This window comes from Pseudorca crassidens, chromosome 1 (genome assembly GCF_039906515.1).
Source record: "Pseudorca crassidens isolate mPseCra1 chromosome 1, mPseCra1.hap1, whole genome shotgun sequence".
Taxonomy (NCBI): Eukaryota; Metazoa; Chordata; class Mammalia; order Artiodactyla; family Delphinidae; genus Pseudorca; species Pseudorca crassidens.
The window spans coordinates 160506359-160578447 of NC_090296.1; positions in this window are offsets into that span (position 1 = coordinate 160506359).

Consider the following 72089-nt stretch of genomic DNA (forward strand, 5'->3'; position numbering starts at 1 on the left):
ACAAGGCTCCCAGTTCTCCATGGCCTGTCCTGCCTTTCTGGATTTTATACTTTTTTCAGATGGCCCTTTTGACCGGGGGGCAGTGAGACTTCATTGTAGTGCAGATTTCCTTTGCAAGCTTGCTTGGTTGGCCCAAAAGGGCGTATGTGTTTTTTCCTGAATATATTCAGGAAAAAACGCATACGCCCTTTTTGGCCAAGTGCATCATTGTGGACGTTCTGCCTCTTTTCCTATGCTTTACATGCAATTCCAGTCTACCTCCTGAAATCGGTTTCCTGCAATCCTGCCCCGCTTTCAAGTCCTCTTGGCAGCCTTACTTCAATATATTTTTGGACGATAGCTGTCATTTTTAACTCTGCAGGTTTGTGAATTACAGTGCCCCTTAGCTCCTTTCTTCAACTCACTTTCTTGTGAGCTGGCCGCAACACCGCAGGATTGCTTCAGGCCCTAGTGTGGTTCCGGCATGGCACGCTGAGCCTTTGGTTAATTCCTCTTCCTGGTGGGAAATGAGAGTTAAATTTGCCCATCCAGACACCTCCAGCTAGTCTCTCATTGGTTCTCCCTATTCCTGTTCATTTTCCGCAGAAATTGCAAACTGGGCCAAACAGGAGGTTAAAGGCACTGACTCTCCAAGTGGGGAGAGTGTTAGTAAAGCATCTGGAATGTTGCACCCGAGTACCAGGGGACAAAAACTGAGACACATTTGAACACGTTTCCCGATCACACGGTGGATCATACTCTGGGTTCCACATGCATGTTTTAGCTGAAGGAAGAATCCCTTAAACCTGGAAAGTTGAGACCCATGGAATGGCTACCATGCAATATGACTTCAAAGGGTCTGCATTTGCTCATCAAACCTCACCAATCCTATCACTGCTGCGTTTATGCCGCTGTACACATGCTTGATTCTCTTTTGGAGACATATAAATCCATAGGTTTTAAGATTATTACTAGTCAGGTATATTCTTAGGCGATTAATATGGGGTGTAGAGTCCACTTCGTTGAGCAAGGAGTAGCTCTTGTCTATTACATATTTGGCTTATGGAATGGTATCTGTGCTAATTTCAATCTCTGGTTTTATGCAGAACCCCAACTCACCTTTCCCCTTAAGCAAGCATAAGTTGGTTTTCTACATTTGAGACCGTGTTCTGTTTTGTAATTCAGTTTCTGTGTAGCCAAGTTTACATTCCGTGTAGTAGTGATATCTTATGATGTTTCTTTTTCTGTGTGACTTATCTCACTTAGAATCATCGTACCTGAATCCACTCATTATGCTGCTACGGGCCTGATGATATAGATTTCATTGCTGAGTGATATTGCATTGTACGTAAGTACCACAAATTCTTTATCCATTTTTCACCTTCTGTGATATTGAATTTGTACTGTAAATGAGGTTCTTGTAAACAGAGCCGTCCCAAACTTTGGGGTGGCTGTGTCTTTTTGATTTTAATTTCCCTAAGCTATAGGACCATAAGTGGAAGTGCCCTAGGCTCTGTTGCTTTGTTTTTTAGATGTTTCAGGAAACACCATACACTTCTCCAGAGTGGCTGTTGGCAATTTACATCCCGCCCATCAGCATAACAAGGCTCCCAGGTCTCCATGGCCTGTCCTGCCTTTCTGGATTTTACACTTTTTTCAGATGGCCCTTTTGACCGGGGGGCAGTGAGACTTCATTGTAGTGCAGATTTCCTTTGCAAGCTTGCTTGGTTGGCCAAAAAGGGCGTATGCGTTTTTTCCTGAATATATTCAGGAAAAAACGCATACGCCCTTTTTGGCCAAGTGCATCATTGTGGACGTTCTGCCTCTTTTCCTATGCTTTACATGCAATTCCAGTCTACCTCCTGAAATCGGTTTCCTGCAATCCTGCCCTGCTTTGAAGTCCTCTTGGCAGCCTTACTTCAATATATTTTTGGACGATAGCTGTCATTTTTAACTCTGCAGGTTTGTGAATTACAGTGCCCCTGAGCTCCTTTCTTCAACTCGCTTTCTTGTGAGCTGGCCGCAACACCGCAGGATTGCTTCAGGCCCTAGTGTGGTTCCGGCATGGCACGCTGAGCATTAGGTTAATTCCTCTTCCTGGTGGGAAATGAGAGTTAAATTTGCCCGTCCAGACACCTCCAGCTAGTCTCTCATTGGTTCTCCCTATTCCTGTTCATTTTCCGCAGAAATTGCAAACTGGGCCAAACAGGAGGTTAAAGGCACTGACTCTCCAAGTGGGGAGAGTGTTAGTAAAGCGTCTGGAATGTTGCACCTGAGTACAAGGGGACGAAATCTGACACATTTGAACACGTTTCCCGATCACACGGTGGATCATACTCTGGGTTCCACATGCATGTTTTAGCTGAAGGAAGAATCCCTTAAACCTGGAGAGTTGAGACCCATGGAATGGGTACCATGCAATATGACTTCAAAGGTTCTGCATTGGCTCACCGAACCTCACCAGTCCTATCACTGCTGCGCTTATGCCACTGTACACACGCTTGATTCTCTTTCGGAGACATATAAATCCATAGATTTTAAGATTCTTCCTAGTCAGGTATATTCTTAGACGTTTAATATGGGGTGTTGAGTCCTCTTCGTTGAGCAAGGAGTAGCTCTTGTCTATTACATATTTGGCTTATGGAACGGTATCTGTGCTAATTTCAATCTCTGGTTTTATGCAGCACCCCAACTCACCTTTCCCCTTAAGCAAGCATAAGTTGGTTTTCTACATTTGAGACCCTGTTCTGTTTTGTAATTCAGTTCCTGTGTAGCCAAGTTTACATTCCGTGTAGTAGTGATATCTTATGATGTTTCTTTTTCTGTGTGACTTATCTCACTTAGAATCATCGTACCTGAATCCACTCATTATGCTGCTACGGGCCTGATGACATAGATTTCATTGCTGAGTGATATTGCATTGTACGTTAAGTACCACAACTTCTTTATCCATTTTTCAGTTTCTGCGATATTGAACTTGTACCATAAACGAGATTCTTGTAAACAGAGCCGGCCCAAACTTTGGGGTGGCTGTGTCTTTTTGATTTTAATTTCCCTAAGCTATAGGACCATAAGTGGAAGTGCCCTAGGCTCTGTTGCTTTGTTTTTTAGATGTTTCAGGAAACACCATACACTTCTCCAGAGTGGCTGTTGGCAATTTACATCCCGCCCATCAGCATAACAAGGCTCCCAGTTCTCCATGGCCTGTCCTGCCTTTCTGGATGTTATACTTTTTTCAGATGGCCCTTTTGACCGGGGGGCAGTGAGACTTCATTGTAGTGCAGATTTCCTTTGCAAGCTTGCTTGGTTGGCCAAAAAGGGCGTATGCGTTTTTTCCTGAATATATTCAGGAAAAAACGCATACGCCCTTTTTGGCCAAGTGCATCATTGTGGACGTTCTGCCTCTTTTCCTATGCTTTACATGCAATTCCAGTCTACCTCCTGAAATCGGTTTCCTGCAATTCTGCCCCGCTTTCAAGTCCTCTTGGCAGCCTTACTTCAATATATTTTTGGACGATAGCTGTCATTTATAACTCTGCAGGTTTGTGAATTACAGTGCCCCTGAGCTCCTTTCTTCAACTCGCTTTCTTGTGAGCTGGCCGCAACACCGCAGCATGGCTTCAGGCCCTAGTGTGGTTCCGGCATGGCACGCTGAGCCTTTGGTTAATTCCTCTTCCTGGTGGGAAATGAGAGTTAAATTTGCCCGTCCAGACACCTCCAGCTAGTCTCTCATTGGTTCTCCCTATTTCTGTTCATTTTCCGCAGAAATTGCAAACTGGGCCAAACAGGAGGTTAAAGGCACTGACTCTCCAAGTGGGGAGAGTGTTAGTAAAGCGACTGGAATGTTGCACCCGAGTACCAGGGGACGAAAACTGAGACACATTTGAACACGTTTCCCGATCACACGGTGGATCATACTCTGGGTTCCACATGCATGTTTTAGCTGAAGGAAGAATCCCTTAAACCTGGAGAGTTGAGACCCATGGAATGGGTACCATGCAATATGACTTCAAAGGGTCTGCATTTGCTCACCGAACCTCACCAATCCTATCACTGCTGCATTTATGCCGCTGTACACACGCTTGATTCTCTTTCGGAGACATATAAATCCATAGGTGTTAAGATTCTTACTAGTCAGGTATATTCTTAGGCATTTAATATGGGGTGTTGAGTCCACTTCGTTGAGCAAGGAGTAGCTCTTGTCTATTACCTATTTGGCTTATGGAATGGTATCTGTGCTAATTTCAATCTCTGGTTTTATGCAGCACCCCAACTCACCTTTCCCCTTAAGCAAGCATAAGTTGGTTTTCTACATTTGAGATCCTGTTCTGTTTTGTAATTCTGTTCCTGTGTAGCCAAGTTTACATTCCGTGTATTAGTGATATCTTATGATGTTTCTTTTTCTGTGTGACTTATTTCACTTAGAATCATCGTACCTGAATCCACTCATTATGCTGCTATGGGCCTGATGACATAGATTTCATTCCTGAGTGATATTGCATTGTACGTAAGTACCACAACTTCTTTATCCATTTTTCACTTTCTGCTATATTGAACTTGTACCATAAACGAGATTCTTGTAAACAGAGCCGGCCCAAACTTTGGGGTGGCTGTGTCTTTTTGATTTTAATTTCCCTAAGCTATAGGACCATAAGTGGAAGTGCCCTAGGCTCTGTTGCTTTGTTTTTTAGATGTTTCAGGAAACACCATACACTTCTCCAGAGTGGCTGTTGGCAATTTACATCCCGCCCATCAGCATAACAAGGCTCCCAGTTCTCCATGGCCTGTCCTGCCTTTCTGGATGTTATACTTTTTTCAGATGGCCCTTTTGACCGGGGGGCAGTGAGACTTCATTGTAGTGCAGATTTCCTTTGCAAGCTTGCTTGGTTGGCCAAAAAGGGCGTATGCGTTTTTTCCTGAATATATTCAGGAAAAAACGCATACGCCCTTTTTGGCCAAGTGCAGCATTGTGGACGTTCTGCCTCTTTTCCTATGCTTTACATGCAATTCCAGTCTACCTCCTGAAATCGGTTTCCTGCAATTCTGCCCCGCTTTCAAGTCCTCTTGGCAGCCTTACTTCAATATATTTTTGGACGATAGCTGTCATTTTTAACTCTGCAGGTTTGTGAATTACAGTGCCCCTGAGCTCCTTTCTTCAACTCGCTTTTTTGTGAGCTGGCCGCAACACCGCAGCATTGCTTCAGGCCCTAGTGTGGTTCCGGCATGGCACGCTGAGCCTTTGGTTAATTCCTCTTCCTGGTGGGAAATGAGAGTTAAATTTGCCCATCCAGACACCTCCATCTAGTCTCTCATTGGTTCTCCCTATTCCTGTTCATTTTCCGCAGAAATTGCAAACTGGGCCAAACAGGAGGTTAAAGGCACTGTCTCTCCAAGTGGGGAGAGTGTTATTAAAGCGTCTGGAATGTTGCACCCGAGTACCAGGGGACAAAAACTGAGACACATTTGAACACATTTCCCGATCACACGGTTGATCATACTCTGGGTTCCACATGCATGTTTTAGCTGAAGGAAGAATCCCTTAAACCTGGAGAGTTGAGACCCATGGAATGGGTACCATGCAATATGACTTCAAAGGGTCTGCATTTGCTCACCGAACCTCACCAATCCTATCACTGCTGCATTTATGCCGCTGTACACACGCTTGATTCTCTTTCGGAGACATATAAATCCATAGGTGTTAAGATTCTTACTAGTCAGGTATATTCTTAGGCATTTAATATGGGGTGTTGAGTCCACTTCGTTGAGCAAGGAGTAGCTCTGGTCTATTACCTATTTGGCTTATGGAATGGTATCTGTGCTAATTTCAATCTCTGGTTTTATGCAGCACCCCAACTCACCTTTCCCCTTAAGCAAGCATAAGTTGGTTTTCTACATTTGAGATCCTGTTCTGTTTTGTAATTCAGTTCCTGTGTAGCCAAGGTTACATTCCGTGTATTAGTGATATCTTATGATGTTTCTTTTTCTGTGTGACTTATTTCACTTAGAATCATCGTACCTGAATCCACTCATTATGCTGCTACGGGCCTGATGACATAGATTTCATTCCTGAGTGATATTGCATTGTACGTAAGTACCACAACTTCTTTATCCATTTTTCACTTTCTGCGATATTGAACTTGTACCATAAACGAGATTCTTGTAAACAGAGCCGGCCCAAACTTTGGGGTGGCTGTGTCTTTTTGATTTTAATTTCCCTAAGCTATAGGACCATAAGTGGAAGTGCCCTAGGCTCTGTTGCTTTGTTTTTTAGATGTTTCAGGAAACACCATACACTTCTCCAGAGTGGCTGTTGGCAATTTACATCCCGCCCATCAGCATAACAAGGCTCCCAGTTCTCCATGGCCTGTCCTGCCTTTCTGGATGTTATACTTTTTTCAGATGGCCCTTTTGACCGGGGGGCAGTGAGACTTCATTGTAGTGCAGATTTCCTTTGCAAGCTTGCTTGGTTGGCCAAAAAGGGCGTATGCGTTTTTTCCTGAATATATTCAGGAAAAAACGCATACGCCCTTTTTGGCCAAGTGCATCATTGTGGACGTTCTGCCTCTTTTCCTATGCTTTACATGCAATTCCAGTCTACCTCCTGAAATCGGTTTCCTGCAATTCTGCCCCGCTTTCAAGTCCTCTTGGCAGCCTTACTTCAATATATTTTTGGACGATAGCTGTCATTTATAACTCTGCAGGTTTGTGAATTACAGTGCCCCTGAGCTCCTTTCTTCAACTCGCTTTCTTGTGAGCTGGCCGCAACACCGCAGCATGGCTTCAGGCCCTAGTGTGGTTCCGGCATGGCACGCTGAGCCTTTGGTTAATTCCTCTTCCTGGTGGGAAATGAGAGTTACATTTGCCCGTCCAGACACCTCCAGCTAGTCTCTCATTGGTTCTCCCTATTTCTGTTCATTTTCCGCAGAAATTGCAAACTGGGCCAAACAGGCGGTTAAAGGCACTGACTCTCCAAGTGGGGAGAGTGTTAGTAAAGCGACTGGAATGTTGCACCCGAGTACCAGGGGACAAAAACTGAGACACATTTGAACACGTTTCCCGATCACACGGTGGATCATACTCTGGGTTCCACATGCATGTTTTAGCTGAAGGAAGAATCCCTTAAACCTGGAGAGTTGAGACCCATGGAATGGGTACCATGCAATATGACTTCAAAGGGTCTGCATTTGCTCACCGAACCTCACCAATCCTATCACTGCTGCATTTATGCCGCTGTACACACGCTTGATTCTCTTTCGGAGACATATAAATCCATAGGTGTTAAGATTCTTACTAGTCAGGTATATTCTTAGGCATTTAATATGGGGTGTTGAGTCCACTTCGTTGAGCAAGGAGTAGCTCTTGTCTATTACCTATTTGGCTTATGGAATGGTATCTGTGCTAATTTCAATCTCTGGTTTTATGCAGAACCCCAACTCACCTTTCCCCTTAAGCAAGCATAAGTTGGTTTTCTACATTTGAGATCCTGTTCTGTTTTGTAATTCAGTTCCTGTGTAGCCAAGTTTACATTCCGTGTAGTAGTGATATCTTATGATGTTTCTTTTTCTGTGTGACTTATTTCACTTAGAATCATCGTACCTGAATCCACTCATTATGCTGCTATGGGCCTGATGACATAGATTTCATTCCTGAGTGATATTGCATTGTACGTAAGTACCACAACTTCTTTATCCATTTTTCACTTTCTGCGATATTGAACTTGTACCATAAACGAGATTCTTGTAAACAGAGCCGGCCCAAACTTTGGGGTGGCTGTGTCTTTTTGATTTTAATTTCCCTAAGCTATAGGACCATAAGTGGAAGTGCCCTAGGCTCTGTTGCTTTGTTTTTTAGATGTTTCAGGAAACACCATACACTTCTCCAGAGTGGCTGTTGGCAATTTACATCCCGCCCATCAGCATAACAAGGCTCCCAGTTCTCCATGGCCTGTCCTGCCTTTCTGGATTTTACACTTTTTTCAGATGGCCCTTTTGACCGGGGGGCAGTGAGACTTCATTGTAGTGCAGATTTCCTTTGCAAGCTTGCTTGGTTGTCCAAAAAGGGCGTATGCGTTTTTTCCTGAATATATTCAGGAAAAAACGCATATGCCCTTTTTGGCCAAGTGCATCATTGTGGACGTTCTGCCTCTTTTCCTATGCTTTACATGCAATTCCAGTCTACCTCCTGAAATCGGTTTCCTGCAATTCTGCCCCGCTTTCAAGTCCTCTTGGCAGCCTTACTTCAATATATTTTTGGACGATAGCTGTCATTTATAACTCTGCAGGTTTGTGAATTACAGTGCCCCTGAGCTCCTTTCTTCAACTCGCTTTCTTGTGAGCTGGCCGCAACACCGCAGGATTGCTTCAGGCCCTAGTGTGGTTCCGGCATGGCACGCTGAGCCTTTGGTTAATTCCTCTTCCTGGTGGGAAATGAGAGTTAAATTTGCCCATCCAGACACCTCCAGCTAGTCTCTCACTGGTTCTCCCTATTCCTGTTCATCTTCCGCAAAAATTGCAAACTGGGCCAAACAGGAGGTTAAAGGCACTGACTCTCCAAGTGGGGAGAGTGTTAGTAAAGCATCTGGAATGTTGCACCCGAGTACCAGGGGACGAAACCTGAGACACATTTGAACACGTTTCCCGATCACACGGTGGATCATACTCTGGGTTCCACATGCATGTTTTAGCTGAAGGAAGAATCCCTTAAACCTGGAGAGTTGAGACCCATGGAATGGGTACCATGCAATATGACCTCAAAGGGTCTGCATTGGCTCACCAAACCTCACCAATCCTATCACTGCTGCGCTTATGCCACTGTACACACGCTTGATTCTCTTTCGGAGACATATAAATCCATAGGTTTTAAGATTCTTACTAGTCAGCTATATTCTTAGACGTTTAATATGGGGTGTTGAGTCCTCTTCGTTGAGCAAGGAGTAGCTCTTGTCTATTACATATTTGGCTTATGGAACGGTATCTGTGCTAATTTCAATCTCTGGTTTTATGCAGCACCCCAACTCACCTTTCCCCTTAAGCAAGCATAAGTTGGTTTTCTACATTTGAGACCTTGTTCTGTTTTGTAATTCAGTTCCTGTGTAGCCAAGTTTACATTCCGTGTATTAGTGATATCTTATGATGTTTCTTTTTCTGTGTGACTTATCTCACTTAGAATCATCGTACCTGAATCCACTCATTATGCTGCTATGGGCCTGATGACATAGATTTCATTGCTGAGTGATATTGCATTGTACGTAAGTACCACAAATTCTTTATCCATTTTTCGCTTTCTGTGATATTGAACTTGTACCGTAAACGAGGTTCTTGTAAACAGAGCCGTCCCAAACTTTGGGGTGGCTGTGTCTTTTTGATTTTAATTTCCCTAAGCTATACGACCATAAGTGGAAGTGCCCTAGGCTCTGTTGCTTTGTTTTTTAGATGTTTCAGGAAACACCATACACTTCTCCAGAGTGGCTGTTGGCAATTTACATCCCGCCCATCAGCATAACAAGGCTCCCAGTTCTCCATGGCCTGTCCGGCCTTTCTGGATTTTACACTTTTTTCAGATGGCCCTTTTGACTGGGGGGCAGTGAGACTTCATTGTAGTGCAGATTTCCTTTGCAAGCTTGCTTGGTTGGCCAAAAAGTGCGTATGCGTTTTTTCCTGAATATATTCAGGAAAAAACGCATATGCCCTTTTTGGCCAAGTGCATCATTGTGGACGTTCTGCCTCTTTTCCTATGCTTTACATGCAATTCCAGTCTACCTCCTGAAATCGGTTTCCTGCAATTCTGCCCCGCTTTCAAGTCCTCTTGGCAGCCTTACTTCAATATATTTTTGGACGATAGCTGTCATTTATAACTCTGCAGGTTTGTGAATTACAGTGCCCCTGAGCTCCTTTTTTCAACTCGCTTTCTTGTGAGCTGGCCGCAACACCGCAGGATTGCTTCAGGCCCTAGTGTGGTTCCGGCATGGCACGCTGAGCCTTTGGTTAATTCCTCTTCCTGGTGGGAAATGAGAGTTAAATTTGCCCGTCCAGACACCACCAGCTAGTCTCTCATTGGTTCTCCCTATTCCTGTTCATTTTCCGCAGAAATTGCAAACTGGGCCAAACAGGAGGTTAAAGGCACTGACTCTCCAAGTGGGGAGAGTGTTAGTAAAGCGTCTGGAATGTTGCACCCGAGTACCAGGGGACGAAAAGTGAGACATTTGAACACGTTTCCCGATCACACGGTGGATCATACTCTGGGTTCCACATGCATGTTTTAGCTGAAGGAAGAATCCCTTAAACCTGGAGAGTTGAGACCCATGGAATGGGTACCATGCAATATGTCTTCAAAGGTTCTGCATTGGCTCACCGAACCTCACCAATCCTATCACTGGTGCGCTTATGCCTCTGTACACACGCTTGATTCTCTTTCGGAGACTTATAAATCCATAGATTTTAAGATTCTTACTAGTCAGGTATATTCTTAGACGTTTAATATGGGGTGTTGAGTCCTCTTCGCTGAGCAAGGAGTAGCTCTTGTCTACTACATATTTGGCTTATGGAACGGTATCTGTGCTAATTTCAATCTCTGGTTTTATGCAGCACCCCAACTCACCTTTCCCCTTAAGCAAGCATAAGTTGGTTTTCTACATTTGAGACCCTGTTCTGTTTTGTAATTCAGTTCCTGTGTAGCCAAGGTTACATTCCATGTAGTAGTGATATCTTATGATGTTTCTTTTTCTGTGTGACTTATTTCACTTAGAATCATCGTACCTGAATCCACTCATTATGCTGCTACGGGCCTGATGATATACATTTCATTGCTGAGTGATATTGCATTGTACGTAAGTACCACAAATTCTTTATCCATTCTTGGCTTTCTGTGATATTGAACTTGTACCGTAAACGAGGTTCTTGTAAACAGAGCCATCCCAAACTTTATGATGGCTGTGTCTTTTTGATTTTAATTTCCCTAAGCTATACGACCATAAGTGGAAGTGCCCTAGGCTCTGTTGCTTTGTTTTGTAGATGTTTCAGGAAACACCATACACTTCTCCAGAGAGGCTATTGGCAATTTACATCCCGCCCATCAGCATAACAAGGCTCCCAGTTCTCCATGGCCTGTCCTGCCTTTCTGGATTTTATACTTTTTTCAGATGGCCCTTTTGACCGGGGGGCAGTGAGACTTCATTGTAGTGCAGATTTCCTTTGCAAGCTTGCTTGGTTGGCCAAAAAGGGCGTATGCGTTTTTTCCTGAATATATTCAGGAAAAAACGCATACGCCCTTTTTGGCCAAGTGCATCATTGTGGACGTTCTGCCTCTTTTCCTATGCTTTACATGCAATTCCAGTCTACCTCCTGAAATCGGTTTCCTGCAATTCTGCCCCGCTTTCAAATCCTCTTGGCAGCCTTACTTCAATATATTTTTGGACGATAGCTGTCATTTATAACTCTGCAGGTTTGTGAATTACAGTGCCCCTGAGCTCCTTTCTTCAACTCGCTTTCTTGTGAGCTGGCCGCAACACCGCAGCATGGCTTCAGGCCCTAGTGTGGTTCTGGCATGGCACGCTGAGCCTTTGGTTAATTCCTCTTCCTGGTGGGAAATGAGAGTTAAATTTGCCCGTCCAGACACCTCCATCTAGTCTCTCATTGGTTCTCCCTATTCCTGTTCATTTTCCGCAGAAATTGCAAACTGGGCCAAACAGGAGGTTAAAGGCACTGACTCTCCAAGTGGGGAGAGTGTTAGTAAAGCGACTGGAATGTTGCACCCGAGTACCAGGGGACGAAAACTGAGACACATTTGAACACGTTTTCCGATCACACGGTGGATCATACTCTGGGTTCCACATGCATGTTTTAGCTGAAGGAAGAATCCCTTAAACCTGGAGAGTTGAGACCCATGGAATGGGTACCATGCAATATGACTTCAAAGGGTCTGCATTTGCTCACCAAACCTCACCAATCCTATCACTGCTGCATTTATGCCGCTGTACACACGCTTGATTCTCTTTCGGAGACATATAAATCCATAGGTGTTAAGATTCTTACTAGTCAGGTATATTCTTAGGCATTTAAAATGGGGTGTTGAGTCCACTTCGTTGAGCAAGGAGTAGCTCTTGTCTATTACCTATTTGGCTTATGGAATGGTATCTGTGCTAATTTCAATCTCTGGTTTTATGCAGCACCCCAACTCACCTTTCCCCTTAAGCAAGCATAAGTTGGTTTTCTACTTTTGACACCCTGTTCTGTTTTGTAATTCTGTTCCTGTGTAGCCAAGTTTACATTCCGTGTAGTAGTGATATCTTATGATGTTTCCTTTTCTGTGTGACTTATCTCACTTAGAATCATCGTACCTGAATCCACTCATTATGCTGCTACGGGCCTGATGATATAGATTTCATTGCTGAGTGATATTGCATTGTACGTAAGTACCACAAATTCTTTATCCATTTTTCACCTTCTGTGATATTGAATTTGTACTGTAAATGAGGTTCTTGTAAACAGAGCCATCCCAAACTTTGGGGTGGCTGTGTCTTTTTGATTTTAATTTCCCTAAGCTATAGGACCATAAGTGGAAGTGCCCTAGGCTCTGTTGCTTTGTTTTTTAGATGTTTCAGGAAACACCATACACTTCTCCAGAGTGGCTGTTGGCAATTTACATCCCGCCCATCAGCATAACAAGGCTCCCAGTTCTCCATGGCCTGTCCTGCCTTTCTGGATTTTACACTTTTTTCAGATGGCCCTTTTGACCGGGGGGCAGTGAGACTTCATTGTAGTGCAGATTTCCTTTGCAAGCTTGCTTGGTTGGCCAAAAAGGGCGTATGCGTTTTTTCCTGAATATATTCAGGAAAAAACGCATATGCCCTTTTTGGCCAAGTGCATCATTGTGGACGTTCTGCCTCTTTTCCTATGCTTTACATGCAATTCCAGTCTACCTCCTGAAATCGGTTTCCTGCAATTCTGCCCCGCTTTCAAGTCCTCTTGGCAGCCTTACTTCAATATATTTTTGGACGATAGCTGTCATTTATAACTCTGCAGGTTTGTGAATTACAGTGCCCCTGAGCTCCTTTCTTCAACTCGCTTTCTTGTGAGCTGGCCGCAACACCGCAGGATTGCTTCAGGCCCTAGTGTGGTTCCGGCATGGCACGCTGAGCCTTTGGTTAATTCCTCTTCCTGGTGGGAAATGAGAGTTAAATTTGCCCATCCAGACACCTCCAGCTAGTCTCTCCCTGGTTCTCCCTATTCCTGTTCATCTTCCGCAAAAATTGCAAACTGGGCCAAACAGGAGGTTAAAGGCACTGACTCTCCAAGTGGGGAGAGTGTTAGTAAAGCATCTGGAATGTTGCACCCGAGTACCAGGGGACGAAACCTGAGACACATTTGAACACGTTTCCCGATCACACGGTGGATCATACTCTGGGTTCCACATGCATGTTTTAGCTGAAGGAAGAATTCCTTAAACCTGGAGAGTTGAGACCCATGGAATGGGTACCATGCAATATGACCTCAAAGGGTCTGCATTGGCTCACCGAACCTCACCAATCCTATCACTGCTGCGCTTATGCCACTGTACACACGCTTGATTCTCTTTCGGAGACATATAAATCCATAGGTTTTAAGATTCTTACTAGTCAGCTATATTCTTAGACGTTTAATATGGGGTGTTGAGTCCTCTTCGTTGAGCAAGGAGTAGCTCTTGTCTATTACATATTTGGCTTATGGAACGGTATCTGTGCTAATTTCAATCTCTGGTTTTATGCAGCACCCCAACTCACCTTTCCCCTTAAGCAAGCATAAGTTGGTTTTCTACATTTGAGACCTTGTTCTGTTTTGTAATTCAGTTCCTGTGTAGCCAAGTTTACATTCCGTGTATTAGTGATATCTTATGATGTTTCTTTTTCTGTGTGACTTATCTCACTTAGAATCATCGTACCTGAATCCACTCATTATGCTGCTATGGGCCTGATGACATAGATTTCATTGCTGAGTGATATTGCATTGTACGTAAGTACCACGACTTCTTTATCCATTTTTCGCTTTCTGTGATATTGAACTTGTACCGTAAACGAGGTTCTTGTAAACAGAGCCGTCCCAAACTTTGGGGTGGCTGTGTCTTTTTGATTTTAATTTCCCTAAGCTATACGACCATAAGTGGAAGTGCCCTAGGCTCTGTTGCTTTGTTTTTTAGATGTTTCAGGAAACACCATACACTTCTCCAGAGTGGCTGTTGGCAATTTACATCCCGCCCATCAGCATAACAAGGCTCCCAGTTCTCCATGGCCTGTCCGGCCTTTCTGGATTTTACACTTTTTTCAGATGGCCCTTTTGACTGGGGGGCAGTGAGACTTCATTGTAGTGCAGATTTCCTTTGCAAGCTTGCTTGGTTGGCCAAAAAGTGCGTATGCGTTTTTTCCTGAATATATTCAGGAAAAAACGCATATGCCCTTTTTGGCCAAGTGCATCATTGTGGACGTTCTGCCTCTTTTCCTATGCTTTACATGCAATTCCAGTCTACCTCCTGAAATCGGTTTCCTGCAATTCTGCCCCGCTTTCAAGTCCTCTTGGCAGCCTTACTTCAATATATTTTTGGACGATAGCTGTCATTTATAACTCTGCAGGTTTGTGAATTACAGTGCCCCTGAGCTCCTTTTTTCAACTCGCTTTCTTGTGAGCTGGCCGCAACACCGCAGGATTGCTTCAGGCCCTAGTGTGGTTCCGGCATGGCACGCTGAGCCTTTGGTTAATTCCTCTTCCTGGTGGGAAATGAGAGTTAAATTTGCCCGTCCAGACACCACCAGCTAGTCTCTCATTGGTTCTCCCTATTCCTGTTCATTTTCCGCAGAAATTGCAAACTGGGCCAAACAGGAGGTTAAAGGCACTGACTCTCCAAGTGGGGAGAGTGTTAGTAAAGCGTCTGGAATGTTGCACCCGAGTACCAGGGGACGAAAAGTGAGACATTTGAACACGTTTCCCGATCACACGGTGGATCATACTCTGGGTTCCACATGCATGTTTTAGCTGAAGGAAGAATCCCTTAAACCTGGAGAGTTGAGACCCATGGAATGGGTACCATGCAATATGTCTTCAAAGGTTCTGCATTGGCTCACCGAACCTCACCAATCCTATCACTGGTGCGCTTATGCCTCTGTACACACGCTTGATTCTCTTTCGGAGACTTATAAATCCATAGATTTTAAGATTCTTACTAGTCAGGTATATTCTTAGACGTTTAATATGGGGTGTTGAGTCCTCTTCGCTGAGCAAGGAGTAGCTCTTGTCTACTACATATTTGGCTTATGGAACGGTATCTGTGCTAATTTCAATCTCTGGTTTTATGCAGCACCCCAACTCACCTTTCCCCTTAAGCAAGCATAAGTTGGTTTTCTACATTTGAGACCCTGTTCTGTTTTGTAATTCAGTTCCTGTGTAGCCAAGGTTACATTCCATGTAGTAGTGATATCTTATGATGTTTCTTTTTCTGTGTGACTTATTTCACTTAGAATCATCGTACCTGAATCCACTCATTATGCTGCTACGGGCCTGATGATATACATTTCATTGCTGAGTGATATTGCATTGTACGTAAGTACCACAAATTCTTTATCCATTCTTGGCTTTCTGTGATATTGAACTTGTACCGTAAACGAGGTTCTTGTAAACAGAGCCATCCCAAACTTTATGATGGCTGTGTCTTTTTGATTTTAATTTCCCTAAGCTATACGACCATAAGTGGAAGTGCCCTAGGCTCTGTTGCTTTGTTTTGTAGATGTTTCAGGAAACACCATACACTTCTCCAGAGAGGCTATTGGCAATTTACATCCCGCCCATCAGCATAACAAGGCTCCCAGTTCTCCATGGCCTGTCCTGCCTTTCTGGATTTTATACTTTTTTCAGATGGCCCTTTTGACCGGGGGGCAGTGAGACTTCATTTTAGTGCAGATTTCCTTTGCAAGCTTGCTTGGTTGGCCAAAAAGGGCGTATGCGTTTTTTCCTGAATATATTCAGGAAAAAACGCATACGCCCTTTTTGGCCAAGTGCATCATTGTGGACGTTCTGCCTCTTTTCCTATGCTTTACATGCAATTCCAGTCTACCTCCTGAAATCGGTTTCCTGCAATTCTGCCCCGCTTTCAAATCCTCTTGGCAGCCTTACTTCAATATATTTTTGGACGATAGCTGTCATTTATAACTCTGCAGGTTTGTGAATTACAGTGCCCCTGAGCTCCTTTCTTCAACTCGCTTTCTTGTGAGCTGGCCGCAACACCGCAGCATGGCTTCAGGCCCTAGTGTGGTTCTGGCATGGCACGCTGAGCCTTTGGTTAATTCCTCTTCCTGGTGGGAAATGAGAGTTAAATTTGCCCGTCCAGACACCTCCAGCTAGTCTCTCATTGGTTCTCCCTATTCCTGTTCATTTTCCGCAGAAATTGCAAACTGGGCCAAACAGGAGGTTAAAGGCACTGACTCTCCAAGTGGGGAGAGTGTTAGTAAAGCGACTGGAATGTTGCACCCGAGTACCAGGGGACGAAAACTGAGACACATTTGAACACGTTTTCCGATCACACGGTGGATCATACTCTGGGTTCCACATGCATGTTTTAGCTGAAGGAAGAATCCCTTAAACCTGGAGAGTTGAGACCCATGGAATGGGTACCATGCAATATGACTTCAAAGGGTCTGCATTTGCTCACCAAACCTCACCAATCCTATCACTGCTGCATTTATGCCGCTGTACACACGCTTGATTCTCTTTCGGAGACATATAAATCCATAGGTGTTAAGATTCTTACTAGTCAGGTATATTCTTAGGCATTTAATATGGGGTGTTGAGTCCACTTCGTTGAGCAAGGAGTAGCTCTTGTCTATTACCTATTTGGCTTATGGAATGGTATCTGTGCTAATTTCAATCTCTGGTTTTATGCAGCACCCCAACTCACCTTTCCCCTTAAGCAAGCATAAGTTGGTTTTCTACATTTGAGATCCTGTTCTGTTTTGTAATTCAGTTCCTGTGTAGCCAAGTTTACATTCCGTGTAGTAGTGATATCTTATGATGTTTCTTTTTCTGTGTGACTTATTTCACTTAGAATCATCGTACCTGAATCCACTCATTATGCTGCTACGGGCCTGATGACATAGATTTCATTCCTGAGTGATATTGCATTGTACGTAAGTACCACAACTTCTTTATCCATTTTTCACTTTCTGTGATATTGAACTTGTACCGTAAACGAGGGTCTTGTAAACAGAGCCATCCCAAACTTTGGGGTGGCTGTGTCTTTTTGATTTTAATTTCCCTAAGCTATAGGACCATAAGTGGAAGTGCCGTAGGCTCTGTTGCTTTGTTTTTTAGATGTTTCAGGAAACACCATACACTTCTCCAGAGTGGCTGTTGGCAATTTACATCCCGCCCATCAGCATAACAAGGCTCCCAGTTCTCCATAGCCTGTCCGGCCTTTCTGGATTTTACACTTTTTTCAGATGGCCCTTTTGACTGGGGGGCAGTGAGACTTCATTGTAGTGCAGATTTCCTTTGCAAGCTTGCTTGGTTGGCCAAAAAGGGCGTATGCGTTTTTTCCTGAATATATTCAGGAAAAAACGCATACGCCCTTTTTGGCCAAGTGCATCATTGTGGACATTCTGTCTCTTTTCCTATGCTTTACATGCAATTCCAGTCTACCTCCTGAAATCGGATTCCTTCAATTCTGCCCCGCTTTCGAGTCCTCTTCGCAGCCTTACTTCAATATATTTTTGGACGATAGCTGTCATTTATAACTCTGCAGGTTTGTGAATTACAGTGCCCCTGAGCTCCTTTCTTCAACTCGCTTTCTTGTGAGCTGGCCGCAACACCGCAGGATTGCTTCAGGCCCTAGTGTGGTTCCGGCATGGCACGCTGAGCCTTTGGTTAATTCCTCTTCCTGGTGGGAAATGAGAGTTAAATTTGCCCATCCAGACACCTCCATCTAGTCTCTCATTGGTTCTCCCTATTCCTGTTCATTTTCCGCAGAAATTGTAAACTGGGCCAAACAGGAGGTTAAAGGCACTGACTCTCCAAGTGGGGAGAGTGTTAGTAAAGCGTATGGAATGTTGCACCCGAGTACCAGGGGACAAAAACTGAGACACATTTGAACACGTTTCCCGATCACACGGTGGATCATACTCTGGGTTCCACATGCATGTTTTAGGTGAAGGAAGAATCCCTTAAACCTGGAGAGTTGAGACCCATGGAATGGCTACCATGCAATATGACTTCAAAGGGTCTGCATTTGCTCATCAAACCTCACCAATCCTATCACTGCTGCGTTTATGCCGCTGTACACATGCTTGATTCTCTTTTGGAGACATATAAATCCATAGGTTTTAAGATTATTACTAGTCAGGTATATTCTTAGGCGATTAATATGGGGTGTAGAGTCCACTTCGTTGAGCAAGGAGTAGCTCTTGTCTATTACATATTTGGCTTATGGAATGGTATCTGTGCTAATTTCAATCTCTGGTTTTATGCAGAACCCCAACTCACCTTTCCCCTTAAGCAAGCATAAGTTGGTTTTCTACATTTGAGACCGTGTTCTGTTTTGTAATTCAGTTTCTGTGTAGCCAAGTTTACATTCCGTGTAGTAGTGATATCTTATGATGTTTCTTTTTCTGTGTGACTTATCTCACTTAGAATCATCGTACCTGAATCCACTCATTATGCTGCTACGGGCCTGATGATATAGATTTCATTGCTGAGTGATATTGCATTGTACGTAAGTATCACAAATTCTTTATCCATTTTTCACCTTCTGTGATATTGAATTTGTACTGTAAATGAGGTTCTTGTAAACAGAGCCGTCCCAAACTTTGGGGTGGCTGTGTCTTACTGATTTTAATTTCCCTAAGCTATAGGACCATAAGTGGAAGTGCCCTAGGCTCTGTTGCTTTGTTTTTTAGATGTTTCAGGAAACACCATACACTTCTCCAGAGTGGCTGTTGGCAATTTACATCCCGCCCATCAGCATAACAAGGCTCCCAGTTCTCCATGGCCTGTCCTGCCTTTCTGGATTTTACACTTTTTTCAGATGGCCCTTTTGACCGGGGGGCAGTGAGACTTCATTGTAGTGCAGATTTCCTTTGCAAGCTTGCTTGGTTGGCCAAAAAGGGCGTATGCGTTTTTTCCTGAATATATTCAGGAAAAAACGCATACGCCCTTTTTGGCCAAGTGCATCATTGTGGACGTTCTGCCTCTTTTCCTATGCTTTACATGCAATTCCAGTCTACCTCCTGAAATCGGTTTCCTGCAATCCTGCCACGCTTTCAAGTCCTCTTGGCAGCCTTACTTCAATATATTTTTGGACGATAGCTGTCATTTTTAACTCTGCAGGTTTGTGAATTACAGTGCCCCTGAGCTCCTTTCTTCAACTCGCTTTCTTGTGAGCTGGCCGCAACACCGCAGGATTGCTTCAGGCCCTAGTGTGGTTCCGGCATGGCATGCTGAGCCTTTGGTTAATTCCTCTTCCTGGTGGGAAATGAGAGTTAAATTTGCCCGTCCAGACACCTCCATCTAGTCTCTCATTGGTTCTCCCTATTCCTGTTCATTTTCCGCAGAAATTGCAAACTGGGCCAAACAGGAGGTTAAAGGCACTGACTCTCCAAGTGGAGAGAGTGTTAGTAAAGCGTCTGGAATGTTGCACCCGAGTACCAGGGGACGAAATCTGACACATTTGAACACGTTTCCCGATCACACGGTGGATCATACTCTGGGTTCCACATGCATGTTTTAGCTGAAGGAAGAATCCCTTAAACCTGGAAAGTTGAGACCCATGGAATGGCTACCATGCAATATGACTTCAAAGGGTCTGCATTTGCTCACCGAACCTCACCAATCCTATTACTGCTGCATTTATGCCTCTGTAGACACGCTTGATTCTCTTTCGGAGACATATAAATCCATAGGTTTTAAGATTCTTACTAGTCAGGTATATTCTTAGGCATTTAATATGGGGTGTTGAGTCCACTTTGTTGAGCAAGGAGTAGCTCTTGTCTATTACCTATTTGGCTTATGGAATGGTATCTGTGCTAATTTCAATCTCTGGTTTTATGCAGCACCCCAACTCACCTTTCCCCTTAAGCAAGCATAAGTTGGTTTTCTACATTTGAGATCCTGTTCTGTTTTGTAATTCAGTTCCTGTGTAGCCAAGTTTACATTCCGTGTATTAGTGATATCTTATGATGTTTCTTTTTCTGTGTGACTTATTTCACTTAGAATCATCGTACCTGAATCCACTCATTATGCTGCTACGGGCCTGATGACATAGATTTCATTCCTGAGTGATATTGCATTGTACAAGTACCACAACTTCTTTATCCATTTTTCACTTTCTGCGATATTGAACCTGTACCATAAACGAGATTCTTGTAAACAGAGCCGGCCCAAACTTTGGGGTGGCTGTGTCTTTTTGATTTTAATTTCCCTAAGCTATAGGACCATAAGTGGAAGTGCCCTAGGCTCTGTTGCTTTGTTTTTTAGATGTTTCAGGAAACACCATACACTTCTCCAGAGTGGCTGTTGGCAATTTACATCCCGCCCATCAGCATAACAAGGCTCCCAGTTCTCCATGGCCTGTCCTGCCTTTCTGGATTTTATACTTTTTTCAGATGGCCCTTTTGACCGGGGGGCAGTGAGACTTCATTGTACTGCAGATTTCCTTTGCAAGCTTGCTTGGTTGGCCAAAAAGGGCGTATGCGTTTTTTCCTGAATATATTCAGGAAAAAACTCATACGCCCTTTTTGGCCAAGTGCATCATTGTGGACGTTCTGCCTCTTTTCCTATGCTTTACATGCAATTCCAGTCTACCTCCTGAAATCGGATTCCTGCAATTCTGCCCCGCTTTCAAGTCCTCTTGGCAGCCTTACTTCAATATATTTTTGGACGATAGCTGTCATTTTTAACTCTGCAGGTTTGTGAATTACAGTGCCCCTGAGCTCCTTTCTTCAACTCGCTTTCTTGTGAGCTGGCCGCAACACCGCAGGATTGCTTCAGGCCCTAGTGTGGTTCCGGCATGGCACGCTGAGCCTTTGGTTAATTCCTCTTCCTGGTGGGAAATGAGAGTTAAATTTGCCCGTCCAGACACCTCCAGCTAGTCCCTCATTGGTTCTCCCTATTCCTGTTCATTTTCCGCAGAAATTGCAAACTGGGCCAAACAGGAGGTTAAAGGCAGTGACTCTCCAAGTGGGGAGAGTTTTAGTAAAGCGTCTGGAATGTTGCACCCGAGTACCAGGGGACGAAACCTGAGACACATTTGAACACGTTTCCCGATCACACGGTGGATCATACTCTGGGTTCTACATGCATGTTTTAGCTGAAGGAAGAATCCCTTAAACCTGGAGAGTTGAGACCCATGGAATGGGTACCATGCAATATGACTTCAAAGGTTCTGCATTGGCTCACCGAACCTCACCAATCCTATCACTGCTGCGCTTATGCCACTGTACACACGCTTGATTCTCTTTCGGAGACATATAAATCCATAGGTTTTAAGATTCTTCCTAGTCAGGTATATTCTTAGACGTTTAATATGGGGTGTTGAGTCCTCTTCGTTGAGCAAGGAGTAGCTCTTGTCTATTACATATTTGGCTTATGGAACGGTATCTGTGCTAATTTCAATCTCTGGTTTTATGCAGCACCCCAACTCACCTTTCCCCTTAAGCAAGCATAAGTTGGTTTTCTACATTTGAGACCTTGTTCTCTTTTGTAATTCAGTTCCTGTGTAGCCAAGTTTACATTCCATGTATTAGTGATATCTTATGATGTTTCTTTTTCTGTGTGACTTATCTCACTTAGAATCATCGTACCTGAATCCACTCATTATGCTGCTATGGGCCTGATGACATAGATTTCATTGCTGAGTGATATTGCATTGTACGTAAGTACCACAACTTCTTTATCCATTTTTCGCTTTCTGTGATATTGAACTTGTACCATAAACGAGGTTCTTGTAAACAGAGCCGTCCCAAACTTTGGGATGGCTGTGTTTTTTTGATTTTAATTTCCCTAAGCTATACGACCATAAGTGGAAGTGCCCTAGGCTCTGTTGCTTTGTTTTTTAGATGTTTCAGGAAACACCATACACTTCTCCAGAGTGGCTGTTGGCAATTTACATCCCGCCTATCAGCATAACAAGGCTCCCAGTTCTCCATGGCCTGTCCGGCCTTTCTGGATTTTACACTTTTTTCAGATGGCCCTTTTGACTGGGGGGCAGTGAGACTTCATTGTAGTGCAGATTTCCTTTGCAAGCTTGCTTGGTTGGCCAAAAAGTGCGTATGGGTTTTTTCCTGAATATATTCAGGAAAAAACGCATATGCCCTTTTTGGCCAAGTGCATCATTGTGGACGTTCTGCCTCTTTTCCTATGCTTTACATGCAATTCCAGTCTACCTCCTGAAATCGGTTTCCTGCAATTCTGCCCCGCTTTCAAGTCCTCTTGGCAGCCTTACTTCAATATATTTTTGGACGATATCTGTCATTTATAACTCTGCAGGTTTGTGAATTACAGTGCCCCTGAGCTCCTTTCTTCAACTCGCTTTCTTGTGAGCTGGCCGCAACACCGCAGGATTGCTTCAGGCCCTAGTGTCGTTCCGGCATGGCACGCTGAGCCTTTGGTTAATTCCTCTTCCTGGTGGGAAATGAGAGTTAAATTTGCCCATCCAGACACCTCCAGCTAGTCTCTCATTGGTTCTCCCTATTCCTGTTCATTTTCTGCAGAAATTGCAAACTGGGCCAAACAGGAGGTTAAAGGCACTGACTCTCCAAGTGGAGAGAGTTTTAGTAAAGCGTCTGGAATGTTGCACCCGAGTACCAGCGGAGAAAATCTGAGACACATTTGAACACGTTTCCCGATCACACGGTGGATCATACTCTGGGTTCCACATGCATGGTTTAGCTGAAGGAAGAATCCCTTAAACCTGGAGAGTTGAGACCCATGGAATGGGTACCATGCAATATGACTTCAAAGGTTCTGCATTGGCTCACCGAACCTCACCAATCCTATCACTGCTGTGCTTATGCCACTGTACACACGCTTGATTCCCTTTCGGAGACATATAAATCCATAGGTTTTAAGATTCTTACTAGTCAGGTATATTCCTAGACGTTTAATATGTGGTGTTGAGTCCTCTTCGTTGAGCAAGGAGTAGCTCTTGTCTATTACATATTTGGCTTATGGAACGGTATCTGTGCTAATTTCAATCTCTGGTTTTATGCAGCACCCCAATTCACCTTTCCCCTTTAGCAAGCATAAATTGGTTTTCTACATTTGAGACCCTGTTCTGTTTTGTATTTCAGTTCCTGGGTAGCCAAGTTTACATTCCGTGTAGTAGGGATATCTTATGATGTTTCTTTTCCTGTGTGACTTATTTCACTTAGAATCATCGTAGCTGAATCCACTCATTATGCTGCTACGGGCCTGATGATATACATTTCATTGCTGAGTGATATTGCATTGTACGTAAGTACCACAAATTCTTTATCCATTTTTCGCTTTCTGTGATATTGAACTTGTACCGTAAATGAGGTTCTTGTAAACAGAGCCGTCCCAAACTTTGGGGTGGCTGTTTCTTTTTGATTTTAATTTCCCTAAGCTATAGGACCATAAGTGGAAGTGCCCTAGGCTCTGTTGCTTTGTTTTTTAGATGTTTCAGGAAACACCATACACTTCTCCAGAGTGGCTGTTGGCAATTTACATCCCGCCCATCAGCATAACAAGGCTCCCAGTTCTCCATGGCCTGTCCGGCCTTTCTGGATTTTACACTTTTTTCAGATGGCCCTTTTGACTGGGGGGCAGTGAGACTTCATTGTAGTGCAGATTTCCTTTGCAAGCTTGCTTGGTTGGCCAAAAAGGGCGTATGCGTTTTTTCCTGAATATATTCAGGAAAAAACGCATACGCCCTTTTTGGCCAAGTGCATCATTGTGAACATTCTGTCTCTTTTCCTATGCTTTACATGCAATTCCAGTCTACCTCCTGAAATCGGATTCCTGCAATTCTGCCCCGCTTTCAAGTCCTCTTGGCAGCCTTACTTCAATATATTTTTGGACGATAGCTGTCATTTTTAACTCTGCAGGTTTGTGAATTACAGTGCCCCTGAGCTCCTTTCTTCAACTCGCTTTCTTGTGAGCTGGCCGCAACACCGCAGGATTGCTTCAGGCCGTAGTGTGGTTCCGGCATGGCACACTGAGCCTTTGGTTAATTCCTCTTCCTGGTGGGAAATGAGAGTTAAATTTGCCCATCCAGACACCTCCAGCTAGTCTCTCATTGGTTCTCCCTATTCCTGTTCATTTTCCGCAGAAATTGCAAACTGGGCCAAACAGGAGGTTAAAGGCAGTGACTCCCCAAGTGGGGAGAGTGTTAGTAAAGCGTCTGGAATGTTGCACCCGAGTACCAGGGGACGAAAACTGAGACACATTTGAACACGTTTCCCGATCACACGGTGGATCATACTCTGGGTTCCACATGCATGTTTTAGCTGAAGGAAGAATCCCTTAAACCTGGAGAGTTGAGACCCATGGAATGGCTACCATGCAATATGACTTCAAAGGGTCTGCATTTGCTCATCAAACCTCACCAATCCTATCACTGCTGCGTTTATGCCGCTGTACACATGCTTGATTCTCTTTTGGAGACATATAAATCCATAGGTTTTAAGATTATTATTAGTCAGGTATATTCTTAGGCGATTAATATGGGGTGTAGAGTCCACTTCATTGAGCAAGGAGTAGATCTTGTCTATTACATATTTGGCTTATGGAATGGTATCTGTGCTAATTTCAATCTCTGGTTTTATGCAGAACCCCAACTCACCTTTCCCCTTAAGCAAGCATAAGTTGGTTTTCTACATTTGAGACCGTGTTCTGTTTTGTAATTCAGTTTCTGTGTAGCCAAGTTTACATTCCGTGTAGTAGTGATATCTTATGATGTTTCCTTTTCTGTGTGACTTATCTCACTTAGAATCATCGTACCTGAATCCACTCATTATGCTGCTACGGGCCTGATGATATAGATTTCATTGCTGAGTGATATTGCATTGTACGTAAGTACCACAAATTCTTTATCCATTTTTCACCTTCTGTGATATTGAATTTGTACTGTAAATGAGGTTCTTGTAAACAGAGCCGTCCCAAACTTTGGGGTGGCTGTGTCTTTTTGATTTTAATTTCCCTAAGCTATAGGACCATAAGTGGAAGTGCCCTAGGCTCTGTTGCTTTGTTTTTTAGATGTTTCAGGAAACACCATACACTTCTCCAGAGTGGCTGTTGGCAATTTACATCCCGCCCATCAGCATAACAAGGCTCCCAGTTCTCCATGGCCTGTCCTGCCTTTCTGGATTTTACACTTTTTTCAGATGGCCCTTTTGACTGGGGGGCAGTGAGACTTCATTGTAGTGCAGATTTCCTTTGCAAGCTTGCTTGGTTGGCCAAAAAGGGCGTATGCGTTTTTTTCTGAATATATTCAGGAAAAAACGCATACGCCCTTTTTGGCCAAGTGCATCATTGTGGACGTTCTGCCTCTTTTCCTATGCTTTACATGCAATTCCAGTCTACCTCCTGAAATCGGTTTCCTGCAATTCTGCCCCGCTTTCAAGTCCTCTTGGCAGCCTTACTTCAATATATTTTTGGACGATAGCTGTCATTTATAACTCTGCAGGTTTGTGAATTACAGTGCCCCTGAGCTCCTTTCTTCAACTCGCTTTCTTGTGAGCTGGCCGCAACACTGCAGGATTGCTTCAGGCCCTAGTGTGGTTCCGGCATGGCACGCTGAGCCTTTGGTTAATTCCTCTTCCTGGTGGGAAATGAGAGTTAAATTTGCCCGTCCAGACACCTCCAGCTAGTCTCTCATTGGTTCTCCCTATTCCTGTTCATTTTCCGCAGAAATTGCAAACTGGGCCAAACAGGAGGTTAAAGGCAGTGACTCTCCAAGTGGGGAGAGTTTTAGTAAAGCGTCTGGAATGTTGCACCCGAGTACCAGGGGACGAAAAGTGAGACATTTGAACACGTTTCCCGATCACACAGTGGATCATACTCTGGGTTCCACATGCATGTTTTAGGTGAAGGAAGAATCCCTTAAACCTGGAGAGTTGAGACCCATGGAATGGGTACCATGCAATATGACTTCAAAGGGTCTGCATTTGCTCACCGAACCTCACCAATCCTATCACTGCTACGTTTATGCCGCTGTACACACGCTTGATTCTCTTTCAGAGACATATAAATCCATAGGTTTTAAGATTCTTACCAGTCAGGTATATTCTTAGGCATTTAATATGGGGTGTTGAGTCCACTTCGTTGAGCAAGGAGTAGCTCTTGTCTATTACCTATTTGGCTTATGGAATGGTATCTGTGCTAATTTCAATCTCTGGTTTTATGCAGCACCCCAACTCACCTTTCCCCTTAAGCAAGCATAAGTTGGTTTTCTACATTTGAGATCCTGTTCTGTTTTGTAATTCAGTTCCTGTGTAGCCAAGTTTACATTCCGTGTATTAGTGATATCTTATGATGTTTCTTTTTCTGTGTGACTTATCTCACTTAGAATCATCGTACCTGAATCCACTCATTATGCTGCTATGGGCCTGATGACATAGATTTCATTGCTGAGTGATATTGCCTTGTACGTAAGTACCACAACTTCTTTATCCATTTTTCGCTTTCTGTGATATTGAACTTGTACCGTAAACGAGGTTCTTGTAAACAGAGCCGTCCCAAACTTTAGGGTGGCTGTGTCCTTTTGATTTTAATTTCCCTAAGCTATAGGACCATAAGTGGAAGTGCCCTAGGCTCTGTTGCTTTGTTTTTTAGATGTTTCAGGAAACACCATACACTTCTCCAGAGTGGCTGTTGGCAATTTACATCCCGCCCATCAGCATAACAAGGCTCCCAGTTCTCCATGGCCTATCCTGCCTTTCTGGATTTTACACTTTTTTCAGATGGCCCTTTTGACCGGGGGGCAGTGAGACTTCATTGTAGTGCAGATTTCCTTTGCAAGCTTGCTTGGTTGGCCAAAAAGGGCGTATGCGTTTTTTCCTGAATATATTCAGGAAAAAACGCATACGCCCTTTTTGGCCAAGTGCATCATTGTGGACGTTCTGCCTCTTTTCCTATGCTTTACATGCAATTCCAGTCTACCTCCTGAAATCGGTTTCCTGCAATCCTGCCCCGCTTTCAAGTCCTCTTGGCAGCCTTACTTCAATATATTTTTGGACGATAGCTGTCATTTTTAACTCTGCAGGTTTGTGAATTACAGTGTCCCTGAGCTCCTTTCTTCAACTCGCTTTCTTGTGAGCTGGCCGCAACACCGCAGGATTGCTTCAGGCCCTAGTGTGGTTCTGGCATGGCACGCTGAGCCTTTGGTTAATTCCTCTTCCTGGTGGGAAATGAGAGTTAAATTTGCCCATCCAGACACCTCCAGCTAGTCTCTCATTGGTTCTCCCTATTCCTGTTCATTTTCCGCAGAAATTGCAAACTGGGCCAAACAGGAGGTTAAAGGCACTGACTCTCCAAGTGGGGAGAGTGTTAGTAAAGCATCTGGAATGTTGCACCCGAGTACCAGGGGACAAAAACTGAGACACATTTGAACACGTTTCCCGATCACACGGTGGATCATACTCTGGGTTCCACATGCATGTTTTAGCTGAAGGAAGAATCCCTTAAACCTGGAGAGTTGAGACCCATGGAATGGCTACCATGCAATATGACTTCAAAGGGTCTGCATTTGCTCATCAAACCTCACCAATCCTATCACTGCTGCGTTTATGCCGCTGTACACATGCTTGATTCTCTTTTGGAGACATATAAATCCATAGGTTTTAAGATTCTTACTAGTCAGGTATATTCTTAGACGTTTAATATGGGGTGTTGAGTCCACTTCGTTGAGCAAGGAGTAGCTCTTGTCTATTACATATTTGGCTTATGGAACGGTATCTGTGCTAATTTCAATCTCTGGTTTTAAGCAGCACCCCAACTCACCTTTCCCCTTAAGAAAGCATAAGTTGGTTTTCTACATTTGAGACCCTGTTCTGTTTGTAATTCTGTTCCTGTGTAGCCAAGTTTACATTCCGTGTATTAGTGATATCTTATGATGTTTCTTTTTCTGTGTGACTTATCTCACTTAGAATCATCGTACCTGAATCCACTCATTATGCTGCTCTGGGCCTGATGACATAGATTTCATTGCTGAGTGATATTGCATTGTACGTACCTACCACAAATTCTTTATCCATTTTTCACTTTCTGTGATATTGAACTCGAACTGTAAACGAGGTTCTTGTAAACAGAGCTGTCCCAAACTTTGGGGTGACTGTGTCTATTTGATTTTAATTTCCCTAAGCTATAGGACCATAAGTGGAAGTGCCCTAGGCTCTGTTGCTTTGTTTTTTAGATGTTTCAGGAAACACCATACACTTCTCCAGAGTGGCTGTTGGCAATTTACATCCTGCCCATCAGCATAACAAGGCTCCCAGTTCTCCATGGCCTGTCCTGCCTTTTTGGATTTTACACTTTTTTCAGATGGCCCTTTTGACCGGGGGGCAGTGAGACTTCATTGTAGTGCAGATTTCCTTTGCAAGCTTGCTTGGTTGGCCAAAAAGGGCGTATGCGTTTTTTCCTGAATATATTCAGGAAAAAACGCATACGCCCTTTTTGGCCAAGTGCATCATTGTGGACGTTCTGCCTCTTTTCCTATGCTTTACATGCAATTCCAGTCTACCTCCTGAAATCGGTTTCCTGCAATTCTGCCCCGCTTTCAAGTCCTCTTGGCAGCCTTACTTCAATATATTTTTGGACGATAGCTGTCATTTTTAACTCTGCAGGTTTGTGTATTACAGTGCCCCTGAGCTGCTTTCTTCAACTCGCTTTCTTGTGAGCTGGCCGCAACACCGCAGGATTGCTTCAGGCCCTAGTGTGGTTCCGGCATGGCATGCTGAGCCTTTGGTTAATTCCTCTTCCTGGTGGGAAATGAGAGTTAAATTTGCCCGTCCAGACACCTCCAGCTAGTCTCTCATTGGTTCTCCCTATTCCTGTTTATTTTCCGCAGAAATTGCAAACTGGGCCAAACAGGAGGTTAAAGGCACTGACTCTCCAAGTGGGGAGAGTGTTAGTAAAGCGTCTGGAATGTTGCACCCGAGTACGAGGAGACGAAACCTGAGACACATTTCAACACGTTTCCCGATCACACGGTGGATCATACTCTGGGTTCCACATGCATGTTTTAGGTGAAGGAAGAATCCCTTAAACCTGGAGAGTTGAGACCCATGGAATGGGTACCATGCAATATGACTTCAAAGGTTCTGCATTGGCTCACCGAACCTCACCAATCCTATCACTGCTGTGCTTATGCCACTGTACACACGCTTGATTCCCTTTCGGAGACATATAAATCCATAGGTTTTAAGATTCTTACTAGTCAGGTATATTCCTAGACGTTTAATATGGGGTGTTGAGTCCTCTTCGTTGAGCAAGGAGTAGCTCTTGTCTATTACATATTTGGCTTATGGAACGGTATCTGTGCTAATTTCAATCTCTGGTTTTATGCAGCACCCCAATTCACCTTTCCCCTTAAGCAAGCATAAATTGGTTTTCTACATTTGAGACCCTGTTCTGTTTTGTATTTCAGTTCCTGGGTAGCCAAGTTTACATTCCGTGTAGTAGGGATATCTTATGATGTTTCTTTTCCTGTGTGACTTATTTCACTTAGAATCATCGTACCTGAATCCACTCATTATGCTGCTACGGGCCTGATGATATACATTTCATTGCTGAGTGATATTGCATTGTACGTAAGTACCACAAATTCTTTATCCATTTTTCGCTTTCTGTGATATTGAACTTGTACCGTAAATGAGGTTCTTGTAAACAGAGCCATCCCAAACTTTGGGGTGGCTGTTTCTTTTTGATTTTAATTTCCCTAAGCTATAGGACCATAAGTGGAAGTGCCCTAGGCTCTGTTGCTTTGTTTTTTAGATGTTTCAGGAAACACCATACACTTCTCCAGAGTGGCTGTTGGCAATTTACATCCCGCCCATCAGCATAAAAAGGCTCCCAGTTCTCCATGGCCTGTCCGGCCTTTCTGGATTTTACACTTTTTTCAGATGGCCCTTTTGACTGGGGGGCAGTGAGACTTCATTGTAGTGCAGATTTCCTTTGCAAGCTTGCTTGGTTGACCAAAAAGGGCGTATGCGTTTTTTCCTGAATATATTCAGGAAAAAACGCATACGCCCTTTTTGGCCAAGTGCATCATTGTGGACATTCTGTCTCTTTTCCTATGCTTTACATGCAATTCCAGTCTACCTCCTGAAATCGGATTCCTGCAATTCTGCCCCGCTTTCGAGTCCTCTTGGCAGCCTTACTTCAATATATTTTTGGACGATAGCTGTCATTTTTAACTCTGCAGGTTTGTGAATTACAGTGCCCCTGAGCTCCTTTCTTCAACTCGCTTTCTTGTGAGCTGGCCGCAACACCGCAGGATTGCTTCAGGCCCTAGTGTGGTTCCGGCATGGCACGCTGAGCCTTTGGTTAATTCCTCTTCCTGGTGGGAAATGAGAGTTAAATTTGCCCATCCAGACACCTCCAGCTAGTCTCTCATTGGTTCTCCCTATTCCTGTTCATTTTCCGCAGAAATTGCAAACTGGGCCAAACAGGAGGTTAAAGGCAGTGACTCTCCAAGTGGGAGAGTGTTAGTAAAGCGTCTGGAATGTTGCACCCGAGTACCAGGGGACGAAAACTGAGACACATTTGAACACGTTTCCCGATCACACGGTGGATCATACTCTGGGTTCCACATGCATGTTTTAGCTGAAGGAAGAATCCCTTAAACCTGGAGAGTTGAGACCCATGGAATGGCTACCATGCAATATGACTTCAAAAGGTCTGCATTTGCTCATCAAACCTCAGAAATCCTATCACTGCTGCGTTTATGCCGCTGTACACATGCTTGATTCTCTTTTGGAGACATATAAATCCATAGGTTTTAAGATTATTATTAGTCAGGTATATTCTTAGGCGATTAATATGGGGTGTAGTGTCCACTTCGTTGAGCAAGGAGTAGATCTTGTCTATTACATATTTGGCTTATGGAATGGTATCTGTGCTAATTTCAATCTCTGGTTTTATGCAGAACCCCAACTCACCTTTCCCCTTAAGCAAGCATAAGTTGGTTTTCTACATTTGAGACCGTGTTCTGTTTTGTAATTCAGTTTCTGTGTAGCCAAGTTTACATTCCGTGTAGTAGTGATATCTTATGATGTTTCCTTTTCTGTGTGACTTATCTCACTTAGAATCATCGTACCTGAATCCACTCATTATGCTGCTACGGGCCTGATGATATAGATTTCATTGCTGAGTGATATTGCATTGTACGTAAGTACCACAAATTCTTTATCCATTTTTCACCTTCTGTGATATTGAATTTGTACTGTAAATGAGGTTCTTGTAAACAGAGCCGTCCCAAACTTTGGGGTGGCTGTGTCTTTTTGATTTTAATTTCCCTAAGCTATAGGACCATAAGTGGAAGTGCCCTAGGCTCTGTTGCTTTGTTTTTTAGATGTTTCAGGAAACACCATACACTTCTCCAGAGTGGCTGTTGGCAATTTACATCCCGCCCATCAGCATAACAAGGCTCCCAGTTCTCCATGGCCTGTCCTGCCTTTCTGGATTTTACACTTTTTTCAGATGGCCCTTTTGACTGGGGGGCAGTGAGACTTCATGGTAGTGCAGATTTCCTTTGCAAGCTTGCTTGGTTGGCCAAAAAGGGCGTATGCGTTTTTTCCTGAATATATTCAGGAAAAAACGCATACGCCCTTTTTGGCCAAGTGCATCATTGTGGACGTTCTGCCTCTTTTCCTATGCTTTACATGCAATTCCAGTCTACCTCCTGAAATCGGTTTCCTGCAATTCTGCCCCGCTTTCAAGTCCTCTTGGCAGCCTTACTTCAATATATTTTTGGACGATAGCTGTCATTTATAACTCTGCAGGTTTGTGAATTACAGTGCCCCTGAGCTCCTTTCTTCAACTCGCTTTCTTGTGAGCTGGCCGCAACACCGCAGGATTGCTTCAGGCCCTAGTGTCGTTCCGGCATGGCACGCTGAGCCTTTGGTTAATTCCTTTTCCTGGTGGGAAATGAGAGTTAAATTTGCCCGTCCAGACACCTCCAGCTAGTCTCTCATTGGTTCTCCCTATTCCTGTTCATTTTCCGCAGAAATTGCAAACTGGGCCAAACAGGAGGTTAAAGGCAGTGACTCTCCAAGTGGGGAGAGTTTTAGTAAAGCGTCTGGAATGTTGCACCCGAGTACCAGGGGACGAAAAGTGAGACATTTGAACACGTTTCCCGATCACACAGTGGATCATACTCTGGGTTCCACATGCATGTTTTAGGTGAAGGAAGAATCCCTTAAACCTGGAGAGTTGAGACCCATGGAATGGGTACCATGCAATATGACTTCAAAGGGTCTGCATTTGCTCACCGAACCTCACCAATCCTATCACTGCTACGTTTTTGCCGCTGTACACACGCTTGATTCTCTTTCGGAGACATATAAATCCATAGGTTTTAAGATTCTTACCAGTCAGGTATATTCTTAGGCATTTAATATGGGGTGTTGAGTCCACTTCGTTGAGCAAGGAGTAGCTCTTGTCTATTACCTATTTGGCTTATGGAATGGTATCTGTGCTAATTTCAATCTCTGGTTTTATGCAGCACCCCAACTCACCTTTCCCCTTAAGCAAGCATAAGTTGGTTTTCTACATTTGAGATCCTGTTCTGTTTTGTAATTCAGTTCCTGTGTAGCCAAGTTTACATTCCGTGTATTAGTGATATCTTATGATGTTTCTTTTTCTGTGTGACTTATCTCACTTAGAATCATCGTACCTGAATCCACTCATTATGCTGCTATGGGCCTGATGACATAGATTTCATTGCTGAGTGATATTGCATTGTACGTAAGTACCACAACTTCTTTATCCATTTTTCGCTTTCTGTGATATTGAACTTGTACCGTAAACGAGGATCTTGTAAACAGAGCCGTCCCAAACTTTAGGGTGGCTGTGTCTTTTTGATTTTAATTTCCCTAAGCTATAGGACCATAAGTGGAAGTGCCCTAGGCTCTGTTGCTTTGTTTTTTAGATGTTTCAGGAAACACCATACACTTCTCCAGAGTGGCTGTTGGCAATTTACATCCCGCCCATCAGCATAACAAGGCTCCCAGTTCTCCATGGCCTATCCTGCCTTTCTGGATTTTACACTTTTTTCAGATGGCCCTTTTGACCGGGGGGCAGTGAGACTTCATTGTAGTGCAGATTTCCTTTGCAAGCTTGCTTGGTTGGCCAAAAAGGGCGTATGCGTTTTTTCCTGAATATATTCAGGAAAAAACGCATACGCCCTTTTTGGCCAAGTGCATCATTGTGGACGTTCTGCCTCTTTTCCTATGCTTTACATGCAATTCCAGTCTACCTCCTGAAATCGGTTTCCTGCAATCCTGCCCCGCTTTCAAGTCCTCTTGGCAGCCTTACTTCAATATATTTTTGGACGATAGCTGTCATTTTTAACTCTGCAGGTTTGTGAATTACAGTGTCCCTGAGCTCCTTTCTTCAACTCGCTTTCTTGTGAGCTGGCCGCAACACCGCAGGATTGCTTCAGGCCCTAGTGTGGTTCTGGCATGGCACGCTGAGCCTTTGGTTAATTCCTCTTCCTGGTGGGAAATGAGAGTTAAATTTGCCCATCCAGACACCTCCAGCTAGTCTCTCATTGGTTCTCCCTATTCCTGTTCATTTTCCGCAGAAATTGCAAACTGGGCCAAACAGGAGGTTAAAGGCACTGACTCTCCAAGTGGGGAGAGTGTTAGTAAAGCATCTGGAATGTTGCACCCGAGTACCAGGGGACAAAAACTGAGACACATTTGAACACGTTTCCCGATCACACGGTGGATCATACTCTGGGTTCCACATGCATGTTTTAGCTGAAGGAAGAATCCCTTAAACCTGGAGAGTTGAGACCCATGGAATGGCTACCATGCAATATGACTTCAAAGGGTCTGCATTTGCTCATCAAACCTCACCAATCCTATCACTGCTGCGTTTATGCCGCTGTACACATGCTTGATTCTCTTTTGGAGACATATAAATCCATAGGTTTTAAGATTATTACTAGTCAGGTATATTCTTAGGCGTTTAATATGGGGTGTAGAGTCCACTTCGTTGAGCAAGGAGTAGCTCTTGTCTATTACATATTTGGCTTATGGAATGGTATCTGTGCTAATTTCAATCTCTGGTTTTATGCAGAACCCCAACTCACCTTTCCCCTTAAGCAAGCATAAGTTGGTTTTCTACATTTGAGACCGTGTTCTGTTTTGTAATTCAGTTTCTGTGTAGCCAAGTTTACATTCCGTGTAGTAGTGATATCTTATGATGTTTCTTTTTCTGTGTGACTTATCTCACTTAGAATCATCGTACCTGAATCCACTCATTATGCTGCTACGGGCCTGATGATATAGATTTCATTGCTGAGTGATATTGCATTGTACGTAAGTACCACAAATTCTTTATCCATTTTTCACCTTCTGTGATATTGAATTTGTACTGTAAATGAGGTTCTTGTAAACAGAGCTGTCCCAAACTTTGGGGTGAGTGTGTCTTTTTTATTTTAATTTCCCTAAGCTATAGGACCATAAGTGGAAGTGCCCTAGGCTCTGTTGCTTTGTTTTTTAGATGTTTCAGGAAACACCATACACTTCTCCAGAGTGGCTGTTGGCAATTTACATCCCGCCCATCAGCATAACAAGGCTCCCAGTTCTCCATGGCCTGTCCTGCCTTTCTGGATTTTACACTTTTTTCAGATGGTCCTTTTGCCCGGGGGGCAGTGAGACTTCATGGTAGTGCAGATTTCCTTTGCAAGCTTGCTTGGTTGGCCAAAAAGGGCGTATGCGTTTTTTCCTGAATATATTCAGGAAAAAACGCATACGCCCTTTTTGGCCAAGTGCATCATTGTGGACGTTCTGCCTCTTTTCCTATGCTTTACATGCAATTCCAGTCTACCTCCTGAAATTGGTTTCCTGCAATTCTGCCCCGCTTTCAAGTCCTCTTGGCAGCCTTACTTCAATATATTTTTGGACGATAGCTGTCATTTTTAACTCTGCAGGTTTGTGAATTACAGTGCCCCTGAGCTCCTTTCTTCAACTCACTTTCTTGTGAGCTGGCCGCAACACCGCAGGATTGCTTCAGGCCCTAGTGTGGTTCCGGCATGGCACGCTGAGCCTTTGGTTAATTCCACTTCCTGGTGGGAAATGAGAGTTAAATTTGCCCATCCAGACACCTCCAGCTAGTCTCTCATTGGTTCTCCCTATTCCTGTTCATTTTCCACAGAAATTGCAAACTGGGCCAAACAGGAGGTTAAAGGCACTGACTCGCCAGTGGGGAGAGTGTTAGTAAAGCGTCTGGAATGTTGCACCCGAGTACCAGGGGACGAAAAGTGAGACATTTGAACACGTTTCCCGATCACACAGTGGATCATACTCTGGGTTCCACATGCATGTTTTAGGTGAAGGAAGAATCCCTTAAACCTGGAGAGTTGAGACCCATGGAATGGGTACCATGCAATATGACTTCAAAGGGTCTGCATTTGCTCACCGAACCTCAACAATCCTATCACTGCTGCATTTATGCCGCTGTACACACGCTTGATTCTCTTTCGGAGACATATAAATCCATAGGTTTTAAGATTCTTACCAGTCAGGTATATTCTTAGGCATTTAATATGGGGTGTTGAGTCCACTTCGTTGAGCAAGGAGTAGCTCTTGTCTATTACCTATTTGGCTTATGGAATGGTATCTGTGCTAATTTCAATCTCTGGTTTTATGCAGCACCCCAACTCACCTTTCCCCTTAAGCAAGCATAAATTGGTTTTCTACATTTGAGATCCAGTTCTGTTTTGTAATTCAGTTCCTGTGTAGCCAAGTTTACATTCCGTGTATTAGTGATATCTTATGATGTTTCTTTTTCTGTGTGACTTATCTCACTTAGAATCATCGTACCTGAATCCACTCATTATGCTGCTATGGGCCTGATGACATAGATTTCATTGCTGAGTGATATTGCATTGTACGTAAGTACCACAACTTCTTTATCCATTTTTCGCTTTCTGTGATATTGAACTTGTACCGTAAACGAGGATCTTGTAAACAGAGCCGTCCCAAACTTTGGGGTGGCTGTGTCTTTTTGATTTTAATTTCCCTAAGCTATAGGACCATAAGTGGAAGTGCCCTAGGCTCTGTTGCTTTGTTTTTTAGATGTTTCAGGAAACACCATACACTTCTCCAGAGTGGCTGTTGGCAATTTACATCCCGCCCATCAGCATAACAAGGCTCCCAGTTCTCCATGGCCTATCCTGCCTTTCTGGATTTTACACTTTTTTCAGATGGCCCTTTTGACCGGGGGGCAGTGAGACTTCATTGTAGTGCAGATTTCCTTTGCAAGCTTGCTTGGTTGGCCAAAAAGCGCGTATGCGTTTTTTCCTGAATATATTCAGGAAAAAACGCATACGCCCTTTTTGGCCAAGTGCATCATTGTGGACGTTCTGCCTCTTTTCCTATGCTTTACATGCAATTCCAGTCTACCTCCTGAAATCGGTTTCCTGCAATCCTGCCCCGCTTTCGAGTCCTCTTGGCAGCCTTACTTCAATATATTTTTGGACGATAGCTGTCATTTTTAACTCTGCAGGTTTGTGAATTACAGTGTCCCTGAGCTCCTTTCTTCAACTCGCTTTCTTGTGAGCTGGCCGCAACACCGCAGGATTGCTTCAGGCCCTAGTGTGGTTCCGGCATGGCACGCTGAGCCTTTGGTTAATTCCTCTTCCTGGTGGGAAATGAGAGTTAAATTTGCCCATCCAGACACCTCCAGCTAGTCTCTCATTGGTTCTCCCTATTCCTGTTCATTTTCCGCAGAAATTGCAAACTGGGCCAAACAGGAGGTTAAAGGCACTGACTCTCCAAGTGGGGAGAGTGTTAGTAAAGCGTCTGGAATGTTGCACCCGAGTACCAGGGGACGAAAACTGAGACACATTTGAACACGTTTCCCGATCACACGGTGGATCATACTCTGGGTTCCACATGCATGTTTTAGCTGAAGGAAGAATCCCTTAAACCTGGAGAGTTGAGACCCATGGAATGGGTACCATGCAATATGACTTCAAAGGGTCTGCATTTGCTCATCAAACCTCACCAATCCTATCACTGCTGCGTTTATGCCGCTGTACACATGCTTGATTCTCTTTTGGAGACATATAAATCCATAGGTTTTAAGATTATTACTAGTCAGGTATATTCTTAGGCGATTAATATGGGGTGTAGAGTCCACTTCGTTGAACAAGGAGTAGCTCTTGTCTATTACATATTTGGCTTATGGAATGGTATCTGTGCTAATTTCAATCTCTGGTTTTATGCAGCACCCCAACTCACCTTTCCCCTTAAGCAAGCATAAGTTGGTTTTCTACATTTGAGACCGTGTTCTGTTTTGTAATTCAGTTTCTGTGTAGCCAAGTTTACATTCCGTGTAGTAGTGATATCTTATGATGTTTCTTTTTCTGTGTGACTTATCTCACTTAGAATCATCGTACCTGAATCCACTCATTATGCTGCTACGGGCCTGATGTTATAGATTTCATTGCTGAGTGATATTGCATTGTACGTAAGTACCACAAATTCTTTATCCATTTTTCACCTTCTGTGATATTGAATTTGTACTGTAAATGAGGTTCTTGTAAACAGAGCCGTCCCAAACTTTGGGGTGGCTGTGTCTTTTTTATTTTAATTTCCCTAAGCTATAGGACCATAAGTGGAAGTGCCCTAGGCTCTGTTGCTTTGTTTTTTAGATGTTTCAGGAAACACCATACACTTCTCCAGAGTGGCTGTTGGCAATTTACATCCCGCCCATCAGCATAACAAGGCTCCCAGTTCTCCATGGCCTGTCCTGCCTTTCTGGATTTTACACTTTTTTCAGATGGCCCTTTTGACCGGGGGGCAGTGAGACTTCATGGTAGTGCAGATTTCCTTTGCAAGCTTGCTTGGTTGGCCAAAAAGGGCGTATGCGTTTTTTCCTGAATATATTCAGGAAAAAACGCATACGCCCTTTTTGGCCAAGTGCATCATTGTGGACGTTCTGCCTCTTTTCCTATGCTTTACATGCAATTCCAGTCTACCTCCTGAAATCGGTTTCCTGCAATCCTGCCCCGCTTTCAAGTCCTCTTGGCAGCCTTACTTCAATATATTTTTGGACGATAGCTGTCATTTATAACTCTGCAGGTTTGTGAATTACAGTGCCCCTGAGCTCCTTTCTTCAACTCGCTTTCTTGTGAGCTGGCTGCAACACCGCAGGATTGCTTCAGGCCCTAGTGTGGTTCCGGTATGGCACGCTGAGCCTTTGGTTAATTCCTCTTCCTGGTGGGAAATGAGAGTTAAATTTGCCCGTCCAGCCACCTCCAGCTAGTCTCTCATTGGTTCTCCCTATTCCTGTTCATTTTTCGCAGAAATTGCAAACTGGGCCAAACAGGAGGTTAAAGGCACTGACTCTCCAAGTGGGGAGAGTTTTAGTAAAGCGTCTGGAATGTTGCACCCGAGTACCAGGGGACAAAAACTGAGACACATTTGAACACGTTTCCCGATCACACGGTGGATCATACTCTGGGTTCCACATGCATGTTTTAGCTGAAGGAAGAATCCCTTAAACCTGGAGAGTTGAGACCCATGGAATGGGTACCATGCAATATGACTTCAAAGGGTCTGCATTGGCTCACCGAACCTCACCAATCCTATTACTGCTGCATTTATGCCTCTGTAGAAACGCTTGATTCTCTTTCGGAGACATATAAATCCATAGATTTTAAGATTCTTACTAGTCAGGTATATTCTTAGACGTTTAATATGGGGTGTTGAGTCCTCTTCGTTGAGCAAGGAGTAGCTCTTGTCTATTACATATTTGGCTTATGGAACGGTATCTGTGCTAATTTCAATCTCTGGTTTTATGCAGCACCCCAACTCACCTTTCCCCTTAAGCAAGCATAAGTTGGTTTTCTACATTTGAGACCTTGTTCTGTTTTGTAATTCAGTTCCTGTGTAGCCAAGTTTACATTCCGTGTATTAGTGATATCTTATGATGTTTCTTTTTCTGTGTGACTTATCTCACTTAGAATCATCGTACCTGAATCCACTCATTATGCTGCTATGGGCCTGATGACATAGATTTCATTGCTGAGTGATATTGCATTGTACGTAAGTACTACAACTTCTTTATCCATTTTTCGCTTTCTGTGATATTGAACTTGTACCGTAAACGAGGTTCTTGTAAACAGAGCCGTCCCAAACTTTGGGGTGGCTGTGTCTTTTTGATTTTAATTTCCCTAAGCTATACGACCATAAGTGGAAGTGCCCTAGGCTCTGTTGCTTTGTTTTTTAGATGTTTCAGGAAACACCATACACTTCTCCAGAGTGGCTGTTGGCAATTTACATCCCGCCCATCAGCATAACAAGGCTCCCAATTCTCCATGAGCTGTCCTGCCTTTCTGGATTTTACACTTTTTTCAGATGGCCCTTTTGACTGGGGGGCAGTGAGACTTCATTGTACTGCAGATTTCTTTGCAAGCTTGCTTGGTTGGCCAAAAAGGGCGTATGCGTTTTTTCCTGAATATATTCAGGAAAAAACGCATACGCCCTTTTTGGCCAAGTGCATCATTGTGGACGTTCTGCCTCTTTTCCTATGCTTTACATGCAATTCCAGTCTACCTCCTGAAATCGGATTCCTGCAATTCTGCCCCGCTTTCAAGTCCTCTTGGCAGCCTTACTTCAATATATTTTTGGACGATAGCTGTCATTTATAACTCTGCAGGTTTGTGAATTACAGTGCCCCTGAGCTCCTTTCTTCAACTCGCTTTCTTGTGAGCTGGCCGCAACACCGCAGCATGGCTTCAGGCCCTAGTGTGGTTCCGGCATGGCACGCTGAGCCTTTGGTTAATTCCTCTTCCTGGTGGGAAATGAGAGTTAAATTTGCCCGTCCAGACACCTCCAGCTAGTCTCTCATTGGTTCTCCCTATTCCTGTTCATTTTCCGCAGAAATTGCAAACTGGGCCAAACAGGAGGTTAAAGGCACTGACTCTCCAAGTGGGGAGAGTGTTAGTAAAGCATCTGGAATGTTGCACCCGAGTACCAGCGGACGAAAACTGACACATTTGAACACTTTTTCCGATCACACGGTGGATCATACTCTGGGTTCCACATGCATGTTTTAGCTGAAGGAAGAATCCCTTAAACCTGGAAAGTTGAGAACCAAGGAATAGGTACCACGCAATATGACTTCAAAGGGTCTGCATTTGCTCACCGAACGTCACCAATCCTATCACTGCTGCGCTTATGCCGCTGTACACACGCTTGATTCTCTTTCGGAGACAAATAAGTCCATAGGTTTTAAGATTCTTACTAGTCAGGTATATTCTTAGGCGTTTAATATGGGGTGTTGTGTCCTCTTCGTTGAGCAAGGAGTAGATCTTGTCTATTACATATTTGGCTTGTGGAACGGTATCTGTGCTAATTTCAATCTCTGGTTTTATGCAGCACCCCAACTCACCTTTCCCCTTAAGCAAGCATAAGTTGGTTTTCTACATTTGACACCCTGTTCTGTTTTGTAATTCAGTTCCTGTGTAGCCAAGTTTACATTCCGTGTAGTAGTGATATCTTATGATGTTTCTTTTTCTGTGTGACTTATCTTACTTAGAATCATCGTACCTGAATCCACTCATTATGCTGTTACGGGCCTGATGACATACATTTCATTGCTGAGTGATATTGCATTGTACGTAAGTACCACAACTTCTTTATCCATTTTTCGCTTTCTGTGATATAGAACTTGTACCGTAAACGAGGATCTTGTAAACAGAGCCGTCCCAAACTTTAGGGTGGCTGTGTCTTTTTGATTTTAATTTCCCTAAGCTATAGGACCATAAGTGGAAGTGCCCTAGGCTCTGTTGCTTTGTTTTTTAGATGTTTCAGGAAACACCATACACTTCTCCAGAGTGGCTGTTGGCAATTTACATCCCGCCCATCAGCATAACAAGGCTCCCAGTTCTCCATGGCCTGTCCTGCCTTTCTGGATGTTACACTTTTTTCAGATGGCCCTTTTGACCGGGGGGCAGTGAGACTTCATTGTAGTGCAGATTTCCTTTGCAAGCTTGGTTGGTTGGCCAAAAAGGGCGTATGCGTTTTTTCCTGAATATATTCAGGAAAAAACGCATACGCCCTTTTTGGCCAAGTGCATCATTGTGGACGTTCTGCCTCTTTTCCTATGCTTTACATGCAATTCCAGTCTACCTCCTGAAACCGGTTTCCTGCAATTCTGCCCCGCTTTCAAGTCCTCTTGGCAGCCTTACTTCAATATATTTTTGGACGATAGCTGTCATTTATAACTCTGCAGGTTTGTGAATTACAGTGCCCCTGAGCTCCTTTCTTCAACTCGCTTTCTTGTGAGCTGGCCGCAACACCGCAGCATGGCTTCAGGCCCTAGTGTGGTTCCGGCATGGCACGCTGAGCCTTTGGTTAATTCCTCTTCCTGGTGGGAAATGAGAGTTAAATTTGCCCGTCCAGACACCTCCAGCTAGTCTCTCATTGGTTCTCCCTATTCCTGTTCATTTTCCGCAGAAATTGCAAACTGGGCCAAACAGGAGGTTAAAGGCACTGACTCTCCAAGTGGGGAGAGTGTTAGTAAAGCATCTGGAATGTTGCACCCGAGTACCAGCGGACGAAAACTGACACATTTGAACACGTTTTCCGATCACACGGTGGATCATACTCTGGGTTCCACATGCATGTTTTAGCTGAAGGAAGAATCCCTTAAACCTGGAAAGTTGAGAACCAAGGAATAGGTACCACGCAATATGACTTCAAAGGGTCTGCATTTGCTCACCGAACGTCACCAATCCTATCACTGCTGCGCTTATGCCGCTGTACACACGCTTGATTCTCTTTCGGAGACAAATAAGTCCATAGGTTTTAAGATTCTTACTAGTCAGGTATATTCTTAGGCGTTTAATATGGGGTGTTGTGTCCTCTTCGTTGAGCAAGGAGTAGATCTTGTCTATTACATATTTGGCTTGTGGAACGGTATCTGTGCTAATTTCAATCTCTGGTTTTATGCAGCACCCCAACTCACCTTTCTCCTTAAGCAAGCATAAGTTGGTTTTCTACATTTGACACCCTGTTCTGTTTTGTAATTCAGTTCCTGTGTAGCCAAGTTTACATTCCGTGTAGTAGTGATATCTTATGATGTTTCTTTTTCTGTGTGACTTATCTTACTTAGAATCATCGTACCTGAATCCACTCATTATGCTGTTACGGGCCTGATGACATACATTTCATTGCTGAGTGATATTGCATTGTACGTAAGTACCACAACTTCTTTATCCATTTTTCGCTTTCTGTGATATAGAACTTGTACCGTAAACGAGGATCTTGTAAACAGAGCCGTCCCAAACTTTAGGGTGGCTGTGTCTTTTTGATTTTAATTTCCCTAAGCTATAGGACCATAAGTGGAAGTGCCCTAGGCTCTGTTGCTTTGTTTTTTAGATGTTTCAGGAAACACCATACACTTCTCCAGAGTGGCTGTTGGCAATTTACATCCCGCCCATCAGCATAACAAGGCTCCCAGTTCTCCATGGCCTGTCCTGCCTTTCTGGATGTTACACTTTTTTCAGATGGCCCTTTTGACCGGGGGGCAGTGAGACTTCATTGTAGTGCAGATTTCCTTTGCAAGCTTGGTTGGTTGGCCAAAAAGGGCGTATGCGTTTTTTCCTGAATATATTCAGGAAAAAACGCATACGCCCTTTTTGGCCAAGTGCATCATTGTGGACGTTCTGCCTCTTTTCCTATGCTTTACATGCAATTCCAGTCTACCTCCTGAAACCGGTTTCCTGCAATTCTGCCCCGCTTTCAAGTCCTCTTGGCAGCCTTACTTCAATATATTTTTGGACAATAGCTGTCATTTATAACTCTGCAGGTTTGTGAATTACAGTGCCCCTGAGCTCCTTTCTTCAACTCGCTTTCTTGTGAGCTGGCCGCAACACCGCAGCATTGCTTCAGGCCCTAGTGTGGTTCCGGAATGGCATGCTGAGCCTTTGGTTAATTCCTCTTCCTGGTGGGAAATGAGAGTTAAATTTGCCCGTCCAGACACCTCCAGCTAGTCTCTCATTGGTTCTCCCTATTCCTGTTCATTTTCCGCAGAAATTGCAAACTGGGCCAAACAGGAGTTTAAAGGCACTGACTCTCCAAGTGGGGAGAGTGTTAGTAAAGCGTCTGGAATGTTGCACCCGAGTACCAGGGGACGAAACCTGAGACACATTTGAACACGTTTCCCGATCACACGGTGGATCATACTCTGGGTTCCAAATGCATGTTTTAGCTGAAGGAAGAATCCCTTAAACCTGGACAGTTGAGACCCATGGAATGGGTACCATGCAATATGACTTCAAAGGGTCTGCATTTGCTCACCGAACCTCACCAATCCTATCACTGCTGCGTTTATGCCACTGTACACACGCTTGATTCTCTTTCGGAGACATAGAAATCCATAGGTTTTAAGATTCTTACTAGTCAGGTATATTCTTAGGCGTTTAATATGGGGTGTTGATTCCACTTGGTTGAGAAAGGAGTAGCTCTTGTCTATTACATATTTGGCTTATGGAACGGTATCTGTGCTAATTTCAATCTCTGGTTTTATGCAGCACCCCAACTCACCTTTCCCCTTAAGAAAGCATAAGTTGGTTTTCTACATTTGAGACCCTGTTCTGTTTTGTAATTCTGTTCCTGTGTAGCCAAGTTTACATTCCGTGTATTAGTGATATCTTATGATGTTTCTTTTTCTGTGTGACTTATCTCACTTAGAATCATCGTACCTGAATCCACTCATTATGCTGCTATGGGCCTGATGACATAGATTTCATTGCTGAGTGATATTGCATTGTACGTACCTACCACAACTTCTTTATCCATTTTTCGCTTTCTGTGATATTGAACTCGAACTGTAAACGAGGTTCTTGTAAACAGAGCTGTCCCAAACTTTGGGGTGACTATGTCTTTTTGATTTTAATTTCCCTAAGCTATAGGACCATAAGTGGAAGTGCCCTAGGCTCTGTTGCTTTGTTTTGTAGATGTTTCAGGAAACACCATACACTTCTCCAGAGTGGCTGTTGGCAATTTACATCCCGCCCATCAGCATAACAAGGTTCCCAGTTCTCCATGGCCAGTCCTGCCTTTCTGGATTTTACACTTTTTTCAGATGGCCCTTTTGACCGGGGGGCAGTGACACTTCATTGTAGTGCAGATTTCCTTTGCAAGCTTGTTTGGTTGGCCAAAAAGTGCGTATGCGTTTTTTCCCGTATATATTCAGGAAAAAACGCATACGCCCTTTTTGGCCAAGTGCATCATTGTGGACGTTCTGCCTCTTTTCCTATGCTTTACATGCAATTCCAGTCTACCTCCTGAAATCGGTTTCCTGCAATTCTGCCCCGCATTCAAGTCCTCTTGGCAGCCTTACTTCAATATATTTTTGGACGATAGCTGTCATTTTTAACTCTGCAGGTTTGTGTATTACAGTGACCCTGAGCTGCTTTCTTCAACTCGCTTTCTTGTGAGCTGGCCGCAACACCGCAGGATTGCTTCAGGCCCTAGTGTGGTTCCGGCATGGCACGCTGAGCCTTTGGTTAATTCCTCTTCCTGGTGGGAAATGAGAGTTAAATTTGCCCATCCAGACACCTCCAGCTAGACTCTCATTGGTTCTCCCTATTTCTGTTCATTTTCCGCAGAAATTGCAAACTGGGCCAAACAGGAGGTTAAAGGCACTGTCTCTCCAAGTGGGGAGAGTGTTAGTAAAGCGTCTGGAATGTTGCACCCGAGTACCAGGGGACGAAACCTGAGACACATTTGAACACGTTTCCCGATCACACGGTGGATCATACTCTGGGTTCCAAATGCATGTTTTAGCTGAAGGAAGAATCCCTTAAACCTGGAGAGTTGAGACCCATGGAATGGGTACCATGCAATATGACTTCAAAGGGTCTGCATTTGCTCACCGAACCTCACCAATCCTATCACTGCTGCGTTTATGCCGCTGTACACACGCTTGATTCTCTTTCGGAGACATAGAAATCCATAGGTTTTAAGATTCTTACTAGTCAGGTATATTCTTAGGCGTTTAATATGGGGTGTTGATTCCACTTGGTTGAGAAAGGAGTAGCTCTTGTCTATTACATATTTGGCTTATGGAACGGTATCTGTGCTAATTTCAATCTCTGGTTTTATGCAGCACCCCAATTCACCTTTCCCCTTAAGCTAGCATAAGTTGGTTTTCTACATTTGAGACACTGTTCTGTTTTGTATTTCAGTTCCTGGGTAGCCAAGTTTACATTCCGTGTAGTAGGGATATCTTATGATGTTTCTTTTTCTGTGTGACTTATTTCACTTAGAATCATCGTACCTGAATCCACTCATTATGCTGCTACGGGCCTGATGATATACATTTCATTGCTGAGTGATATTGCATTGTACGTAAGTACCACAAATTCTTTATCCATTTTTCGCTTTCTGTGATATTGAACTTGTACCATAAATGAGGTTCTTGTAAACAGAGCCGTCCCAAACTTTGGGGTGGCTGTTTCTTTTTGATTTTAATTTCCCTAAGCTATAGGACCATAAGTGGAAGTGCCCTAGGCTCTGTTGCTTTGTTTTTTAGATGTTTCAGGAAACACCATACACTTCTCCAGAGTGGCTGTTGGCAATTTACATCCAGCCCATCAGCATAACAAGGCTCCCAGTTCTCCATGGCCTGTCCTGCCTTTCTGGATTTTACACTTTTTTCAGATGGCCCTTTTGACTGGGGGGCAGTGAGACTTCATTGTAGTGCAGATTTCCTTTGCAAGCTTGCTTGGTTGGCCAAAAAGGGCGTATGCGTTTTTTCCTGAATATATTCAGGAAAAAACGCATACGCCCTTTTTGGCCAAGTGCATCATTGTGGACATTCTGTCTCTTTTCCTATGCTTTACATGCAATTCCAGTCTACCTCCTGAAATCGGATTCCTGCAATTCTGCCCCGCTTTCGAGTCCTCTTGGCAGCCTTACTTCAATATATTTTTGGACGATAGCTGTCATTTTTAACTCTGCAGGTTTGTGAATTACAGTGCCCCTGAGCTCCTTTCTTCAACTCGCTTTCTTGTGAGCTGGCCGCAACACCGCAGGATTGCTTCAGGCCCTAGTGTGGTTCCGGCATGGCACGCTGAGCCTTTGGTTAATTCCTCTTCCTGGTGGGAAATGAGAGTTAAATTTGCCCATCCAGACACCTCCAGCTAGTCTCTCATTGGTTCTCCCTATTCCTGTTCATTTTCCGCAGAAATTGCAAACTGGGCCAAACAGGAGGTTAAAGGCAGTGACTCTCCAAGTGGGGAGAGTGTTAGTAAAGCGTCTGGAATGTTGCACCCGAGTACCAGGGGACGAAAACTGAGACACATTTGAACACATTTCCCGATCACACGGTGGATCATACTCTGGGTTCCACATGCATGTTTTAGCTGAAGGAAGAATCCCTTAAACCTGGAGAGTTGAGACCCATGGAATGGCTACCATGCAATATGACTTCAAAGGGTCTGCATTTGCTCATCAAACCTCAGAAATCCTATCACTGCTGCGTTTATGCCGCTGTACACATGCTTGATTCTCTTTTGGAGACATATAAATCCATAGGTTTTAAGATTATTACTAGTCAGGTATATTCTTAGGCGATTAATATGGGGTGTAGAGTCCACTTCGTTGAGCAAGGAGTAGATCTTGTCTATTACATATTTGGCTTATGGAATGGTATCTGTGCTAATTTCAATCTCTGGTTTTATGCAGAACCCCAACTCACCTTTCCCCTTAAGCAAGCATAAGTTGGTTTTCTACATTTGAGACCGTGTTCTGTTTTGTAATTCAGTTTCTGTGTAGCCAAGTTTACATTCCGTGTAGTAGTGATATCTTATGATGTTTCCTTTTCTGTGTGACTTATCTCACTTAGAATCATCGTACCTGAATCCACTCATTATGCTGCTACGGGCCTGATGATATAGATTTCATTCCTGAGTGATATTGCATTGTACGTAAGTACCACAACATCTTTATCCATTTTTCACTTTCTGCGATATTGAACTTGTACCATAAACGAGATTCTTGTAAACAGAGCCGGCCCAAACTTTGGGGTGGCTGTGTCTTTTTTATTTTAATTTCCCTAAGCTATAGGACCATAAGTGGAAGTGCCCTAGGCTCTGTTGCTTTGTTTTTTAGATGTTTCAGGAAACACCATACACTTCTCCAGAGTGGCTGTTGGCAATTTACATCCCGCCCATCAGCATAACAAGGCTCCCAGTTCTCCATGGCCTGTCCTGCCTTTCTGGATTTTATACTTTTTTCAGATGGCCCTTTTGACCGGGGGGCAGTGAGACTTCATTGTCCTGCAGATTTCCTTTGCAAGCTTGCTTGGTTGGCCAAAAAGGGTGTATGCGTTTTTTCCTGAATATATTCAGGAAAAAACGCATACGCCCTTTTTGGCCAAGTGCATCATTGTGGACGTTCTGCCTCTTTTCCTATGCTTTACATGCAATTCCAGTCTACCTCCTGAAATCGGATTCCTGCAATTCTGCCCCGCTTTCAAGTCCTCTTGGCAGCCTTACTTCAATATATTTTTGGACGATAGCTGTCATTTTTAACTCTGCAGGTTTGTGAATTACAGTGCCCCTGAGCTCCTTTCTTCAACTCGCTTTCTTGTGAGCTGGCCGCAACACCGCAGGATTGCTTCAGGCCCTAGTGTGGTTCCGGCATGGCACGCTGAGCCTTTGGTTAATTCCTCTTCCTGGTGGGAAATGAGAGTTAAATTTGCCCATCCAGACACCTCCAGCTAGTCTCTCATTGGTTCTCCCTATTCCTGTTCATTTTCCGCAGAAATTGCAAACTGGGCCAAACAGGAGGTTAAAGGCACTGACTCTCCAAGTGGGGAGAGTTTTAGTAAAGCGTCTGGAATGTTGCACCCGAGTACCAGGGGACAAAAACTGAGACACATTTGAACACGTTTCCCGATCACACGGTGGATCATACTCTGGGTTCCACATGCATGTTTTAGCTGAAGGAAGAATCCCTTAAACCTGGAGAGTTGAGACCCATGGAATGGGTACCATGCAATATGACTTCAAAGGTTCTGCATTGGCTCACCGAACCTCACCAATCCTATCACTGCTGCGCTTATGCCACTGTACACACGCTTGATTCTCTTTCGGAGACATAGAAATCCATAGATTTTAAGATTCTTACTAGTCAGGTATATTCTTAGACGTTTAATATGGGGTGTTGAGTCCTCTTCGTTGAGCAAGGAGTAGCTCTTCTCTATTACATATTTGGCTTATGGAACGGTATCTGTGCTAATTTCAATCTCTGGTTTTATGCAGCACCCCAACTCACCTTTCCCCTTAAGCAAGCATAAGTTGGTTTTCTACATTTGAGACCGTGTTCTGTTTTGTAATTCAGTTTCTCTGTAGCCAAGTTTACATTCCGTGTAGTAGTGATATCTTATGATGTTTCTTTTTCTGTGTGACTTATCTCACTTAGAATCATCGTACCTGAATCCACTCATTATGCTGCTACGGGCCTGATGATATACATTTCATTGCTGAGTGATATTGCATTGTACGTAAGTACCACAAATTCTTTATCCATTCTTGGCTTTCTGTGATATTGAACTTGTACCGTAAACGAGGTTCTTGTAAACAGAGCCGTCCCAAACTTTATGGTGGCTGTGTCTTTTTGATTTTAATTTCCCTAAGCTATAGGACCATAAGTGGAAGTGCCCTAGGCTCTGTTGCTTTGTTTTGTAGATGTTTCAGGAAACACCATACACTTCTCCAGAGAGGCTATTGGCAATTTACATCCCGGCCATCAGCATAACAAGGCTCCCAGTTCTCCATGGCCTGTCCTGCCTTTCTGGATTTTATACTTTTTTCAGATGGCCCTTTTGACCGGGGGGCAGTGACACTTCATTGTAGTGCAGATTTCCTTTGCAAGCTTGCTTGGTTGGCCAAAAAGAGCGTATGCGTTTTTTCCTGAATATATTCAGGAAAAAACGCATACGCCCTTTTTGGCCAAGTGCATCATTGTGGACGTTCTGCCTCTTTTCCTATGCTTTACATGCAATTCCAGTCTACCTCCTGAAATCGGTTTCCTGCAATTCTGCCCCGCTTTCAAGTCCTCTTGGCAGCCTTACTTCAATATATTTTTGGACGATAGCTGTCATTTATAACTCTGCAGGTTTGTGAATTACAGTGCCCCTGAGCTCCTTTCTTCAACTCGCTTTCTTGTGAGCTGGCCGCAACACCGCAGCATGGCTTCAGGCCCTAGTGTGGTTCCGGCATGGCACGCTGAGCCTTTGGTTAATTCCTCTTCCTGGTGGGAAATGAGAGTTAAATTTGCCCGTCCAGACACCTCCAGCTAGTCTCTCATTGGTTCTCCCTATTCCTGTTCATTTTCCGCAGAAATTGCAAACTGGGCCAAACAGGAGGTTAAAGGCACTGACTCTCCAAGTGGGGAGAGTGTTAGTAAAGCGACTGGAATGTTGCACCCGAGTACCAGGGGACGAAAACTGAGACACATTTGAACACGTTTCCCGATCACACGGTGGATCATACTCTGGGTTCCACATGCATGTTTTAGCTGAAGGAAGAATCCCTTAAACCTGGAGAGTTGAGACCCATGGAATGGGTACCATGCAATATGACTTCAAAGGGTCTGCATTTGCTCACCGAACCTCACCAATCTTATCACTGCTGCATTTATGCCGCTGTACACACGCTTGATTCTCTTTCGGAGACATATAAATCCATAGGTGTTAAGATTCTTACTAGTCAGGTATATTCTTAGGCATTTAATATGGGGTGTTGAGTCCACTTCGTTGAGCAAGGAGTAGCTCTTGTCTATTACCTATTTGGCTTATGGAATGGTATCTGTGCTAATTTCAATCTCTGGTTTTATGCAGCACCCCAACTCACCTTTCCCCTTAAGCAAGCATAAGTTGGTTTTCTACATTTGAGATCCTGTTCTGTTTTGTAATTCAGTTCCTGTGTAGCCAAGGTAACATTCCATGTAGTAGTGATATCTTATGATGTTTCTTTTTCTGTGTGACTTATTTCACTTAGAATCATCGTACCTGAATCCACTCATTATGCTGCTACGGGCCTGATGATATACATTTCATTGCTGAGTGATATTGCATTGTACGTAAGTACCACAAATTCTTTATCCATTCTTGGCTTTCTGTGATATTGAACTTGTACCGTAAACGAGGTTCTTGTAAACAGAGCCGTCCCAAACTTTATGGTGGCTGTGTCTTTTTGATTTTAATTTCCCTAAGCTATACGACCATAAGTGGAAGTGCCCTAGGCTCTGTTACTTTGTTTTGTAGATGTTTCAGGAAACACCATACACTTCTCCAGAGAGGCTATTGGCAATTTACATCCCGGCCATCAGCATAACAAGGCTCCCAGTTCTCCATGGCCTGTCCTGCCTTTCTGGATTTTATACTTTTTTCAGATGGCCCTTTTGACCGGGGGGGCAGTGAGACTTCATTGTAGTGCAGATTTCCTTTGCAAGCTTGCTTGGTTGGCCAAAAAGGGCGTATGCGTTTTTTCCTGAATATATTCAGGAAAAAACGCATACGCCCTTTTTGGCCAAGTGCATCATTGTGGACGTTCTGCCTCTTTTCCTATGCTTTACATGCAATTCCAGTCTACCTCCTGAAATCGGTTTCCTGCAATTCTGCCCCGCTTTCAAGTCCTCTTGGCAGCCTTACTTCAATATATTTTTGGACGATAGCTGTCATTTATAACTCTGCAGGTTTGTGAATTACAGTGCCCCTGAGCTCCTTTCTTCAACTCGCTTTCTTGTGAGCTGGCCGCAACACCGCAGCATGGCTTCAGGCCCTAGTGTGGTTCCGGCATGGCACGCTGAGCCTTTGGTTAATTCCTCTTCCTGGTGGGAAATGAGAGTTAAATTTGCCCGTCCAGACACCTCCAGCTAGTCTCTCATTGGTTCTCCCTATTCCTGTTCATTTTCCGCAGAAATTGCAAACTGGGCCAAACAGGAGGTTAAAGGCACTGACTCTCCAAGTGGGGAGAGTGTTAGTAAAGCGACTGGAATGTTGCACCCGAGTACCAGGGGACGAAAACTGAGACACATTTGAACACGTTTCCCGATCACACGGTGGATCATACTCTGGGTTCCACATGCATGTTTTAGCTGAAGGAAGAATCCCTTAAACCTGGAGAGTTGAGACCCATGGAATGGGTACCATGCAATATGACTTCAAAGGGTCTGCATTTGCTCACCGAACCTCACCAATCTTATCACTGCTGCATTTATGCCGTTGTACACACGCTTGATTCTCTTTCGGAGACATATAAATCCATAGGTGTTAAGATTCTTACTAGTCAGGTATATTCTTAGGCATTTAATATGGGGTGTTGAGTCCACTTCGTTGAGCAAGGAGTAGCTCTTGTCTATTACCTATTTGGCTTATGGAATGGTATCTGTGCTAATTTCAATCTCTGGTTTTATGCAGCACCCCAACTCACCTTTCCCCTTAAGCAAGCATAAGTTGGTTTTCTACATTTGAGATCCTGTTCTGTTTTGTAATTCAGTTCCTGTGTAGCCAAGTTTACATTCCGTGTATTAGTGATATCTTATGATGTTTCTTTTTCTGTGTGACTTATTTCACTTAGAATCATCGTACCTGAATCCACTCATTATGCTGCTACGGGCCTGATGACATAGATTTCATTCCTGAGTGATATTGCATTGTACGTAAGTACCACAACTTCTTTATCCATTTTTCACTTTCTGCTATATTGAACTTGTACCATAAACGAGATTCTTGTAAACAGAGCCGTCCCAAACTTTGGGGTGGCTGTGTCTTTTTGATTTTAATTTCCCTAAGCTATAGGACCATAAGTGGAAGTGCCCTAGGCTCTGTTGCTTTGTTTTTTAGATGTTTCAGGAAACACCATACACTTCTCCAGAGTGGCTGTTGGCAATTTACATCCCGCCCATCAGCATAACAAGGCTCCCAGTTCTCCATGGCCTGTCCTGCCTTTCTGGATTTTATACTTTTTTCAGATGGCCCTTTTGACCAGGGGGCAGTGAGACTTCATTGTAGTGCAGATTTCCTTTGCAAGCTTGCTTGGTTGGCCAAAAAGGGCGTATGCGTTTTTTCCTGAATATATTCAGGAAAAAACGCATACGCCCTTTTTGGCCAAGTGCATCATTGTGGACGTTCTGCCTCTTTTCCTATGCTTTACATGCAATTCCAGTCTACCTCCTGAAATCGGTTTCCTGCAATTCTGCCCCGCTTTCAAGTCCTCTTGGCAGCCTTACTTCAATATATTTTTGGACGATAGCTGTCATTTTTAACTCTGCAGGTTTGTGAATTACAGTGCCCCTGAGCTCCTTTCTTCAACTCGCTTTTTTGTGAGCTGGCCGCAACACCGCAGCATTGCTTCAGGCCCTAGTGTGGTTCCGGCATGGCACGCTGAGCCTTTGGTTAATTCCTCTTCCTGGTGGGAAATGAGAGTTAAATTTGCCCATCCAGACACCTCCAGCTAGTCTCTCATTGGTTCTCCCTATTTCTGTTCATTTTCCGCAGAAATTGCAAACTGCGCCAAACAGGAGGTTAAAGGCACTGTCTCTCCAAGTGGGGAGAGTGTTAGTAAAGCGTCTGGAATGTTGCACCCGAGTACCAGGGGACAAAAACTGAGACACATTTGAACACGTTTCCCGATCACACGGTTGATCATACTCTGGGTTCCACATGCATGTTTTAGCTGAAGGAAGAATCCCTTAAACCTGGAGAGTTGAGACCCATGGAATGGCTACCATGCAATATGACTTCAAAGGGTCTGCATTTGCTCACCGAACCTCACCAATCCTATCACTGCTGCATTTATGCCGCTGTACACACGCTTGATTCTCTTTCGGAGACATATAAATCCATAGGTGTTAAGATTCTTACTAGTCAGGTATATTCTTAGGCATTTAATATGGGGTGTTGAGTCCACTTCGTTGAGCAAGGAGTAGCTCTTGTCTATTACCTATTTGGCTTATGGAATGGTATCTGTGCTAATTTCAATCTCTGGTTTTATGCAACACCCCAACTCACCTTTCCCCTTAAGCAAGCATAAGTTGGTTTTCTACATTTGAGATCCTGTTCTGTTTTGTAATTCAGTTCCTGTGTAGCCAAGTTTACATTCCGTGTATTAGTGATATCTTATGATGTTTCTTTTTCTGTGTGACTTATTTCACTTAGAATCATCGTACCTGAATCCACTCATTATGCTGCTATGGGCCTGATGACATAGATTTCATTCCTGAGTGATATTGCATTGTACGTAAGTACCACAACTTCTTTATCCATTTTTCACTTTCTGCTATATTGAACTTGTACCATAAACGAGATTCTTGTAAACAGAGCCGGCCCAAACTTTGGGGTGGCTGTGTCTTTTTGATTTTAATTTCCCTAAGCTATAGGACCATAAGTGGAAGTGCCCTAGGCTCTGTTGCTTTGTTTTTTAGATGTTTCAGGAAACACCATACACTTCTCCAGAGTGGCTGTTGGCAATTTACATCCCGCCCATCAGCATAACAAGGCTCCCAGTTCTCCATGGCCTGTCCTGCCTTTCTGGATGTTATACTTTTTTCAGATGGCCCTTTTGACCGGGGGGCAGTGAGACTTCATTGTAGTGCAGATTTCCTTTGCAAGCTTGCTTGGTTGGCCAAAAAGGGCGTATGCGTTTTTTCCTGAATATATTCAGGAAAAAACGCATACGCCCTTTTTGGCCAAGTGCATCATTGTGGACGTTCTGCCTCTTTTCCTATGCTTTACATGCAATTCCAGTCTACCTCCTGAAATCGGTTTCCTGCAATTCTGCCCCGCTTTCAAGTCCTCTTGGCAGCCTTACTTCAATATATTTTTGGATGATAGCTGTCATTTTTAACTCTGCAGGTTTGTGAATTACAGTGCCCCTGAGCTCCTTTCTTCAACTCGCTTTTTTGTGAGCTGGCCGCAACACCGCAGCATTGCTTCAGGCCCTAGTGTGGTTCCGGCATGGCACGCTGAGCCTTTGGTTAATTCCTCTTCCTGGTGGGAAATGAGAGTTAAATTTGCCCATCCAGACACCTCCAGCTAGTCTCTCATTGGTTCTCCCTATTTCTGTTCATTTTCCGCAGAAATTGCAAACTGGGCCAAACAGGAGGTTAAAGGCACTGTCTCTCCAAGTGGGGAGAGTGTTAGTAAAGCGTCTGGAATGTTGCACCCGAGTACCAGGGGACAAAAACTGAGACACATTTGAACACGTTTCCCGATCACACGGTTGATCATACTCTGGGTTCCACATGCATGTTTTAGCTGAAGGAAGAATCCCTTAAACCTGGAGAGTTGAGACCCATGGAATGGCTACCATGCAATATGACTTCAAAGGGTCTGCATTTGCTCACCGAACCTCACCAATCCTATCACTGCTGCATTTATGCCGCTGTACACACGCTTGATTCTCTTTCGGAGACATATAAATCCATAGGTGTTAAGATTCTTACTAGTCAGGTATATTCTTAGGCATTTAATATGGGGTGTTGTGTCCACTTCGTTGAGCAAGGAGTAGCTCTTGTCTATTACCTATTTGGCTTATGGAATGGTATCTGTGCTAATTTCAATCTCTGGTTTTATGCAGAACCCCAACTCACCTTTCCCCTTAAGCAAGCATAAGTTGGTTTTCTACATTTGAGACCGTGTTCTGTTTTGTAATTCAGTTTCTGTGTAGCCAAGTTTACATTCCCTGTAGTAGTGATATCTTATGATGTTTCTTTTTCTGTGTGACTTATCTCACTTAGAATCATCGTACCTGAATCCACTCATTATGCTGCTACGGGCCTGATGATATAGATTTCATTGCTGAGTGATATTGCATTGTACGTAAGTACCACAAAATCTTTGTCCATTTTTCACTTTCTGTGATATTGAACTTGTACCGTAAACGAGGTTCTTGTAAACAGAGCTGTCCCAAACTTTGGGGTGGCTGTGTCTTTTTGATTTTAATTTCCCTAAGCTATAGGACCATAAGTGGAAGTGCCCTAGGCTCTGTTGCTTTGTTTTTTAGATGTTTCAGGAAACACCATACACTTCTCCAGAGTGGCTGTTGGCAATTTACATCCCGCCCATCAGCATAACAAGGCTCCCAGTTCTCCATGGCCTGTCCTGCCTTTCTGGATTTTACACTTTTTTCAGATGGCCCTATTGACCGGGGGGCAGTGAGACTTCATTGTAGTGCAGATTTCCTTTGCAAGCTTGCTTGGTTGGCCAAAAAGGGCGTATGCGTTTTTTCCTGAATATATTCAGGAAAAAACGCATACGCCCTTTTTGGCCAAGTGCATCATTGTGGACGTTCTGCCTCTTTTCCTATGCTTTACATGCAATTCCAGTCTACCTCCTGAAATCGGTTTCCTACAATTCTGCCCCGCTTTCAAGTCCTCTTGGTACCCTTACTTCAATATATTTTTGGACGATAGCTGTCATTTTTAACTCTGCAGGTTTGTGAAATACAGTGCCCCTGAGCTCCTTTCTTCAACTCGCTTTCTTGTGAGCTGGCCGCAACACCGCAGGATTGCTTCAGGACATAGGGTGGTTCCGGAATGGCACGCTGAGCCTTTGTTTAATTCCTCTTCCTGGTGGGAAATGAGAGTTAAATTTGCCCGTCCAGACACCTCCAGCTAGTCTCTCATTGGTTCTCCCTATTCCTGTTCATCTTCCGCAGAAATTGCGAACTGGGCCAAACAGGAGGTTAAAGGCACTGACTCTCCAAGTGGGGAGAGTGTTAGTAAAGCATCTGGAATGTTGCACCCGAGTACCAGCGGACGAAAACTGACACATTTGAACACGTTTTCCGATCACACGGTGGATCATACTCTGGGTTCCACATGCATGTTTTAGCTGAAGGAAGAATCCCTTAAACCTGGAAAGTTGAGACCCAAGGAATAGGTACCACGCAATATGACTTCAAAGGGTCTGCATTTGCTCACCGAACGTCACCAATCCTATCACTGCTGCGCTTATGCCGCTGTACACACGCTTGATTCTCTTTCGGAGACAAATAAGTCCATAGGTTTTAAGATTCTTACTAGTCAGGTATATTCTTAGGCGTTTAATATGGGGTGTTGTGTCCTCTTCGTTGAGCAAGGAGTAGATCTTGTCTATTACATATTTGGCTTGTGGAACGGTATCTGTGCTAATTTCAATCTCTGGTTTTATGCAGCACCCCAACTCACCTTTCCCCTTAAGCAAGCATAAGTTGGTTTTCTACATTTGACACCCTGTTCTGTTTTGTAATTCAGTTCCTGTGTAGCCAAGTTTACATTCCGTGTAGTAGTGATATCTTATGATGTTTCTTTTTCTGTGTGACTTATCTCACTTAGAATCATCGTACCTGAATCCACTCATTATGCTGTTACGGGCCTGATGACATACATTTCATTGCTGAGTGATATTGCATTGTACGTAAGTACCACAACTTCTTTATCCATTTTTCGCTTTCTGTGATATAGAACTTGTACCGTAAACGAGGTTCTTGTAAACAGAGCTGTCCCAAACTTTGGGGTGACTGTGTCTTTTTGATTTTAATTTCCCTAAGCTATAGGACCATAAGTGGAAATGTCCTAGGCTCTGTTGCTTTGTTTTTTAGATGTTTCAGGAAACACCATACACTTCTCCAGAGTGGCTGTTGGCAATTTACATCCCGCCCATCAGCATAACAAGGCTCCCAGTTCTCCATGGCCTGTCCTGCCTTTCTGGATGTTACACTTTTTTCAGATGGCCCTTTTGACCGGGGGGCAGTGAGACTTCATTGTAGTGCAGATTTCCTTTGCAAGCTTGCTTGGTTGGCCAAAAAGGGCGTATGCGTTTTTTCCTGAATATATTCAGGAAAAAACGCATACGCCCTTTTTGGCCAAGTGCATCATTGTGGACGTTCTGCCTCTTTTCCTATGCTTTACATGCAATTCCAGTCTACCTCCTGAAACCGGTTTCCTGCAATTCTGCCCCGCTTTCAAGTCCTCTTGGCAGCCTTACTTCAATATATTTTTGGACGATAGCTGTCATTTATAACTCTGCAGGTTTGTGAATTACAGTGCCCCTGAGCTCCTTTCTTCAACTCGCTTTCTTGTGAGCTGGCCGCAACACCGCAGGATTGCTTCAGGACATAGGGTGGTTCCGGAATGGCACGCTGAGCCTTTGGTTAATTCCTGTTCCTGGTGGGAAATGAGAGTTAAATTTGCCTGTCCAGACACCTCCAGCTAGTCTCTCATTGGTTCTCCCTATTCCTGTTCATTTTCCGCAGAAATTGCAAACTGCGCCAAACAGGAGGTTAAAGGCACTGACTCTCCAAGTGGGGAGAGTGTTAGTAAAGCGTCTGGAATGTTGCACCCGAGTACCAGGGGACGAAACCTGAGACACATTTGAACACGTTTCCCGATCACACGGTGGATCATACTCTGGGTTCCACATGCATGTTTTAGCTGAAGGAAGAATCCCTTAAACCTGGAGAGTTGAGACCCATGGAATGGGTACCATGCAATATGACTTCAAAGGGTCTGCATTTGCTCACCGAACCTCACCAATCCTATCACTGCTGCGTTTATGCCGCTGTACACACGCTTGATTCTCTTTCGGAGACATAGAAATCCATAGGTTTTAAGATTCTTACTAGTCAGGTATATTCTTAGGCGTTTAATATGGGGTGTTGATTCCACTTGGTTGAGAAAGGAGTAGCTCTTGTCTATTACATATTTGGCTTATGGAACGGTATCTCTGCTAATTTCAATCTCTGGTTTTATGCAGCACCCCAACTCACCTTTCCCCTTAAGCAAGCATAAGTTGGTTTTCTACATTTGAGACCCTGTTCTGTTTTGTAATTCAGTTTCTGTGTAGCCAAGTTTACATTCCGTGTAGTAGTGATATCTTATGATGTTTCCTTTTCTGTGTGACTTATCTCACTTAGAATCATCGTACCTGAATCCACTCATTATGCTGCTACGGGCCTGATGATATAGATTTCATTGCTGAGTGATATTGCATTGTACGTAAGTACCACAAATTCTTTATCCATTTTTCACCTTCTGTGATATTGAATTTGTACTGTAAATGAGGTTCTTGTAAACAGAGCCGTCCCAAACTTTGGGGTGGCTGTGTCTTTTTGATTTTAATTTCCCTAAGCTATACGACCATAAGTGGAAGTGCCCTAGGCTCTGTTGCTTTGTTTTTTAGATGTTTCAGGAAACACCATACACTTCTCCAGAGTGGCTGTTGGCAATTTACATCCCGCCCATCAGCATAACAAGGCTCCCAATTCTCCATGAGCTGTCCTGCCTTTCTGGATTTTATACTTTTTTCAGATGGCCCTTTTGACTGGGGGGCAGTGAGACTTCATTGTACTGCAGATTTCTTTGCAAGCTTGCTTGGTTGGCCAAAAAGGGCGTATGCGTTTTTTCCTGAATATATTCAGGAAAAAACGCATACGCCCTTTTTGGCCAAGTGCATCATTGTGGACGTTCTGCCTCTTTTCCTATGCTTTACATGCAATTCCAGTCTACCTCCTGAAATCGGATTCCTGCAATTCTGCCCCGCTTTCAAGTCCTCTTGGCAGCCTTACTTCAATATATTTTTGGACGATAGCTGTCATTTATAACTCTGCAGGTTTGTGAATTACAGTGCCCCTGAGCTCCTTTCTTCAACTCGCTTTCTTGTGAGCTGGCCGCAACACCGCAGCATGGCTTCAGGCCCTAGTGTGGTTCCGGCATGGCACGCTGAGCCTTTGGTTAATTCCTCTTCCTGGTGGGAAATGAGAGTTAAATTTGCCCGTCCAGACACCTCCAGCTAGTCTCTCATTGGTTCTCCCTATTCCTGTTCATTTTCCGCAGAAATTGCAAACTGGGCCAAACAGGAGGTTAAAGGCACTGACTCTCCAAGTGGGGAGAGTGTTAGTAAAGCATCTGGAATGTTGCACCCGAGTACCAGCGGACGAAAACTGACACATTTGAACACGTTTTCCGATCACACGGTGGATCATACTCTGGGTTCCACATGCATGTTTTAGCTGAAGGAAGAATCCCTTAAACCTGGAAAGTTGAGAACCAAGGAATAGGTACCACGCAATATGACTTCAAAGGGTCTGCATTTGCTCACCGAACGTCACCAATCCTATCACTGCTGCGCTTATGCCGCTGTACACACGCTTGATTCTCTTTCGGAGACAAATAAGTCCATAGGTTTTAAGATTCTTACTAGTCAGGTATATTCTTAGGCGTTTAATATGGGGTGTTGTGTCCTCTTCGTTGAGCAAGGAGTAGATCTTGTCTATTACATATTTGGCTTGTGGAACGGTATCTGTGCTAATTTCAATCTCTGGTTTTATGCAGCACCCCAACTCACCTTTCCCCTTAAGCAAGCATAAGTTGGTTTTCTACATTTGACACCCTGTTCTGTTTTGTAATTCAGTTCCTGTGTAGCCAAGTTTACATTCCGTGTAGTAGTGATATCTTATGATGTTTCTTTTTCTGTGTGACTTATCTTACTTAGAATCATCGTACCTGAATCCACTCATTATGCTGTTACGGGCCTGATGACATACATTTCATTGCTGAGTGATATTGCATTGTACGTAAGTACCACAACTTCTTTATCCATTTTTCGCTTTCTGTGATATAGAACTTGTACCGTAAACGAGGATCTTGTAAACAGAGCCGTCCCAAACTTTAGGGTGGCTGTGTCTTTTTGATTTTAATTTCCCTAAGCTATAGGACCATAAGTGGAAGTGCCCTAGGCTCTGTTGCTTTGTTTTTTAGATGTTTCAGGAAACACCATACACTTCTCCAGAGTGGCTGTTGGCAATTTACATCCCGCCCATCAGCATAACAAGGCTCCCAGTTCTCCATGGCCTGTCCTGCCTTTCTGGATGTTACACTTTTTTCAGATGGCCCTTTTGACCGGGGGGCAGTGAGACTTCATTGTAGTGCAGATTTCCTTTGCAAGCTTGGTTGGTTGGCCAAAAAGGGCGTATGCGTTTTTTCCTGAATATATTCAGGAAAAAACGCATACGCCCTTTTTGGCCAAGTGCATCATTGTGGACGTTCTGCCTCTTTTCCTATGCTTTACATGCAATTCCAGTCTACCTCCTGAAACCGGTTTCCTGCAATTCTGCCCCGCTTTCAAGTCCTCTTGGCAGCCTTACTTCAATATATTTTTGGACGATAGCTGTCATTTATAACTCTGCAGGTTTGTGAATTACAGTGCCCCTGAGCTCCTTTCTTCAACTCGCTTTCTTGTGAGCTGGCCGCAACACCGCAGCATGGCTTCAGGCCCTAGTGTGGTTCCGGCATGGCACGCTGAGCCTTTGGTTAATTCCTCTTCCTGGTGGGAAATGAGAGTTAAATTTGCCCGTCCAGACACCTCCAGCTAGTCTCTCATTGGTTCTCCCTATTCCTGTTCATTTTCCGCAGAAATTGCAAACTGGGCCAAACAGGAGGTTAAAGGCACTGACTCTCCAAGTGGGGAGAGTGTTAGTAAAGCATCTGGAATGTTGCACCCGAGTACCAGCGGACGAAAACTGACACATTTGAACACGTTTTCCGATCACACGGTGGATCATACTCTGGGTTCCACATGCATGTTTTAGCTGAAGGAAGAATCCCTTAAACCTGGAAAGTTGAGAACCAAGGAATAGGTACCACGCAATATGACTTCAAAGGGTCTGCATTTGCTCACCGAACGTCACCAATCCTATCACTGCTGCGCTTATGCCGCTGTACACACGCTTGATTCTCTTTCGGAGACAAATAAGTCCATAGGTTTTAAGATTCTTACTAGTCAGGTATATTCTTAGGCGTTTAATATGGGGTGTTGTGTCCTCTTCGTTGAGCAAGGAGTAGATCTTGTCTATTACATATTTGGCTTGTGGAACGGTATCTGTGCTAATTTCAATCTCTGGTTTTATGCAGCACCCCAACTCACCTTTCCCCTTAAGCAAGCATAAGTTGGTTTTCTACATTTGACACCCTGTTCTGTTTTGTAATTCAGTTCCTGTGTAGCCAAGTTTACATTCCGTGTAGTAGTGATATCTTATGATGTTTCTTTTTCTGTGTGACTTATCTTACTTAGAATCATCGTACCTGAATCCACTCATTATGCTGTTACGGGCCTGATGACATACATTTCATTGCTGAGTGATATTGCATTGTACGTAAGTACCACAACTTCTTTATCCATTTTTCGCTTTCTGTGATATAGAACTTGTACCGTAAACGAGGATCTTGTAAACAGAGCCGTCCCAAACTTTAGGGTGGCTGTGTCTTTTTGATTTTAATTTCCCTAAGCTATAGGACCATAAGTGGAAGTGCCCTAGGCTCTGTTGCTTTGTTTTTTAGATGTTTCAGGAAACACCATACACTTCTCCAGAGTGGCTGTTGGCAATTTACATCCCGCCCATCAGCATAACAAGGCTCCCAGTTCTCCATGGCCTGTCCTGCCTTTCTGGATGTTACACTTTTTTCAGATGGCCCTTTTGACCGGGGGGCAGTGAGACTTCATTGTAGTGCAGATTTCCTTTGCAAGCTTGGTTGGTTGGCCAAAAAGGGCGTATGCGTTTTTTCCTGAATATATTCAGGAAAAAACGCATACGCCCTTTTTGGCCAAGTGCATCATTGTGGACGTTCTGCCTCTTTTCCTATGCTTTACATGCAATTCCAGTCTAACTCCTGAAACCGGTTTCCTGCAATTCTGCCCCGCTTTCAAGTCCTCTTGGCAGCCTTACTTCAATATATTTTTGGACAATAGCTGTCATTTATAACTCTGCAGGTTTGTGAATTACAGTGCCCCTGAGCTCCTTTCTTCAACTCGCTTTCTTGTGAGCTGGCCGCAACACCGCAGCATTGCTTCAGGCCCTAGTGTGGTTCCGGAATGGCATGCTGAGCCTTTGGTTAATTCCTCTTCCTGGTGGGAAATGAGAGTTAAATTTGCCCGTCCAGACACCTCCAGCTAGTCTCTCATTGGTTCTCCCTATTCCTGTTCATTTTCCGCAGAAATTGCAAACTGGGCCAAACAGGAGTTTAAAGGCACTGACTCTCCAAGTGGGGAGAGTGTTAGTAAAGCGTCTGGAATGTTGCACCCGAGTACCAGGGGACGAAACCTGAGACACATTTGAACACGTTTCCCGATCACACGGTGGATCATACTCTGGGTTCCAAATGCATGTTTTAGCTGAAGGAAGAATCCCTTAAACCTGGACAGTTGAGACCCATGGAATGGGTACCATGCAATATGACTTCAAAGGGTCTGCATTTGCTCACCGAACCTCACCAATCCTATCACTGCTGCGTTTATGCCACTGTACACACGCTTGATTCTCTTTCGGAGACATAGAAATCCATAGGTTTTAAGATTCTTACTAGTCAGGTATATTCTTAGGCGTTTAATATGGGGTGTTGATTCCACTTGGTTGAGAAAGGAGTAGCTCTTGTCTATTACATATTTGGCTTATGGAACGGTATCTGTGCTAATTTCAATCTCTGGTTTTATGCAGCACCCCAACTCACCTTTCCCCTTAAGAAAGCATAAGTTGGTTTTCTACATTTGAGACCCTGTTCTGTTTTGTAATTCTGTTCCTGTGTAGCCAAGTTTACATTCCGTGTATTAGTGATATCTTATGATGTTTCTTTTTCTGTGTGACTTATCTCACTTAGAATCATCGTACCTGAATCCACTCATTATGCTGCTATGGGCCTGATGACATAGATTTCATTGCTGAGTGATATTGCATTGTACGTAAGTACCACAACTTCTTTATCCATTTTTCGCTTTCTATGATATTGAACTTGTACCGTAAACGAGGTTCTTGTAAACAGAGCCGTCCCAAACTTTGGGGTGGCTGTGTCTTTTTGAATTTAATTTCCCTAAGCTATAGGACCATAAGTGGAAGTGCCCTAGGCTCTGTTGCTTTGTTTTTTAGATGTTTCAGGAAACACCATACACTTCTCCAGAGTGGCTGTTGGCAATTTACATCCCGCCCATCAGCATAACAAGGCTCCCAGTTCTCCATGGCCTGTCCGGCCTTTCTGGATTTTTCACTTTTTTCAGATGGCCCTTTTGACTGGGGGGCAGTGAGACTTCATTGTAGTGCAGATTTCCTTTGCAAGCTTGCTTGGTTGGCCAAAAAGGGCGTATGCGTTTTTTCCTGAATATATTCAGGAAAAAACGCATACGCCCTTTTTGGCCAAGTGCATCATTGTGGACATTCTGTCTCTTTTCCTATGCTTTACATGCAATTCCAGTCTACCTCCTGAAATCGGATTCCTGCAATTCTGCCCCGCTTTCAAGTCCTCTTGGCAGCCTTACTTCAATATATTTTTGGACGATAGCTGTCATTTTTAACTCTGCAGGTTTGTGAATTACAGTGCCCCTGAGCTCCTTTCTTCAACTCGCTTTCTTGTGAGCTGGCCGCAACACCGCAGGATTGCTTCAGGCCCTAGTGTGGTTCTGGCATTGCATGCTGAGCCTTTGGTTAATTCCTCTTCCTGGTGGGAAATGAGAGTTAAATTTGCCCGTCCAGACACCTCCAGCTAGTCTCTCATTGGTTCTCCCTATTCCTGTTCATTTTCCGCAGAAATTGCAAACTGGGCCAAACAGGAGGTTAAAGGCACTGACTCTCCAAGTGGGGAGAGTGTTAGTAAAGCGTCTGGAATGTTGCACCCGAGTACCAGGGGACGAAATCTGACACATTTGAACACGTTTCCCGATCACACGGTGGATCATACTCTGGGTTCCACATGCATGTTTTAGCTGAAGGAAGAATCCCTTAAACCTGGAGAGTTGAGACCCATGGAATGGGTACCATGCAATATGACTTCAAAGGGTCTGCATTTGCTCACCGAACCTCACCAATCCTATTACTGCTGCATTTATGCCTCTGTAGACACGCTTGATTCTCTTTCGGAGACATATAAATCCATAGGTTTTAAGATTCTTACTAGTCAGGTATATTCTTAGGCATTTAATATGGGGTGTAGAGTCCACTTTGTTGAGCAAGGAGTAGCTCTTGTCTATTACCTATTTGGCTTATGGAATGGTATCTGTGCTAATTTCAATCTCTGGTTTTATGCAGCACCCCAACTCACCTTTCCCCTTAAGCAAGCATAAGTTGGTTTTCTACATTTGAGATCCTGTTCTGTTTTGTAATTCAGTTCCTGTGTAGCCAAGTTTACATTCCGTGTATTAGTGATATCTTATGATGTTTCTTTTTCTGTGTGACTTATTTCACTTAGAATCATCGTACCTGAATCCACTCATTATGCTGCTATGGACCTGATGACATAGATTTCATTCCTGAGTGATATTGCATTGTACGTAAGTACCACAACATCTTTATCCATTTTTCACTTTCTGCGATATTGAACTTGTACCATAAACGAGATTCTTGTAAACAGAGCCGGCCCAAACTTTGGGGTGGCTGTGTCTTTTTGATTTTAATTTCCCTAAGCTATAGGACCATAAGTGGAAGTGCCCTAGGCTCTGTTGCTTTGTTTTTTAGATGTTTCAGGAAACACCATACACTTCTCCAGAGTGGCTGTTGGCAATTTACATCCCGCCCATCAGCATAACAAGGCTCCCAGTTCTCCATGGCCTGTCCTGCCTTTCTGGATTTTATACTTTTTTCAGATGGCCCTTTTGACCGGGGGGCAGTGAGACTTCATTGTCCTGCAGATTTCCTTTGCAAGCTTGCTTGGTTGGCCAAAAAGGGTGTATGCGTTTTTTCCTGAATATATTCAGGAAAAAACGCATACGCCCTTTTTGGCCAAGTGCATCATTGTGGACGTTCTGCCTCTTTTCCTATGCTTTACATGCAATTCCAGTCTACCTCCTGAAATCGGATTCCTGCAATTCTGCCCCGCTTTCAAGTCCTCTTGGCAGCCTTACTTCAATATATTTTTGGACGATAGCTGTCATTTTTAACTCTGCAGGTTTGTGAATTACAGTGCCCCTGAGCTCCTTTCTTCAACTCGCTTTCTTGTGAGCTGGCCGCAACACCGCAGGATTGCTTCAGGCCCTAGTGTGGTTCCGGCATGGCACGCTGAGCCTTTGGTTAATTCCTCTTCCTGGTGGGAAATGAGAGTTAAATTTGCCCATCCAGACACCTCCAGCTAGTCTCTCATTGGTTCTCCCTATTCCTGTTCATTTTCCGCAGAAATTGCAAACTGGGCCAAACAGGAGGTTAAAGGCACTGACTCTCCAAGTGGGGAGAGTTTTAGTAAAGCGTCTGGAATGTTGCACCCGAGTACCAGGGGACAAAAACTGAGACACATTTGAACACGTTTCCCGATCACACGGTGGATCATACTCTGGGTTCCACATGCATGTTTTAGCTGAAGGAAGAATCCCTTAAACCTGGAGAGTTGAGACCCATGGAATGGGTACCATGCAATATGACTTCAAAGGTTCTGCATTGGCTCACCGAACCTCACCAATCCTATCACTGCTGCGCTTATGCCACTGTACACACGCTTGATTCTCTTTCGGAGACATAGAAATCCATAGATTTTAAGATTCTTACTAGTCAGGTATATTCTTAGACGTTTAATATGGGGTGTTGAGTCCTCTTCGTTGAGCAAGGAGTAGCTCTTCTCTATTACATATTTGGCTTATGGAACGGTATCTGTGCTAATTTCAATCTCTGGTTTTATGCAGCACCCCAACTCACCTTTCCCCTTAAGCAAGCATAAGTTGGTTTTCTACATTTGAGACCGTGTTCTGTTTTGTAATTCAGTTTCTCTGTAGCCAAGTTTACATTCCGTGTAGTAGTGATATCTTATGATGTTTCTTTTTCTGTGTGACTTATCTCACTTAGAATCATCGTACCTGAATCCACTCATTATGCTGCTACGGGCCTGATGATATACATTTCATTGCTGAGTGATATTGCATTGTACGTAAGTACCACAAATTCTTTATCCATTCTTGGCTTTCTGTGATATTGAACTTGTACCGTAAACGAGGTTCTTGTAAACAGAGCCGTCCCAAACTTTATGGTGGCTGTGTCTTTTTGATTTTAATTTCCCTAAGCTATAGGACCATAAGTGGAAGTGCCCTAGGCTCTGTTGCTTTGTTTTGTAGATGTTTCAGGAAACACCATACACTTCTCCAGAGAGGCTATTGGCAATTTACATCCCGGCCATCAGCATAACAAGGCTCCCAGTTCTCCATGGCCTGTCCTGCCTTTCTGGATTTTATACTTTTTTCAGATGGCCCTTTTGACCGGGGGGCAGTGACACTTCATTGTAGTGCAGATTTCCTTTGCCAGCTTGCTTGGTTGGCCAAAAAGGGCGTATGCGTTTTTTCCTGAATATATTCAGGAAAAAACGCATACGCCCTTTTTGGCCAAGTGCATCATTGTGGACGTTCTGCCTCTTTTCCTATGCTTTACATGCAATTCCAGTCTACCTCCTGAAATCGGTTTCCTGCAATTCTGCCCCGCTTTCAAGTCCTCTTGGCAGCCTTACTTCAATATATTTTTGGACGATAGCTGTCATTTATAACTCTGCAGGTTTGTGAATTACAGTGCCCCTGAGCTCCTTTCTTCAACTCGCTTTCTTGTGAGCTGGCCGCAACACCGCAGCATGGCTTCAGGCCCTAGTGTGGTTCCGGCATGGCACGCTGAGCCTTTGGTTAATTCCTCTTCCTGGTGGGAAATGAGAGTTAAATTTGCCCGTCCAGACACCTCCAGCTAGTCTCTCATTGGTTCTCCCTATTCCTGTTCATTTTCCGCAGAAATTGCAAACTGGGCCAAACAGGAGGTTAAAGGCACTGACTCTCCAAGTGGGGAGAGTGTTAGTAAAGCGACTGGAATGTTGCACCCGAGTACCAGGGGACGAAAACTGAGACACATTTGAACACGTTTCCCGATCACACGGTGGATCATACTCTGGGTTCCACATGCATGTTTTAGCTGAAGGAAGAATCCCTTAAACCTGGAGAGTTGAGACCCATGGAATGGGTACCATGCAATATGACTTCAAAGGGTCTGCATTTGCTCACCGAACCTCACCAATCTTATCACTGCTGCATTTATGCCGCTGTACACACGCTTGATTCTCTTTCGGAGACATATAAATCCATAGGTGTTAAGATTCTTACTAGTCAGGTATATTCTTAGGCATTTAATATGGGGTGTTGAGTCCACTTCGTTGAGCAAGGAGTAGCTCTTGTCTATTACCTATTTGGCTTATGGAATGGTATCTGTGCTAATTTCAATCTCTGGTTTTATGCAGCACCCCAACTCACCTTTCCCCTTAAGCAAGCATAAGTTGGTTTTCTACATTTGAGATCCTGTTCTGTTTTGTAATTCAGTTCCTGTGTAGCCAAGGTAACATTCCATGTAGTAGTGATATCTTATGATGTTTCTTTTTCTGTGTGACTTATTTCACTTAGAATCATCGTACCTGAATCCACTCATTATGCTGCTACGGGCCTGATGATATACATTTCATTGCTGAGTGATATTGCATTGTACGTAAGTACCACAAATTCTTTATCCATTCTTGGCTTTCTGTGATATTGAACTTGTACCGTAAACGAGGTTCTTGTAAACAGAGCCGTCCCAAACTTTATGGTGGCTGTGTCTTTTTGATTTTAATTTCCCTAAGCTATACGACCATAAGTGGAAGTGCCCTAGGCTCTGTTACTTTGTTTTGTAGATGTTTCAGGAAACACCATACACTTCTCCAGAGAGGCTATTGGCAATTTACATCCCGGCCATCAGCATAACAAGGCTCCCAGTTCTCCATGGCCTGTCCTGCCTTTCTGGATTTTATACTTTTTTCAGATGGCCCTTTTGACCGGGGGGGCAGTGAGACTTCATTGTAGTGCAGATTTCCTTTGCAAGCTTGCTTGGTTGGCCAAAAAGGGCGTATGCGTTTTTTCCTGAATATATTCAGGAAAAAACGCATACGCCCTTTTTGGCCAAGTGCATCATTGTGGACGTTCTGCCTCTTTTCCTATGCTTTACATGCAATTCCAGTCTACCTCCTGAAATCGGTTTCCTGCAATTCTGCCCCGCTTTCAAGTCCTCTTGGCAGCCTTACTTCAATATATTTTTGGACGATAGCTGTCATTTATAACTCTGCAGGTTTGTGAATTACAGTGCCCCTGAGCTCCTTTCTTCAACTCGCTTTCTTGTGAGCTGGCCGCAACACCGCAGCATGGCTTCAGGCCCTAGTGTGGTTCCGGCATGGCACGCTGAGCCTTTGGTTAATTCCTCTTCCTGGTGGGAAATGAGAGTTAAATTTGCCCGTCCAGACACCTCCAGCTAGTCTCTCATTGGTTCTCCCTATTCCTGTTCATTTTCCGCAGAAATTGCAAACTGGGCCAAACAGGAGGTTAAAGGCACTGACTCTCCAAGTGGGGAGAGTGTTAGTAAAGCGACTGGAATGTTGCACCCGAGTACCAGGGGACGAAAACTGAGACACATTTGAACACGTTTCCCGATCACACGGTGGATCATACTCTGGGTTCCACATGCATGTTTTAGCTGAAGGAAGAATCCCTTAAACCTGGAGAGTTGAGACCCATGGAATGGGTACCATGCAATATGACTTCAAAGGGTCTGCATTTGCTCACCGAACCTCACCAATCTTATCACTGCTGCATTTATGCCGTTGTACACACGCTTGATTCTCTTTCGGAGACATATAAATCCATAGGTGTTAAGATTCTTACTAGTCAGGTATATTCTTAGGCATTTAATATGGGGTGTTGAGTCCACTTCGTTGAGCAAGGAGTAGCTCTTGTCTATTACCTATTTGGCTTATGGAATGGTATCTGTGCTAATTTCAATCTCTGGTTTTATGCAGCACCCCAACTCACCTTTCCCCTTAAGCAAGCATAAGTTGGTTTTCTACATTTGAGATCCTGTTCTGTTTTGTAATTCAGTTCCTGTGTAGCCAAGTTTACATTCCGTGTATTAGTGATATCTTATGATGTTTCTTTTTCTGTGTGACTTATTTCACTTAGAATCATCGTACCTGAATCCACTCATTATGCTGCTACGGGCCTGATGACATAGATTTCATTCCTGAGTGATATTGCATTGTACGTAAGTACCACAACTTCTTTATCCATTTTTCACTTTCTGCTATATTGAACTTGTACCATAAACGAGATTATTGTAAACAGAGCCGTCCCAAACTTTGGGGTGGCTGTGTCTTTTTGATTTTAATTTCCCTAAGCTATAGGACCATAAGTGGAAGTGCCCTAGGCTCTGTTGCTTTGTTTTTTAGATGTTTCAGGAAACACCATACACTTCTCCAGAGTGGCTGTTGGCAATTTACATCCCGCCCATCAGCATAACAAGGCTCCCAGTTCTCCATGGCCTGTCCTGCCTTTCTGGATTTTATACTTTTTTCAGATGGCCCTTTTGACTGGGGGGCAGTGAGACTTCATTGTAGTGCAGATTTCCTTTGCAAGCTTGCTTGGTTGGCCAAAAAGGGCGTATGCGTTTTTTCCTGAATATATTCAGGAAAAAACGCATACGCCCTTTTTGGCCAAGTGCATCATTGTGGACGTTCTGCCTCTTTTCCTATGCTTTACATGCAATTCCAGTCTACCTCCTGAAATCGGTTTCCTGCAATTCTGCCCCGCTTTCAAGTCCTCTTGGCAGCCTTACTTCAATATATTTTTGGACGATAGCTGTCATTTTTAACTCTGCAGGTTTGTGAATTACAGTGCCCCTGAGCTCCTTTCTTCAACTCGCTTTTTTGTGAGCTGGCCGCAACACCGCAGCATTGCTTCAGGCCCTAGTGTGGTTCCGGCATGGCACGCTGAGCCTTTGGTTAATTCCTCTTCCTGGTGGGAAATGAGAGTTAAATTTGCCCATCCAGACACCTCCAGCTAGTCTCTCATTGGTTCTCCCTATTTCTGTTCATTTTCCGCAGAAATTGCAAACTGCGCCAAACAGGAGGTTAAAGGCACTGTCTCTCCAAGTGGGGAGAGTGTTAGTAAAGCGTCTGGAATGTTGCACCCGAGTACCAGGGGACAAAAACTGAGACACATTTGAACACGTTTCCCGATCACACGGTTGATCATACTCTGGGTTCCACATGCATGTTTTAGCTGAAGGAAGAATCCCTTAAACCTGGAGAGTTGAGACCCATGGAATGGCTACCATGCAATATGACTTCAAAGGGTCTGCATTTGCTCACCGAACCTCACCAATCCTATCACTGCTGCATTTATGCCGCTGTACACACGCTTGATTCTCTTTCGGAGACATATAAATCCATAGGTGTTAAGATTCTTACTAGTCAGGTATATTCTTAGGCATTTAATATGGGGTGTTGAGTCCACTTCGTTGAGCAAGGAGTAGCTCTTGTCTATTACCTATTTGGCTTATGGAATGGTATCTGTGCTAATTTCAATCTCTGGTTTTATGCAACACCCCAACTCACCTTTCCCCTTAAGCAAGCATAAGTTGGTTTTCTACATTTGAGATCCTGTTCTGTTTTGTAATTCAGTTCCTGTGTAGCCAAGTTTACATTCCGTGTATTAGTGATATCTTATGATGTTTCTTTTTCTGTGTGACTTATTTCACTTAGAATCATCGTACCTGAATCCACTCATTATGCTGCTATGGGCCTGATGACATAGATTTCATTCCTGAGTGATATTGCATTGTACGTAAGTACCACAACTTCTTTATCCATTTTTCACTTTCTGCTATATTGAACTTGTACCATAAACGAGATTCTTGTAAACAGAGCCGGCCCAAACTTTGGGGTGGCTGTGTCTTTTTGATTTTAATTTCCCTAAGCTATAGGACCATAAGTGGAAGTGCCCTAGGCTCTGTTGCTTTGTTTTTTAGATGTTTCAGGAAACACCATACACTTCTCCAGAGTGGCTGTTGGCAATTTACATCCCGCCCATCAGCATAACAAGGCTCCCAGTTCTCCATGGCCTGTCCTGCCTTTCTGGATGTTATACTTTTTTCAGATGGCCCTTTTGACCGGGGGGCAGTGAGACTTCATTGTAGTGCAGATTTCCTTTGCAAGCTTGCTTGGTTGGCCAAAAAGGGCGTATGCGTTTTTTCCTGAATATATTCAGGAAAAAACGCATACGCCCTTTTTGGCCAAGTGCATCATTGTGGACGTTCTGCCTCTTTTCCTATGCTTTACATGCAATTCCAGTCTACCTCCTGAAATCGGTTTCCTGCAATTCTGCCCCGCTTTCAAGTCCTCTTGGCAGCCTTACTTCAATATATTTTTGGATGATAGCTGTCATTTTTAACTCTGCAGGTTTGTGAATTACAGTGCCCCTGAGCTCCTTTCTTCAACTCGCTTTTTTGTGAGCTGGCCGCAACACCGCAGCATTGCTTCAGGCCCTAGTGTGGTTCCGGCATGGCACGCTGAGCCTTTGGTTAATTCCTCTTCCTGGTGGGAAATGAGAGTTAAATTTGCCCATCCAGACACCTCCAGCTAGTCTCTCATTGGTTCTCCCTATTTCTGTTCATTTTCCGCAGAAATTGCAAACTGGGCCAAACAGGAGGTTAAAGGCACTGTCTCTCCAAGTGGGGAGAGTGTTAGTAAAGCGTCTGGAATGTTGCACCCGAGTACCAGGGGACAAAAACTGAGACACATTTGAACACGTTTCCCGATCACACGGTTGATCATACTCTGGGTTCCACATGCATGTTTTAGCTGAAGGAAGAATCCCTTAAACCTGGAGAGTTGAGACCCATGGAATGGCTACCATGCAATATGACTTCAAAGGGTCTGCATTTGCTCACCGAACCTCACCAATCCTATCACTGCTGCATTTATGCCGCTGTACACACGCTTGATTCTCTTTCGGAGACATATAAATCCATAGGTGTTAAGATTCTTACTAGTCAGGTATATTCTTAGGCATTTAATATGGGGTGTTGTGTCCACTTCGTTGAGCAAGGAGTAGCTC